Raw genomic sequence first — 71,674 nt, 5'->3', positions numbered from 1 at the left:
CCGCGTAACAAACAATAAACACGGCGTAGAATCGGCTACTTTCGTGACCCGCCGCGGTGGCTCAGTGGTTAGGGCGCTCGACTACTGATCCGGAGTTCCCTGGTTCGAACCCGACCGCGGCGGCTGCGTTTTTATGGAGGAAAAACGCTAAGGCGCCCGTGTGCTGTGCGATGTCAGTGCACGTTAAAGATCCCCAGGTGGTCGAAATTATTCCGGAGCCCTCCACTACGGCACCTCTTCTTCCTTTATTCTTTCACTCCCTCCTTTATCCCTTCCCTCACGGCGCGGTTCAGGTGTCCAACGATATATGAGACAGATACTGCCCCATTTCCTTTCCACCAAAAACCAATTATTATTATTACTACTTTCGTGCAAAGCGGCTGGTCGTTTTACCGCCGTCAGCGCCTCCCCGCAGCAGCAAAAGTTACCCACCAGCCAATTTATTAGCACAACTTCTAACGCTTTTTGTCTTGCTTAATATTTTCGAACCTTAAACACAATGTTTTCGCAAAATAAAATACTAGTTATTTTCATAGTTGCTCATTTTTTATTTCTTTTTACAAAAAATTAAGCAGACGGTCCCTCGAATGCTCTCGGGCGCCGCCCTGCTGTAATTGGCTGATTCCTCGTTGCGTCACGTGATGACGTCTCATCGTGTCGTCATTTTGACGTCACTGTCAATAACTTGTGACAGAATTTGTCGCTGTTGCGTAATCTAGCCCCACGTCAGCAACTCGCATAGTTCGAACAAAGAAAACAGGCGTTAGCTGCAGATGCATCTGTCAATGAGCGCGCTTCTGTGTGCCCTTGACAACATGCCCATCTCAAGTAGGGCTAGTTCGTTCGAGGTCACGCTCGAAAAAGAGCGCGCAAATGGGACGTAAAGAGATCAGTGTGCTCTTCACAGTGTCTCGTCTGTGCGCTGTTTTTTTTTATAGCGTCCACAAAAGCGCGTATGTATGAGACCAATGTGTGGTATGGCGCATTATTTTTTCTCACGCATGAAATTGCTACGACAGATTTATCCCTTAATGAACTCGCGCTTATATTGCTCTTTTTGCTTTTCTTTTACAGGACATTCACCGCGGTGCATAAAGTAATAATCACAACGGGGAGCAAGCGAGAACGGAGACGCTGCGCAGCAGGAATTCAGTTATAACGCTCCCCCCTCGCACCCCGGATGTCGCCCGGCCTGTGAATAGCGTACATTCTCAATCAACGGCGCCAGCAAAGTGCAAAATGAATCGTTCTTGCGAATTCAACAGAAGAAAATTTCACGGAATCTATGCACACGAAAAGGCGTAAGGCTTAAAAAAACACAGTTTGCCTACTCCGAATGCAAACACGTGCGGCGGAGGACTGGATATGTGGGCGATATTTGCTCCTTTCTTCCAGCGAGACGGACCGGGTCGGGAGGGCGTGTTCCTTCTGCGATTCTTGGCTGCTACGCTTGGCTTAATATTGGTAAAAGCTAAATGAAAAAAAAAAATCGTCCGCTTCCCTCCGCCTAAATTCGACGCCAGCGAAAGCGTGCAAATATTAAAAGAAAAATCGATGCGCCGTCATATACTAAGAAATCCAGAAGCAAAACCCAAACAAAAGCAATTTACTTTCCCCCTTCCGTTGCCGAGCGCAATATCGCGGGAGCCCCGTGCAAAATCGATGGGGTTGCGGCGCATGCGCACCCGAGGCAAGCGCGTTATCCGCCGATCGATCGCACCACTCGGAAAGGGGAGAAAGGAAAAGAAAGGAAAAGGGACACGCGTCCACGCACAACCAAATAAAAACGGAACGAGGGGAGATTCCACACACAAACGACACAACCCCGCTCAGCCGGCAAGTGCTCGTCGAGGCTAAAGCCCGCGGGAGATTCAGACCGTGGAATGGGTGGGAGAGGGGAGATCTCTGCGATGTTAGCCGAAGAAGAGGGGTAGGTTTATACCGGGAATAAACTTCTTGTGGCTATGTGGGGGGAATGTGCTCGATTTCTGCCACCCATATCGCGGGGGCACAGCTTGGAGCGGGGATGGGGAAAGGGGATGTGGGGAGGGGGAATAAACGAACGAGCGACGAAGGGAGAAGAAACTGCGCCGAGGCTAAAGGCCGCCGCACGTCAAAGGAGGAAGTAATTGAAGGGCGAGAACGTAATACCGACTCCCCTCTCTCCACCGCGTCGTTCTTCTCCTCCTTTGCGTTCTCTCTTTTGCAGGACCCACCGCTTCCGAGCTGTGGCGCTCGTCGTCAAAGAGCGTATGAGAAGAAGAAAAAAGAAGAGAGGAGAAAAAACAAATGGAAGGGGCGAGCCGGCACGATCGAGTATCTCGACGGAGCTCGGCGCTCTCCCGACATCGCCGGGGCCTGCAGCTACACGGCTCTCCGCACCAGGGAGATAAACATAAAAAGGAGCGGCGGAAAAAAGGCGCCGCGGGCACGCCGCCAGACTCTCCTCCGCCCATTGGACGGCTCCCGATATGGGCCACCATGGAAACGACGTGCCGCATGATGACGGCTGCCTGCTGCTGCCTTTGCCCAGCGCTTCCTGCTCACTTGGCGGCGATCGATCGCACTCGCAGCCGCGCTCAGCTCAATCAGGCCGCCGCCTTCGGCTCTCGCCCCGTTTAGTCTGTCGCTCATTCTTCCTCCCTGAGCGGTGAAGCAGTCATTCGATAAGAGGCCTGCCCTTCCGCGAGGCTCCGCCGTGCCTTGTTTCGCTAATTAGCGCCGGCGCGGTGGGGTTAGTGATTGCTACGGCGAAATTCCGGCACCGAACTGAACAAGCGCTTTGTTCGCACGTTACCACCTACGAGTGTAAGGCGTTGTCCGCATTGCAAGTTCCAATTTATCGCATGAGGATTTTTTTTGTGCTTAAAGTATGTCAACGCCCGTATTTTTTTTTTTTCTTACGCATGCGTTGTCTTTAGAACCGCAAAGCGACTTACAAGCCACAGTTTAGTACCACTTCAAAGATATGTAAAGCGCAAAAAGAATGCGATGTGGGATCCGCTTTCAACGTCACGCGGTCGCGCTAAGAATTCTATATTTCTCATCCTTTAACCTGCAGCGCTGAAACATCCACGTGATGTATAACGCTTCTTACCTCGACTGTTCACGAGACTGTGCCCATCTAAGGCGCCGAACACGAGTGAACGCAAATTTAAGCATAGTTATCGCACAAACTGTTTAGGATTCACGTACGCTCATTCAAGAGATAAGTTCTTAATGGTGGAAAATGTTTGACCTCTTTAAACGATTTTTTTTTAGCTCCCGCTTGTACTTCAACATCAAAAGTTAAGAGAAGGGGGGGGGGGGGGGGGGGGACGTGAAGAACAGGAGAAGGATCCCAGACCGCAGACCGTCGAGCTCTCAGCAAGCAGGGCCGGTTTCGCAAGTTCGTGCGCAATCGCAGGCCGGCACTGCTGGCGCCATCTGGAACACGGCATTGCAACTAGCGCTGTTTTTCGCTGCTCGCGGCTTTTAGTTCCGTGCACAAAGCAAGCTGAGGACAGCAGTCGTGCAGGGGCATTTCGGGGCGTCTGTGCACTTCCGTTTAACTGCACGGTCGCTGAAAATGCGCAGGCGCGTAGCGACGCAAACAACGTGGCTGAAAGTGGAATGGGGGAGCGCTCCTGGTTCTGGTTGCAGTGTTTTGTGCGGACAACGCGCGCGGAGGGGGCAGGGGGGGGGGGGGTGCAAACGCAGGGAGAAATTTGCACGCCATGTGTGTGCGTGTGCGCCGTGCAACGGCGAAAGCACGGTAAGAGGAGACCTCCAAGGGTGGGGGGGATTCGCACAAAGCCCCGAACGGAGAACGGCGGCGTGGCGGCGGCGAGTGGGGGTTGTAGATCCTTCTTTAGAGGTTGCTCCGGAGGGGGGAACGGGGAGCGCGGAACACGCCTCCTTTGAAGAGCACCGAGGTGCGCCTTTTGCTCGCTAGCTCCCCCGTGGTGGTTTCGCCCACATAAGTAGGGTGCCCCTGCAGCCGCGCTGGGCGCACATTGGAGCCGTAGGCAGGACTCGGCACGGTGGGGGGGCCCCGGACGGTGGTAAAGAGCCCCATTTGACAACACTTTATGACCGCAGAGCGGGGGGTAGGGAGAAACGTGGAATTAGCGAGGCGAGTCAGCCAGCCGTCCTGCCGGCAATAACTCACCGCACTCAATCGGCCCACTGGTAAAGCGAGGCGCCAAAAGCGGGCGCTGAAAGTCTTAGCAGAATAGTAGGAGGCTAGAAGAGGAGGGGGGAATTTGCTTGAATTTTAGCCGCTAGCAGCACCGTTTGTCTTTCTCGGAAGGAAATCTGGAAGATAACGCTCAATGATAATTTATGAGAAAGTGCCTTTCTATTTGAAGCTAGATCAGGTTGCCTTAGAACCAAGCAATATGGAAGTATGAATAGGGAGATGGTATTTGTGCCGCATGTAGGGCAGCGTAGAAAATATTACACATTTGCAGGCAGACTGTAAATCTGTACATCCAACTATCAATGAGGACATGGTGAGTCTTCCATTAGCTTCGGGTTTTAGGGATAGTGAAAGCAAAATTAACACATCAGCATTAGAGACGAGCAAGAGAAGACTAAAGGCAGAATGAAAAAATGGCACGAACCGTCAAATAAATAAAAAATAATGCAGCTTAGACCACATATAAAATGGCTTTTAATGAAAAAATAAAAAGCACATAGGATTCAAAGTAAAGGAAAAAACTACAAAACAAATAGAAACGCCCCTTTAATTTACTAGGCAACGTGGCACTCGCCACCGTCCCTATTCAAAGGGACGGTGGCAGCAGCGATGAGTGTACGACTCGAATTTGTTGGCAGGATGAACTAAATAGAAATCGCAGTATCTCAGTGAGTGCTCCAGTGCCTCCTTCCTGGGGGTGATGATGCGTCACCGCCTATACAGCCACCCTATTGTCCCTCTATCGTCTTATCGCTCCAGGAGACCAGGAAGTTTACTTCCCGGTCCATTGTTATCGCAGTCGGTTCTCATGAAAGCGGTGGGGTTTGCGCTTTTTTTTTTTCTAAATTCCTGAACCTCTCAGGCCTCCAAGCAATGCCAAACGCGTTTCTAAACACACCATTCTCACGTCGTAGAACTATTCTCGCAGCTCCAATGAAATATCCGCGACATCATTTACCTTTTCTCGCGCTTCTTTGAAGCAGCGAAGGCGCCGACATAGTTTGCACCGACGCCATAGGGGCCGCCGTCTTTTGAGCCATAAACGCGGCGAAAACCTATGCGTTTTTCCAGTCAACTAATCGCCACCTGCTCTGGCGTACTCCGTGGAAGCTATCCGTCAGTTCAGGAGGCGCTGCCGTCTCGGCCTAGGAGAGAAACCATCGAGTGGTGCATTTGGCACGGCCACGTTGATCGCATTTGCCGGAACTCGCGTGCTTGGGTAAGGTCTACTGCGAGTCTTTGGCCGACGGCGCAGCCAGTAGTAACGTTGAGTGCAGCTGCGTCGTCTGCTGCATTGTCTGCTGCGCATGCGCGCACGAGCACTGAGACGGCGGCCAAGTAACGGGTGGAGCCCGCACGTCCTGCTTCAAAAAGTGTTACGTCACGACCTCTCCTGAATTCTTTCTTTCCTCCATGCGGTGCGGCCTTCTAAGCGACGCCCTTTGTGCTTCGATTCGATGCAATGGAGAAAACGTATCGAAGTAAGCGAACGTGCGCTATGCCACAGAGAACAAATGGAGCTGTCAGCAATCAGAGTATATGTTCTCCAGTGGTTTCCAAGTGACCACCGTTTCAAGACAGAATGGTTTGTGAAGCTCCGGATCGGAAAGGCCGTGACGTGGACATGGAAGGTCTCCTGCGCCCGTTTAAACCATCGACGACGATTTCTTCTGGAGCTGTACCGGCAGCAAATTTATCTATTAGTGTCTTCCATCAAATGCGAACCGATTTGCTCCGGCGATTCGTGACAGGTGCACATGTTGTTTGTGAATGGTTACACATGATGCACCAATGAACCTATGTGAAATGTGCACATGCGGAAACGATCCACATCAGTATATCGACGCTGTTTCATCATTCGCTGCGCTCGAAGTACACGGCCGCTGTGATCGGAATGAACGCGGACGCGATTCCCTCTTTGAGACCTGCAGGCGAAACTTTCCGCATTTTCAAACAAAATACGCAAGCGATACTAAAGGGGTGCTCTCACCGTAGGGCCTGAGCATTGCTCGAGTATAATTTTAAGCGCCAGAGACGATACTGATGAGCACAACTCTCCTTTATTATGTGCATACTGTCAAGCTCGAACTTGAAACTGCCCCGTAATATATATGCAGAAGAGCGATCTGTATTTTCTTTTAGTAGTTTAAGTTCTTTGTAATAGCGCACAGCCGCTCGGAGAGCGCCTCAGTGTTTCTTCATGCATCTGACAACAAAATGCACATTCGTGCATGTCTCGTTAACAAAGAAAGAACTTCGCACGTTAAACGTTGATTCACTTCCATGATTACAAAATTTCTTTTGTCATTTCAGAGCGCATGAGCAATATGGGCGTGACGCTTGTGGTTTCACAGATGGTATAAGAAGCCGCGTTTCTTCGAAATAAACTGAGCTGTAAGTCAATGCCTGTCTCCTGTCCTGTTCCGTCGTTCTGCGCTGTCCCGTCACAAATACTCTTAAAGGCGGAACACGAGTGTCCCCAAATTTTTCTGCTCGATTAGCGCTGCAAGTAAGCGAGATCAAGCGATTGTCATGCTGCATGCGCATTGTCGCTTGCGTTTTAAATGATAAAGGTAAACCTTTCAAAAATTTTATTAACCGCACGCAACTTTAAATGAGAATATAGAATTTAACCGTGTGTACAGGTTAAAAGCGATAACAATGGAATCTCGGAGAAATTAATTAGCCGTGCCTTGTGTGCCAGGCGGCTACGACAATTCTTTTCGTTCGATTCTATAAGATTTTTTATCCACCCGCTTTGCCGACTGGTTGCAGTCAAAGCGAGCCTGGAAAAGCGGACAATAACGAAGTGCGAAAAGAATCGGTGCAGAATGGAATGGAATTCGAATGAAAGCTCATCACCCAACCTCCATTTCCGTGTAAAGCAAAGCACCAAATCAACATAAGTGCATGCCGTAAAATAATTAGGCCTGCTATTACAAAGACATTGACCCACAAAACTCTTGCGCGCTTTAAGAATCAGCTCGGCGATATTTATTGAAGATATAACGGGAAGCAAGTTTCTGAACTTTCTCAATTTTTATTTCGTTAGACACGGTGTACGGATCCCAAACAATTCCCTTTTAGTGCAGGAAAATCATCTGTTTGTAGAGTTATATGCTCAGTGCCTGATAAGAATGCGCTGTCGCGGTCCTGTAAGCGTTACATTAGTGCAAAAATTTCCTGTTCCCATAATTTGCTGGCACCAGAAAAATCGCGCAACGGTTGCTCTTCTGCCTTGTCAAGGTGCAAATCCATGTAACAGCGCTTTCAACGTATATTTCTATAGAAAAACTATAACAACCACGTCTGTACCGGCGAAGCCCCCGCAACGGGCTAAACGACGTGGTTCCGCGCGCGCCGATCCTTCTTGGACTATAGTTCACGGCGCCGCCGCAGCATGGCGACAATTTCGTAAGAAAAATCACAACAAGGATCGGCGCGCAGGGAACCGCGTCGTTTGTTCCTTTACCGGTATACATTCAAACTTTGTTGTCGGAGCCCTGCTGAACAGCGCTGTTACATCGATGCTTGCACGCTAACGGGATTGAAAAGCTGCTGTAATTGTCGCTGCGTGAGTTTTCTTTTGCCGATTCAAGTCAGCGACAGCATGGGAAAAAGCACGTTTTGGAACACTTGCACTGCCATGACAGCGCATTTATCAGGCAGCCAGCCCATATTTCTAAAAAAGATGATTTGCATGGATTATAGATTGGTACGTTTAATACGTGCGGCACTGTTTGTTATGAAACATCGATGCGTATACACATGGTTAATGGGTACATTTACAGGGCGAAGAGTTTTGTGCCTGTAACGGGCCTTATTGGCTATTTCGACGAGTTACGTGCACTGGAGAGAGGCTGCTTTACCCGCAAACTTTTCGAAAGTGCACGTATTTTGGCGCAATTAATGTTGCCAAAATTTGTTGGGCCACGAGCGCCGAGCACTAATCTCGTTTTCGAAATGCTAAAAACTTCTATGTACATTATTGTGGTGGGCTACACGCCTCTCAATTATCAAGGATCGAGCCTAAATAGTTAAAAAGTTGAATATTCAGTATCAGTTAACAATTCTGCTAGTTACCACCGCCTTAGCTGTAATCTGATGTACCTCAACGCTGACAATGCTATACCGAAAAAAGCAATATACTAAATTAAAATGCCCATTTTTAAAAATTTTGGAAAGTCTTAGGTGAAGCACACTGTATGTATACACTACACATACGTATATAGCTTATAAAACATCCATTTTCAGTGAAAGTGTTCGTTATTAGAACGTTGTAATCTATTGAAACAGCCCGACTTAATTTCTCTTCAGCGTTTCTTTAAGCCACAAAGTTTTGTTTTTTTTTTAACCGGATAATGTTCACGCCATGACAAAGGTCACTTCAAGCGACGGGAATGAAATGTCGGGTCCGTTTGTCGCTCAAGGATAGCTATCGAAGACTTTTATACGAACGGTAAGTAAAACTTGTAAAGGCGCATCGACCTCATGTTCTCTGTCTAATTCACTCACCTCTTGAAACAGCAGCAGCAACGGACGTCGCCGGATAAAGTAAACACGCCGTTGTTGATGTTTTCTTAGAGCGGAGCGATACACTTTCCAAAACCAGCCCGGAGCGTGCCGAGATGTAAGAAAGAGAATCCGAAATGTTTCAATTTCGGAAGGTTGAAAAAATAATTGGGGAGTAGAATCTTCGTATCTCGAGTAATAAGGGAGTATAATTACTCATTGGCATCCACTCAAGCGCAGCCATACGGCTACAAAAGAAATCTATGCAGCTTTCTCAGAAACTTTGCAGTTAAAGAAAAATTCGCCCTGGTCCGGGGTTCGAACCCGGGGCCACCGCTTCACCGGAACAGTTGCTCTACCAAATGAGCTAACCTGGAAGGGAAGCTTATGGTATAGGGCGAGAGCGAATTGATCAGTAACTCGAAGTGGGAACAGTGTTGGTCAAATGTTTAGAGGAAACTCCCAAGGTGGAGTAGATTTGTAATAAGCGAGTAATTGCCCATTGGCATCCACCCAAGCGCAGCCGTACGGCTTACACTCCAGCACGCAAAATCAGCCTCGATTCTCCGGCCGCGCTACATTGTTCTCGTGGCTTCCAGAGTGCTTCGGGACTGGAAACGGACCGTCTTATTTCATTTCCGCGGCGTGAAACATGCGTGTTTCACGCCGTGTTCAAACACAGTGTTCAAGATGTGCTGTGAAATTATATGTTCGTTGCGAAAACTTGGGTGGCACTTTCTGATCTTGTTCTCAGGGACCCCGCCGAGCCATGAGCTCCGTTCGATTCGCCTGTTTTCGCGGTGCTGAACTTCTCCCTTCATTCCAGCGGTGAAACATGGCGCCCTCGTGTATATATATATATATATATATATATATATATATATATATATATATATATATATATATATATATATATATATATATATATATATATATATATATATATATATATATATATATATATATATATATTTATGAAGGGAGCCAACAGTCACCGAAACCAAGGTGCATAGGGGAACGTTAATTTTTTTTTTTAATGTGTTATGCTTATCAGTGGGATAATAATACTTAGATTAATAAATCGCTTAAAGAAAATTACTTATAAAGCAGCAGAAAAAACAACCATGCCGCCGGTGGGATCCGAACCATGCCGCCGGATCCCACCGGCGGCATGGTTGTTTTTTCTGCTGCTTTATAAGTAATTTTCTTTAAGCGATTTATTAATCTAAGTATTATTATCCCACTGATAAGCATAACACATTAAAAAAAAAAATTAACGTTCCCCTATGCACCTTGGTTTCGGTGACTGTTGGCTCCCTTCATAAATTTGTCAAACGGGCCCCTCATTTCCTTTAACTTGTCTGCGAATATATATATATATATATATATATATATATATATATATATATATATATATATATATATATATATATATATATATATATATATATATAGCAGCGACGAAAAACGTGTACAGTGAACGACCGATACTCCGAAAACCACGACAGCGCATGCACCAGGCGCAAGTGGGTTTGAACGACTTGTGCACTTTGGCGTTCGTTCCTGTTCGGTCGCGCTGCAGCTGCACTTTTGAAATGGCGCTGCGTGAGTGCAGCACTTTATCTGCACCGCCGTGAACTAGCCCACATCGTGCGCGACGAATCGCACGGACCTATCGTCGCTCGAGCGCCCGGCGATTACGGTATTCGATAGCAATTGCCACGGCTGCAACGTCTTTTCCTTCCCCCCCCCCCCCCCCCCCTTTTTTTTTTTGAATAAGTCACTACTAATACTGAGGAGGTGCACAGTTTTCCTGAACCATACCCGCACGACGTCGGTGCTTTTTTTTTTACCAATGTTGCACGGATGAAACAAATGAAGTGCAGCATCGCGAGAACCAGTTCACGGTGACGTCATCTGGGATATTTGGGACCACTGCTGCTGGTGAACGTCGACGCCTGGTTTCGTTGCCAATGGGCATGACTGCTGAGGTTTCGACTGAGTGAAAGACTTTCCCGTAGTCTATGAAGGCTATAGCTATATAAGGGTATACGCCACGGTGCAATTCTTACACCGTGGGGTATACGTGAATCGAACGGACCTCCATGCAGTCACCGCGACGCAACCTCCCCCTACCCCCTTTTTTTTGCAACGAACGTGGCGAGACGAGAGAATAGTAATAATGGCGGGACGGAAACAACATATAAGAAACTGTTTAGCAGATGCGGCCGTCAACACATATGGGTTGTTCTCACCATTTCTTCAAACATACACAAGACAAAATAAACAGCGCGATTCTAGTTACACTTTTCGTATTTGCAACTTAGTAGCCACTCAAAAAATTCTTAGTTACGTTTTCATGCTGGCAATGAATTACCAGGGATGCTTCAATTAACTCCTTATTATTGTGCTCTGGGAAGGCATGCAAACTGTAAATTCGGGGCTTGTTTTGGAGAATATAGACGACTTCGAATATTGGGGAACAAAGAAAAGTATGGATGGAGCTATGGACTAAATTATTTGGTGTTCGCTGGCTCCCTTTAGAAGCAGCCATTCGGGAATATGAGCGCAGGTGACGTTAACCTGTCTGCCCTGCAGCGAAGGTGAGAGCGCCGTCCAGCTGGAGTTGTCGCTCGCCTTGTATATATCGTACTGTGTATCCAGACTCTTCCCACTACCGTTCCTTTCCATTTGTCTTTTAAGGCGGTAGCTGTTAAAGAGTGGCGCCTCAGGAAAAAGTGTTGGCTGCACTGTTCACCGTCATCAGACCACATGAACAGACCTCGAGAACGCGCTAACGCACGCCCTTCCCCATTCGATTTCTCTTTACTGTCGCCGCCGTTTGCATCAAAATTGGTCGCGAGTAAAGGAACCACGTCGTGAAGGAAAGGGAATATATACACTGCAAATAAGAATCAACCCCAATGAGAGTTTAAATGGTTGGCGTCATCCTTTAAATTCCATGTATCGAAACGTTTACTCCATCATTATGGAGTAAAAATGTAGTGCGAGGGCTGTTTTACTCCCTTCACCGATAAAGAGCATAAATTATCCTCTTTTCAACTCCCATTCTGAGCTGTTCCCACACTCTAAACGGAAGGGGAGTAAAAAAGGGAGTAAACTGTGTCCTCTAGCGCAATCCCTTCTATAAAAGGGTATGCGCCAGAGGACAGCTTACTCTCTTTTTACTCCCATATGGGTGTATTCGTGTTTAGAGTGCATCGTCGCTGGCTCGTTGCTCGCTTCTGCTGCTTCACGGGCGCCTGCCGCGGCACAAGATGTCCGATTGACGCCGTTTTACGATATACAGTAACCTGTGTTGAATTGCTCCTCTGAAGCTTCCAGCAAGCTCCCGCGGTATCTTCCTCTGTCCGCGCGCTTTTTTAGGCCTCATTCGCACGGCTTTTTTCTTTCGGTGTGTTTCGCGCGGTGCGTTGCAGTCAACTATAGTGTGGTGCACTTACATGAAACTGCGATGAACAGTTTCAACGCTGAGTTCTTGACAGAGCTTATGAGGCTGCATTCTTCCTCAATCATATTAAGAAACCAAGCTTTAAAGACATGAAGATGAAAGCAAACAATCATGCTAGCTAACCACCGGTAGTATTTCCATCTTCAACTTAATTCTTCTGCTCCGGTTTTTGGTCAACTATAGTCGGATACAACTTAAGTCTCCAGTGAAGTTCCGCACACAGTCAGGACCGTCGCACAGAATTCCTCCATGAAAAAAAAAAATTAGTCAGTTGTTAAAACTTTCTTGTCACCTTAACAAGAAGCTAACCAAAAGGAAAAAGCTATAAGCTTTAGAATTCAGATACCTGGCTTGTTTAACAAAGTCAAACACCAAAAAGCTGATTTCTTTTACTTAAAATTGTTACTGGCTATCGGAGTAATACAGTACGCCGCTGACCGCATGGCCCAGTGTTAAAGGGGCAGTGACGAGAACTCTATCAATTTTTTTTTTTGTTAGCAAAATCTGATAGTTCGGCATTTCATGGCTTTGTTGCCGCTTGTCCAGGAGCGAAAGATGGATTTATTTCAAAGAAATTTTGATTCGAAGCTGATAAAGTTTTCCCCACCGCTCCGATTCAAATTCGGGGCACTCTTATGACGTCACGGCGTCCTCTTATGACGTCACAGGACGGAGCGACGTGAAACGTGACGTAAACGGAGACTCCGTGATTTCTGGCCGCTAGCGGTGCGGTCTAGCAGCTGCCGAAATGAAAGCTACCGCCGCCGCACGTTGAAGGCGTCTATCGGGGGTCGCCACCGTCGCTTCGTTTACGTTTGCACCGGCGTCTTGCCAGCGTTACGGTGGATCCCGTTCCCGAACCCGACGACGTAGTTCTCGCAAAAACTCTGGCCTGCATTTCAGCGACCTCAGCCCCACAGAGCGTGCGATGCTTTTGAGGGAGCACGGTTAGGTTAGGCGCCGGCGGGTCGTTTCCCCCTTCCGCCGTGAGCAGCCGTTACAAATTAAATGTGATAACCCCAATGCGAGAAGTCGCGAAGGGCCAGGACAAGGTCGGCGCGTCGCGCCCATCGGAGGCTGGCCGGGGCTTTGGGGCCAATGGATTGTGATTCCTTAAACGGCGCTGTTGTACGGTGCAGCAGGTGGCGTCGAGGAGGTTTCCCACTGTTGCAAGGGCCAGGTTATTTATCTATTTTTTTTTCCACAAAAAACGGATGGGTGCGCAAGGGCGCTCGCGTTTAAACTTCGTGCCTTGAAAGTGAAACCGATGCACGACGCTTAAACGGGTTCCGCGCGTTTCCGGAGGTACGGGGTCCACTGGATCGAGTTCTCTCGCCCACTTGCATGTACCTTCAGATATGTACTGTGAATGGATTAAATTAGCCGAAGGCTCGAACAGAACAGCTCCGCCCAACTGCCGAAGCTATTGAATGGAGCCGCAAACAAACGAGTTGGAGGAGAGCGGAGTCACGGTCTCTGCAGGTTCCAAATCTCTTTTTCTTAACTGCCTCGTATCTTGTATCCCGTCCCTAATAAACTATTTCGGTTAAGTAGTGTGAAGTTGACTGGCACAGCCGGGAACGTTTCGCCGGACTAGCGTACGAAGACACAAGTGCTATTTATACTGCTAACTGCCTTGTACGATCACCGACCATCGTGCCGTCATAGTTTTTCATCCACCGTGGCGATCATCTGACCATGCCTTAACAGGCTCCTTCAAAGCTTAACTAGCCCTTGGAGTTCTTCTGCTGTTCGGCGCTTGTAAATCGAGGCGTGTTAAAAATAAAACCACGGGGCACGAAAAGCTCATATATACGCGAAGCGCCATAAAAGATCGAAACTCTCCTGGCCGCCTGCGGCGCCGCCAAGCATCGGTTTTCTTTCCTTCCAACATTGTGATAAAAGTGTGATAAAAGTGAACTTGTGTGATAAAAGTGAACTATCGGTTTCAAAACAAAACTTACTTCAATATTGAACCGCGCAACTTTCCTTTGTCAGCCTCAGAGATTCGTGAAACATGGAGTAAGGAAAATTCCTCCAAGGTGGCGTCTCTTGTCCTATGACGTCATCACGCTTGTACTTGCGAGATTTGCCTGTGGCGGCGATACCTGTATTTTGGTTCTTGCTATTTTCTACCTTACGCAGAGCTTTGTTTTCAGTAACAGCGGCATTTTTGTGATCAGAAGCTGGTATTCTATCGGTACAAGCTAATTTCAATTTCTCCTAAGGGACTGCTGCACTCCGAACACGAATTAACATATGTGGGAGTAAAAATGGAGTAAAGTGTTCTCTAGCACACTCGCATTAAAGGGCAGAATATGCTGCTCAAGCCTTGAGGTAGATTTCCATCACTGGAAATACGGAATACTTACGGTTGGCGGGAGAAACAAATTACCCTTCACAACATGCGAAGTTCTAGCAGTCACTAAGATTATAACGGATGCTTAAATCTCTATTTGCTTATCAAAGACCTCTGCTGCCGCGCTGAAACGCCTCGTCCCATTGCTAACAGCAAATTGTATTAAAATTTGCACTGGGAATATGCCTCCGTTGCCAAGAGTAAGCTTTCCGTATGTATTTAGGGATCGAAATGTGCTCCGGGATTTGCTCCTTGACCCGCCGCGGTGGCTCAGTGGTTAGGGCGCTCGACTACTGATCCGGAGTTCCCGGGTTCGAACCCGACCGCGGCGGCTGCGTTTTTATGGAGGAAAAACGCTAAGGCGCCCGTGTGCTGTGCGATGTCAGTGCACGTTAAAGATCCCCAGGTGGTCGAAATTATTCCGGAGACCTCCACTACGGCACCTCTTCTTCCTTTCTTCTTTCACTCCCTCCCTTGTCCCTTCCCTTACGGCGCGGTTCAGGTGTCCAAAGATATATGAGACAGATACTGCGCCATTTCCTTTCCCCAAAAACCAATTATTATTATTATTTGCTCCTTGAAAGGAAGCGCGCTAGAGGACAGATATAGACTTACCCGTGCTTCGAGTGCGTGAAACCCCTCGTCAGCTCCGAACTATATTCATGCAACTTGTAAGGTTGTTACACCGCTTCATCTGCGACGATAGGCAGCCAAACGAGCTCGCAAAGCACAAACCGATAACTCCTGCCACGAGCTCGCGGACGGCATAAAGAATTTGCGATGCGGGGTCACGTGATAGCAGCGCAGTACCCCAAACTGGCTTTCCGACTGCCCGCGCAGCTCCCTGTCCGTGTCCGCCGCTGACAGCGCTGTAAGAATGAGCCTGAAAGAGGATGCATAAGCATGACACCATATTTGTGCTCCATTTCTAACGGGGTGTAAGAAATGTATTCCCTTAATTGTACTCCTAAATACTTCCCTTTTATGTGGGAGTTAATAAAATACTACATTTTTAAGGAGTAAGTAAAACCTCCTTATATGTGTACGCTAGGGATCGAGCCATATACTCCCATTTCGGCGTTTTTTGCTAACAGTGTAGGGAAGAGTGAAAGAGGCGCCGTGATGGAGGGCTCCAGATTAATTTAGAACGCCTGTGGTTATTCAACGTGCACTGACATCGTACAGCACACAGGCGTCTTTTATATTTAGCTTCCATTGAATCGCGGCTGCACCGGCGGAGATTTGATTCAGCGTCCTAGTGTTCAACAGCCGAACACTGTAACCACTTGAGCCACCGGTCGCCTGCATACCTAGTGATCGGCGAAGTCTCGCATGAAGGAACTAGACAATTTTCGCTCCCTTATGACCTATATCTCCCTCTACCTCTCCCGCACCGCTACAGCCATGTCATTCGTGAAGGTGTTCTTTGCCTCAACGCATGTGCACCCGGTCAGCAGACGTCGTCTGAGTCCGACATAGGGCTATACCATATATAGACACAGGGTTCCCACCTATGGCATGACAGTTCTGTATGGCGTCTTGGCCCACATACGCAATCAAGCTCCAGTGAGAGCTTTTTGTCTGCGCCCCTAACATCTAGATGATGTAAATAAAGATTTGATTGATTGATTGATACCTGCAGAAATATCTCAGCGGCGTCAAACTGCGTCTGGCGTAGTTGCACGCAGATATGCTTTGTCACCACTTAGCAAATGTCGAGTCTGCAAAAATGCAACCGGATTTCAGACGGAGCTGGCTCTAGTTGGTGACGCCTAATAAGGTTATCAGTTCTTTTTAAACTTCTCGATAACACAGTGCGTCGTAAATGGAGCTAAACAACAGACGCTGAATAAGTTAAAAACAAAGTAACATTTCTCTCATTCTGAGAAACACTAACTCATTTTGACGTGCATTCTGGATAAATATCGAGCGCCCCTGAAATCGACCCTGTTCGCGTCAGATAAGTAAGGCCTGGGCGTCCTCCCTGTACACGCAACTGACGTCACAGAGATGGACGGTGCCTCCGGCGGCGAACACTGACGCAACTCGAAGCCACGACTTGTGCGCGAGCCCAACTTGCAGACGGTGCCTCTCACTGCTGGAAACCACGTCTCGCAATCAAAAATAGACCTGAGCTGTTGTTTCACTGCGACATGCGAAACACGAACACAAATCCTGGTTCCAGCGGTTCGGGATAAAAAAAGAAAGAAAACTGACTCACGCTAATTTTATCGCAAGATGCGAGAAAAGAACAGAGCCGCTGAGTCTCGCAGACGATAAAAATTGTTCCCTGACACTAATTTCTTCACGGTACGCTGATGTCTCGAGATAGAGCGCACACGGAGAATTAAACAAACTCATTTTTCTATACAACGAACGCCGAGATAAGTCGCTGTAGGCTTTTCTAGAGCTTCTCAGAACTGCACACTTGCACAGTGCAAATGAGTTGACAGAACGCACGCACGCACGCACGCACGCACGCACGCACGCGCACACACACACACACACGCGCGCGCGCGCGCACACACACACACACACACACACACACACACACACACACACACACACACACACACACACACACACACACACACACACACACACACACACACACACACACACACACACACACACACACACACACGCACGCACGCACGCACACACACACGCACGCACGCACAGGGACTATCCCTGACCACGGAGGAAGGGGACTTTCTCCTTTCATCTGCCACTCACTGCATTGTCATGCTAGCGGGGTCATGAGAATCTGCTGATGCCATTGGCTGGAAGGGGGTCCTTTGACGGGGAAAAGCCGATTCGTTCTTGAGTTGTATGCCGGTGGCAGATGAAAGGGGATTAACCGCGGCTTCATTTAAATCGGAGGCGCCATTGGGGCCATTTGAGGGGCATCTGTTGCTTTGGGAGAAAGCACTAAAAGCTAACGAATATGAACAAAATTTCGGCTAATGCTGAGAGCCTGAGACTATAACCCTGCCCATATAATCCTGTTTCTCGAAAATAGAGGCAGAAATATAGCACCCTACAAGTTCCACAAATGCTCTATACCGGCACCACAGACAGCACTCGAACGACTCTGCTGCCGCAGTGGCTCAGTGGTTAAGGGATCATGGCACTGTCGCATTCCCGCATTCGCACTCCCTTGTCCCTTCCCTTACGGCGCGGTTCAGGTGTCCAACGATATATGAGACAGATACTGCGCCATTTCCTTCCCCCCAAAACCAATTATTATTATTATTATTTCAGCACTGCCCGAAAGAGACAGAATTCAGACGCGGTGATTTGTATTTGAAAGAAGAAAAATTTCCAATAATGCTTGTTAAGGAAATGTAAAACAAACTTGGTGGACGCCTTTAAAAGTAGAAGGCGATATCGTTATCGGCAGCCGCGCGCGGTTGCCCCGCCGCGGTGGCTCAGTGGTTAGGCGCTCGACTACTGATCCGGAGTTCCCGGGTTCGAACCCGACCGCGGCGGCTGCGTTTTTATGGAGGAAAAACGCTAAGGCGCCCGTGTGCTGTGCGATGTCAGTGCACGTTAAAGATCCCCAGGTGGTCGAAATTATTCCGGAGCCCTCCACTACGGCACCTCTTCTTCCTTTCTTCTTTCACTCCCTCCTTTATCTCTTCCCTTACGGCGCGGTTCAGGTGTCCAACGATATATGAGACAGATACTGCGCCATTTCCTTTCCCCCAAGACCAATTATTATTATTAGCCGCGCGCGGGGAAGGTGCCGGTTCAGCGCGTTGACAGTGCCGCTGCGCAGGGTCTCCGCCGCTGGTGCTTCTGGGATTTTTCACCACGAACGACGCGAGCAGCGGCAGCCCAAGGTCAGCCGCGGCACTGTGGCGACGACGCCGGCTTTTCCACCTCACGAGCTCCTTAATACTTTTGCGTTAAAAATTCCAAAGCGAGCATTGCGATTGATGCGGCGAGGTCTGGGCTGTGACCTTCGCGAACTCCATGCAGCTGGCGGTAGTGTCACTGGCCTCCTCCTCACTTTCTTGGCAGCTTCAAACTGCTCACAACAAAGACACTCGGATTTTGCAAAATGCCACTATGCTAGCGCAGTAAATGGCAAAAATACAGTTTAGCTTGGTGGCCCCCCTAACACGCTGTTCAAGCCAAATGGATTTAAAAGCGTGCTACATATAAGTGGCCATGTATAGATGACAGATTATCCAGGTAAGCTTTGATAATACGAATATGCGGGGAAATAGGTAGCAGCCAAAGAAAACCTTACAACACAGTGTTTTTGGCGCACTTGGTGCGATCCCCGCCACTATCTTGTTTTCCTTTTGCAAATACAAGTTAGCGCAATAAAGTTTGCTTTGAAACCCTTGAGCTGTCTTCTTGCCTGTGCAGCTATTGTCATCACCCCGTGGCACTATTTCTGCCAGCAGTTGCATCCGCTATTTCACGCGTGAACCTCAATGTAATTTTTGTTTGAGGACTTCAGTACATTAGTTTTGAGTCCCGGAAAAGGAAATGGCTGGCTGATATAAGGCAAGTTGGCACCAACCCATCTAACGATGTTTATGCGATGCAAACACTACCATGTTTATGCATGTCTCACGATCTATTGGGCTCTTCAAGGAACAAAAGGCGTTTCTAAAACAACCAAAAGCCTTCACAAAGTTTCTTCCCATTCTGAACATTAATTTTTGTCTGCAGTGAATGCATTCAACGGGAAGGAGCAGGTACGCTGAAGCAGCCGCATCACCTTGGCGAGTGTACCATCTCCGGTTGAAGTGGCCATTTGAATTTGGTTTCATTTCGATTTCTATTTCTACCAGTCAAACACTGTTTGAACACACAGCCAGAGGCTAGTGTGGGGTTCCAAACAAAATACATGTAGGCAAAGACACAGTTCTTGTGTGAAAATGAGAAGTACATAATATCGGCGAAAGACCAAACCCACTGTGGAAAGATGAAATACATTACTGTGCATGTCATTTTTACACTGAACAAAATCTAACCAAAGCAACATAGCACAACAGACACGAACACAAAACAACCATCACAATGATCAATTAAGTTTTTTAAAGTAAGTTTTCAATATATTACAAGTTCCAGGTGATTGTTTTGTCTCTGGTGGCGAACCATTCTAAGCCTTGGTTCCTGCAGATTGTACCAGTAACACGGTGGTTTGGGCTAGTTGGTTGCTGTTAATAATGCAGACAAGTTTCGCAGCATGAATAAAACGCACACAAAGAATAAACAAGACAGTCCTGTCTTGTTTGTTCCTTGTCTTCTGTGTGCGTTTTATTCATGCTGCGAAACTTGTTTGCATTATGAAGATTGTACCAGCCGTTCACTATAGATGTTATTATCTGATGGGAGATTAAAGTTGTTGTAGGTGAGGTTTCTGGTGGGTCGAGATGAAGAACGAAACAAAGATGCATTAAAAGGACGATTATATTTTAGTTTAGAGAGACCGCTATTTTTAATGTGCACAAAAGATCAGACGGCAGAATATTTATTAACTGGAAGAGTGGCTTACTCCATTAGTCATGCGAAGTTTGAGTTATTATTCGTATAGCATGTTTTTGTCACCGTCGGATAGGGTCAAGATAAGAGTTGTATGTCAAACTCCACGATTCTATGCAGTATGTTAGGTGCTTGTTAATAAGGGAAATATAAAGGGTACACGAAAGAAAACATTTGACAGAAGTCTGTCTGGTTGGGAAAATTAATTTAGTAGAAAGATGACTGACGATGTTAATCGCTCCCTGAGGACACTTCCTTCGTCTTGCATCCATGGTTTGCGGCCATTTACCCGGAGGTATTCAACACGAGGGCTTAGAAATTTTAGCCAAGCTGCGCCTCGCCCGTAGTCACACCGTGAAGAAGGGACCGAGCCGGTCCCGAAACGTCGTATTTTTCAAAAATTAACCTGGTTGGCGTCAGTCATCTTTCTACTAAAGGGTACACAGTATGCATCTATGAAAATCACGGGCCTATAATAAACCATAGCAGCCAGAAGCCAACTTAGCACATACAGCACTAATTTGGTTTTTTCAGTGCAGATGTTCGTCAAGAGTGACACCAAGATATTTGATTAAGTTGTTCTTTCAAGTGGGTGACCATTAATAATAATGTTAATTTAGCTGTTCTCAAAGGTTTTTTTCTCGCACACTGAAGACTAAGTATTTAATTTTGTTTGAGTTAATAGTTAGCTTGTTAGCAAGAAACCAATTTGCAATTTTTTAAAATTCTGTATTCGTTTTGCTTTCTAAATCCACATGGTTGTCAGCTGTAACTATTACTGCTGTGTCATCAGCACATATTGGGATTTCAGAGCAGGTTAGCGCCAGCAGAAAGTAATTCAAGGAGGAAGAGGAAAGGCAGGGAGGTTAACCGGAGGAATAATTGGTTTGCTACCCTGCACGGGGGGAGGGTGGAGTGTGAGAGGATAAAAAAGAAAGAGAAAGGAGAGCCACTAGAAAAGTCAGCGTTCGTAAAAGTCACAGCCTATCGCGCTGGCCAGATGTTCGTAACAAGCGAAGCAGTTCCTTGGAGGCCTTTACCGCCGACGATCGCCGCGGCCAGTGGCCGAGAATAATCATTTCTGTCAGTGGGCGTGGATCTAGACGCTCCAGCGCACAGTAGAGCGACTGCCTTTCGGCGCTACAGGCAGGGCAGTCACAAAGAATGTGGGATATACAACCTTTGTCCGTAAAGTTTCGACTGATTTATTTTCTTCCCTAAAAATGATTCTCCAAAACAACGTATCCCCCGCCACACCCACTCTTAACACAACACGAATCAGTCGGCTGGCGAAGACTGCAGACAAGAACCTTCCACAACTTACACACACTCCACAAAATGTATCCGAACCAATACGCGGACACATGCACGTGGTGCGGGACAACCCCCACGTTATACCACATCACATGGGAATGCAGGAACAACTTCTCCTTCCATAAGTTAAAAGAGCCCAATGCGGAACAGTGCGAGGGCCTGCTCACCAGCAGCGAGCTGTCGGTCCAAAGAGGACGAGTGCAGCACGCATGCGAGGTGGCACGGCTCAGTGGGGCCCTGGAACAAGGGAAGCAACCACCGGATCAACCGGGATTTCAGCCCAAGGGATGAAGACATCCGGAAGCCGCCAACACCTCTGCTTAATAGAGCAATAAAAATTTTTCCCTCCTCCGGCCTCCAAAACAAATGTTGGCGCGCATGTGTAGCGCCATCTTTTAGGGCTAACCTGAGCTATTTATGCTAATTTTAAAACAGAACAGCGCGCACTTTGACAAGGACTACGAGGAAGACACGACACAGACGAGCGCTGTCTCAGACACGACACAGACAGCGCTCGTCTGTGTCGTGTCTTCCTCGTAGTCCTTGTCAAAGTGCGCGCTGTTATGTTTTAAAATGACTTACCAACTCGCCCAAGCATTCGTTTTTATGTTAATTGCTGTAGCAGCCGCTAGATGGCCCTACATGTAAAAAAATACGTTGTCACTAGTCCTCGCATTCTACTGTGAGTGAATGTGGAGAGATAGACGTCCACTTCGAACAGCGTGTAAACATAAAATTCTGTGTGAAGCTTGGCAAGACACCCACACAGACGTATGAGCTCCTTTGTGACGCTTACGGCAACGGCGGGCGCGAGTTTTCGAGTGGCGCAAGATGTTCGTTTCGGGGAGAGCGTTGGTGGAACACGACACAAGGCAGGGGCGCCCTTCAACCTCACGGAATGAAAACAACGTGGCTCGGATCAGGAAAATCGTACAGCAAGACCGCACCATTACCGTCCGCATGTCATCATATACCCTCGACATTAGTAAGACAACATGCCACCAAATTTTGCATGAGAACTTGGGGGAACAAAAGCTGAATGCCAGACTTGTGCCGCACTCCCTCACACAGAACCAGAAGGACACGCGGGCAACGGTGAGCGCTGATTTGCTTTCAGAGGCAGAGAAGGATGCTGCATTCGTCTACAGCATAATTGCTGAAGACGAAACATTGTGTTTTCAATACTATCCTAGCTCAAGCAAAGAGGCAGAGCGCCGAATGGCGGTCCATAAGCTCTCCGGTGTCGTGAAAGGTGCGGCGACAGAAGACCAAAACAAAGAATCTGCTGATAGTTTTTTTCCGATGCCAGAGGTGTTATACAACACGAGTTCGTCCCACAAGGGCAGTCAGTGAATCAGGAGTTAAATTTATATCCGCATGCTCCAACACATGCGTGATGCACTGCGACGTCGCCGCATTTGGACAATGGAGCCTATACTCCACGATAACGCAAGGCCGCACACTGCTCTCAGTGTGACAAAATTTCTCGCCAAGTATTACTGTACTTCCCTTTCCGCCATACTCGCCTGACCTCTCCCAATGCGATTTTTTCCTGTTTCCTTGTGTGAAGAGAGCCCTAAAAGGTCGCTGGATGGGGAGCGTGGAGGCCACTCAAGACGCCACGACAAAGGAGCTGACAGCCCTGCCAAAGGGAGCGTTTTCCTACTGTTTCCAAGACCTTAGAAAGCGTTGGAAGCTGTGTATAGACTGCAAGGGAGACTATTTCGAAGGGGTGCTGCACAAATGATTTCAATGTTCAATGCATTTTTTTTAAATTGACTGTCTCGAAACTTTACGGACAAAGGTTGTAGTCTCGTCATACCCGCAGATGGTACATGCAGGGCTATCAGCCAAAGCGATTAAGAACGAGTAATGGTTTATGGGGGTTTAACGTCCTAAAGCGACTCAGGCTATGAAAGACGCCGTAGTGAAGGGCTTCGGAAATTTAGACAACCTGGGGTTCTTTAACGTGCTCTGACATAGCACAGTACACGGGCCTTTAAAATTTCGCCTCCATCGAAATTCGACCGCCGCGGCCGGGATCGAACCTGGATCGTAATGGTTGGTGAAAGCAACACCAAGCCACAGGTGACACAGCAAAGTTTCTTCACTCCGTGGTAGGCCGGATGGAAGCCGGTGCTTCAGATCTGGGTCCGAGGCTTTTAAACGTGAATTGGAAAATTAGCCGGAATTCCACGCGGCAAGCGTTACGTCCCGCGCAAGAGCGCGAAGCCTGCCCGCTGCGTCTGATCTCGAAAAGGGGATCAACACAAAATCGCCGTCGTGGTGACTAGTTCGCGCGACCTTATCTGCGCGGTGATTGCCTGCTATGCCGCTGTGCCCCGGTAGCCATTGGGAGATAATGTCAAGTATAATGAAAATAACATGGGCCCTAAACAGATCTTTGTAGAGCTCCACTCTGTAAATTTTGTCATCATCATCAGCCTGCTACGTCCACTGCAGGGCAAAGGCCTCTCCTATATAACTTGAAAGCAAGTTGCGCACATCACCGTGAAATCCACAATGGTTTAATTTCTTGAGCAGGATAACATGATCCACCGTGTCAAATGCTTTTTAAATCAACAAATATGACAGCAGCCAGTTGATTTTCGTGTAACGCTGTATTGAATAACTGGGTCAGAGTTAGGACTGCGGATGCTGTTGAATGGTGCTGCCGAAATCCAAGTTGCTGGCGACAGAGTAAGTCAAACTTGTCCAAAAATTCGCAAATATGATTGGACAAAATTTTACCAGAAATATTGTTAATAACGCTTAAGACAGAAATGGGCTTATAGCTGGATGGATCGATCTCCATCTGTATACACCGGGACAACTTTGGCAATATTTAATGCAGAGGGATAAGTCTCACATTGCAAGGGATGATTAAAAAGCTTGCATCGGATAGGTACAAAAATGTCTGTTTTCCTTACATTCTGTTAAGTCCTGCCGATTTATTGCTTGATAAGATGACAATAATAGATGTTTATTCGTGAGGTTCAATTTCAAACAATAGAAAAGTATTCAGGGCTGAAATGGAAAGAAATATCTTTCTGTGATGTGGGAAGATGCAAAAAAGAAGTTAAAGCTTTTCGTAGTAACGTAATCTATTCTCTCAGGCAGAACACGGCATAAGCTGGCTTGGCCAGCGATTTTGTTTATTATTTTCCAATATTTTGGGAATTGCCAAACGCCTGTTCAACAAGATTTGTGCTGTAGGCTTTTTTACGTGCCCTCATCATTGAGACGGATCTATTCCACGTCAGTTTAAATTGATTTAAATAGTGAATATTGCCTTTGTGTTGTTTCCTCTCATGGTACCATGAATCCTTTTCTTTTAGAATGCTGAGGATTGTTTTAGTCATCCATGGACATAACGGTGCCTTGTAAGAGCTTACACTAATTTTCCGGCTGCAGTTTGTAACTTCATAAGCAAGCATGCCTATTAGATTTTCAAACTCCGCATTGACGTCATTATGGTATACAAGATTAGGATTGACTGACGACAGCTTTTTACGTAGCACAGCATCATCTATTTCAGTTACATACTTCTTGTTATCACGGTCCGGTTTTGTATATGTATCAACAGCAACAAAAATTGGGAGATGGTTGGAGATGGGTTTGTTGTAAGCCCTAGTGTGTACCCTAGTCACTATTTTTGTTAATGCGTGATCAATAAAGAATGAAAAGGAACTAGTTACTCGCAATGGTGCATAATTCATATTACTGAGACTGCACGATGTCAACAGGTTCACACAGTCTTTGTGGCATTCATTGCTAATGTCAATGTTGAAATCAGCAACATTAATTATGCGTTCCGGATATATATTCAGATTTGCTAAAATGTCTTCGAGTTTATCAAGAAGTGATGAGAGGCATGAATTTGGTAGACGGTAAATAACACTAACAATGATTGAATGCTCCAGTTTAACAAACAGTGCTTCTCTGTCTGGACAACTGCGGATAATGGGTGCGAAACAAGAGAAGCCGTGAGCATTTTTAACAAAAAGGGGCACCACCATCACCTCAGTTTTGCAACTCTCTCGGATGAGATATCAGTGTTAGTTAGAAAGCGTAATTTTCTTGTCCTTTTGCAACCCTACCCTGTCCTTTTGTAAGCGCTACGACAGCAAATGATTGAACATGACTTCCCAAACACGCCACCAGAAGGTTGACATTCTTTCTTACACTGCGGTTCATCCGAAAGGCAGCGTGGGAATGTTGAAACATTCACAGCGCTCTGGAGTGAGCAGTCTGTGGCCATGTAGTATAGATAGACCTACGAGTAGGTGCACTCAAGGATCTGCACATCAGCCAGATTTTGTTCAGCTCAGCAGCATACCCAAAAGTTGTTTCATATGCCGGCACACTTGCATTTTTCTCTTCATTGGTGCACTATGTAATGACAGCTGTGCTCCGCAAGGTCCTTTAATGACGAGTTCAATTCCAAAGGACCCATGTTCAGAAAGAGAATATGATCGAGTAGTGGGCTGTAGCGACTCTACACATGCCACATCAGGCATATGTTGGGCAGTCCTGCAAGTGTTATGGCAGTAGTATTTCTGCTTAACTTCGCATGTATTGTGCTTGGCTTACCATCACATGCTGTGCAGTGTGCATCATGTATTGACCTGACTGATGCCTCAAAAGCAGGCTATGCATACTGTCTCACCTAGCAACCAGCTTAGAACTCGAGAGTGTCACTTGCCAGGATGGTTATGTTTCCTGGTACAATATGGAAACCAAAACAAACTTTTGTTATGTTTTAATCACCCTAAAGTTTGTGTTGCCCTCTTAGTAACAGCACCCACTACTGTGGAGCAGATTGTGCAGCTCTTAATTCCTCACATTGGAGCTGAAAACATCAATAATATCTTTAAAATACGAGTTAAGACTCACCTATGCACCTGTTAAAAAAAAAAAATTTCAGGCGATAGCAGAAACTGCAAACAGTACGACAGTAACCACTGCAGTGCACCATTCCGTGAGCATTATGGCATGTATACTACGACAATAATTACATTTGTCACACACAGTGTTTTTCCAAGATTCCAGTGATTTGTACCCATGAAATGTACACATTAACCCCTGCAGCTTACGTTTACATTGCCTAGATGGACGACAGATATGCAAGGCCTACACATGGCATGCCTGTGGTGGTTACTGGCACAGACAAGTGCTCTGGTTTTTAGTGTTATGTTGCAGTGGCTATATTGACGTTAATATTGTAATGGCCGTTTATAGTGGTGGTGCAACGAATGTGCCCCACTCTCAATAGTGTCAGTAACTGTATGACCCGAGATTTCATGAAAGTCTGCAGCACTAACAGTTGTTACTGTAAGACTGAATGAAGGCACTGCGTGGACCTAAACTACCATCTGCCGGGAAGGGAGTAGCAGCTCGAGACGCTACGGCCCGGAACCTCTCTGCTGTTGCTTAGGAGCCGCTCCAGGATATTTCTTGTGGGGCAGCAGTGAGTAGGGAAGAGGGGGTGGGGGGAAGAGTCATGTTTTAGTGCAAAAGCACTAATCCAGTGGTTCTGACCCGAGCAAAATCGTCTAACGCTTGTATGTCTGTCCAACAGCAACCTGGATTGCACAAATTCCAGCGGTGGCAGCACCTGCCATCTCAGGGCAGTGGCGCACCGCTTAACCACTGCACCAATATGCCAGGAGTAGTACGAGGACTCCCAGGGATCTATGAATGTTAAGTAGAGAAAGACCAATTATGCATATATACATATGCCATGCTTTTGCACTGTATATGAATGTTGTAAACATTCTCTCATTTTTTGGGCAGGCGAATTCCCACATAACCATTAAACAAAATAAAACTAACAAATTGGAGGCCAAGAACCTGACACATTCACTTACCAGCTATAATGAAATGTAAAGAATAAGATGTTTAAGAAGCATTTGAGCGAACATAATTTCTCCTCAAGGACTGAAAGAAGTGCCTGGCAGATTTTCAGAGCAGAGCCCGCCACCTCTTGCCACCATCACTGCGGCAGCTCATGTGCTCAAACTAAATCATGCAAAAAGTATCCCATTTGACTTCAGCGAAAATAAGAAGACGAAGCGGCATTTCAAAAACGTGCTTAAATTGCAGAGACACAGCTCAATATACTAGCCCTCACTAATCACAGAAGATGGTGACATCAGTCGATGAGTTCTTGAGTTTGCTCTACTGCAAGACCTGGGGTCATAACACTATTTGCTGGGTAGTGTTGACATTTTAAACCTATAGTTTAAAAAAGTACGCTGCACAATAGTGCAGGGAGCATACTGTAAAGGACGTCTACATACTGACTATATGTACCCTTTGTCCGACATATACAGACCAAAGTGATGATCTGAGCTGGCTCCAAGACTTGCAGTAGGGCTACTATGGATTCCTAAGAGCTGCAAAGCCGCGTAGAGTGGGAACTGCAATCGTGCTCACCGTGAGAACTTTGAAACTCTGGAGGTAAAGTCCCCACACATGGCCCATAATTTACTCTGGCCATGAGCACTGCCATATATTTTTGTCAAAGGGCATACATACAGACCCCAGCGAAAAGCTGCACAACAGAAACTGCCTATACCTACGACGGAAAACATTATATTGCTTTAATAAAATTTTCACAAGGTGAAGTGTAGCCAGCAGACAGTGTCAAGAGGGTAGCCAATTAAAATGGGCAGAATTTCACGAGCAGTGTACATAACATTGAGAAAATGATTCCAACCAACATAGTTCTGGAATTAAAACAACTAATGAAACTGGTCTCTTGTTTCTAAATGTAATAATAATCAATATAAAATTCTCACACATTTGTGAAAATATGAAAAATATATCTTGCTGAAGAAGAAAACACTGCACATGGATTGTGACATTCTGTACATGCTTGTATGCCCTGTGCATGGCCACCTTGATTGGTGTGCGCAGCGCGGGCTGGAGGGTAGCAACCCCATCGTGCACGCTATCAAGGTGGCCGTGTCTTGTGGTAGGACATAAAACTGGAGAGCGACTGCAAACCTGAAATGGCTGTACACACAAGATTGGTCGTGCACGTTTTACCAGGAAAAGCACTAAATAGTTGCCATACATCTGAATATGCGACAACTGTGCATTGTAGTGACCAACGTCATGAAGTCTAACATAATACAATGCAGCCCGTTTGTGCAAAACTGACAGGACCTCAACAAATGCAAATGTAGAAGTATGTTTCATATGTGAACAAATGTACTGAAAGCTTATGCAGGTGAATTCTTGGTCGCACCTCTTGAGTCAGAAGTGAGCCAGCAGTGGTCCAAGGCGTCAAAACACAAAAGGCTGTTCAAATTAATGTGACACTTACAGGAAGAATTGTTCCTTGGCTAAGAGAAGTTGCAACCACAATCATTCTCTCGAATGTAGCTGAACATCAAATATGTAAAAATAAACGAGTAGACTTTGGTGTGCGATGTAAGGTAATCGTTTCTGAACTTGTACAAGGTGTGTAGGAACATGCGGACAAACAGAACGCGCTGCGTCAAGTGTATGAGTGAGTTGGTGATACATGAACACGCTGCTTGAAAACTAGGCCCCGTAAACCAACAAGGAACGATCACTATTGCACGATCAGGGTAGTATGAAAGTCATCTTAAACGCTCGGCTTGCGCAAGGGGGTATACTTCATACGTGCTTTCTTTACGACTGGCGGTTGAGGTGCGTCCGGCTGTGTCGCCTCAAGACCTTGCTTTTTCACACTGTCTGCAGATTTGCTGCCGTCTTGCCCAAGCCCCTCTGCTCCTTTTGACGTACTTGCTACTGGGCTAGGGACACCCTTTTCTTTGTCCTTGTCGCCGCCTTGAAGTTCTTGCCTTTTAGTCTGCTTATTCAGCAAGGAAGAAATCACCTCCAGTTCGGACAGCGTCCGGTCTATCAAGCCGCAGAACATGTTCACAAATTCTGGCGACTGGTTCTGATTCCGGAGAGAGTCAATTGCGCTAGGCCACTGCTCCAGTGCGTACAGGGACTTGCGAAACGAACTGTTGGTCAGTTGCTGAGATTTTGTAGCCGATGCCTCGCCTTCGGCCATGGCCATGCACGTACGGGTTCACCCACACGCAGAAGAAACTCTCGGGAGATGCTTGAGTTCTCACGTGGTCGGTGGTACGTCTACAGGATCTCTCGCGGCACTGCACAGAGTAAATACTTGCACGACGTGTGCATGAGAGCCGTTTCGGCCGCTAGTCTTTTTTTCCCCAAACGATGTTTTTGTTTTTGCAAAAGGTGCAGAAAAAGTTGTAAAAATGACGAATGGTGCTGATGTTGATGATGCCCGTGTCGATGCGAAGTTGGAAACTCAGCCCGCCAGCAACTACGCTCACTGCTCACATTAAACTAATTTAAGAATTTGCTTCAAGTAAACTACAGTTACTTCTTATAGTTAAATGTTTATGAGCAGTACTCAGCATAAAGTTAAGTAGGTTGCTCAAGATTGTTTGAGCAATATGCGCCACAAGGGGGCTTCTCATTGGCCTTCTGCTTCAGATTTGTTAATATTTATTATAAACAACTGCGCCTCGCGTATGCTTGTGTTACTTACTCGGAGATTGAGTCTTTTATTCTAACGCAAGTGTTACTAGCTGCGGAATGCCAGTGTCTCATTTGCTTAACCGTGGCGCTGTGTGACCCAGCTTTAGTGGGTGTAAGCGGCCATTTTATCACCAGGGTGTTTTCCTTTTTCGCGGAAAGTTGGTCATCGCCGACTCATCGCGGCCAAAATGACATAACGTTAAGGTAAGTTCACGTCACGAACGAACGTCGGCGCTCTACGTATGCTATGTGATACTTCAAAATGCAAGTTTAGACATCTGCACCGAGTTTAATAACCGTAGGTAGCGTAAACACGCACGGATTTTGTGCCGTACGCACCAACCGCACTGATCATAGTTTTCATCGTCCTAATGATATGTTCATGATCGTCACGGATTCTAGTGGACTTCTCACGTCTCAAGGATTCGGATAATTTGTACAAGTTCGTAGCAGTGTCGCGAGAAAACGCTGACATGCACTAATATAAGCAGAGGAAATGTACGGCTCCGTTTGCCGGATGTAAATACGTGACATCTTTTCGGGCTTCTGTGCGGCGTGAAGGGTCAAAGTAGCCTAAAAGAGCGAATTCTTATGTGCGTGCCGACTCTTGGCTCAACGGGACTGCGCAGAAGCGATGGAAGAGCCCAAGAGTGTTGCAAAGCTTTTGCGATGAGCTGTCGGCGGTAGATTAATAGCGTCCAGAGTTTTACTGATGATAGTTCAGAGTCACACAGCTTATTCTTCAATTGTGTTGCACAGCCTCACTTATTTTCGTGCCTAGTGCGAAGTAATGTTGTAAATCTTCATGTTGGATAAGTATCGCCCGTACTGTTATCAGCGTGCGGTTAGCGCCGGAAGGGGCAATGACGCCGTGTAAACAGTTGCTGCAAACACTCCCTGTATGCCCTCGCAGATCGCGTCCGTTAGCACTTCGCATTACTTCCGGATAGGACGGCCGGGTCGCGAGCTTTTACTGTTGGCTGCGATCACTTGCGAGTTAACTGCTTGCTGCATGGCTTTGTGCCACGGTACAGTTTTGTATTTACCGTGTCAGTTGAAGCCCATGGCCATAGCTGCCCTGCTTATACTGTATTTCTACATGCTCAGGCCTTTAGCCTACAAGGGTGATATTGCGTTTTTGTTAAGCTATCGGAAATTCGGCTTTTTGTGTACCGTGTACTGGAGTATTTTCGGTAATGTGGGTGAAATGCGCCACATGAATAAAGTTGCACTGAGCACACGAGCCCGAGGAGTTCGTTAATACCGAGTAAGGTGTATAGCGCTTCCTCATTCAGTTTACTTACTTTTGCTTGCAGACTATGTATGCTGATATTTGGTACTGCAACAACCAACATGATGACGATGGCAGTGCTTGTTTCTGCTTGTCAGTGTGGTGCAGTGCACCCTCATATTTAACACTGCAAGTGTATTTGCCACTACAGTGCGTGCTGGTGTAGTGCTGCACAAGATCAGCGTCGCTTGTTTTTCTGTGCATCTGATGATGACATGATAGTGTGACATGACAGAAGGGACTGCCTTGGAAAGGTTGCATATGACTTAATAAAATCTCATAGGGACCTATCTTTCTTACACTGACTGTCGAAGGCCATGTCAGTGGTTGTCACCTGGTCAGTGGTTGTCACCTGGTCCAGAGCACGTGACATACCACAACATCGCCAACTCCACTTCGGTTTTGTGCCAGCTGTTCTCAACAGAAGGAATGTTGCTAGCGAAAATTGTGGTATAACCATTAATTACACGTGTTTGTTAAGCAGTACTTCTACTCCATTTCATACATAGCAGGCAACGCTGCAGAGGTTGCGGAAGTAGTGCGTCTGTGAAATTGCATTACTCCGCCACATATCATTTGTCCTTCTGGAAGCCTCGGTGAGTTTTTGACGAAAACAAAGAGTGATATAAAACAAAGTGGCAGCATTGAAAATTACGGTTGAAGCTGTGAGGCGCTCAGTACTTGGACCCTCTGGCTATAACTTTCAATGAGTGCGAACTACTTTTTGGGCGTGGATGGTGTAAGGGTGATTTGCCCTACAAGCCACGTATCAAACCGCGAAAGTGATTCTTACTTCTCGAAGTCGCGATGAGTTGGAGGAAGAAAATGTGACAGGAGGTACAATGAAGTCCAGGAGATTGTCATTCACAGCACTTAAGATATGTCAATGAAATATGCTTGTGTCCACTTTGATTGTAGGGCAAACTACTTTTTGGGTGCGGACTTATCCTGCGCAAACAGGCATGCTAGCTTCGGCAGCGTTGCCTGCCATGTAGGAAATGGAGTATAGGTTTTAACAATACAGCCGTTGCACCACCAATATTTGCTGATACACATATGGCTTGATGTTGTTTTGGCGTGCTTGGGGATAATGCATTATAGTGATAAAAATGTGGGATGGGTAAACTAAATGCTTGCTAGGTGAGGGTAGAAGAGGTGGAAGATTACTTCTACTTCGAGTGATTGTCTTAGCTGTTTCTGCACAAACATAGCTTGAACTTATTTCTCTTAAGATGTTGCATAATAAGGATGATGACGCACACAACACACTAGCTTTCAACTTCTGTTTAAAAAAGTACCCTCGTTGCCCAGATGGCATCATGGAGGACAGTGATACATTATACAGAAAAGCAGCCCAATGAATGCTAAAAAATGCTTTAGTTTTTTTATAAGTGCAGATGTGGTTCATTGAAGCATAAATTGAAACAATAAATGATGACCTGCACTTCATTCCAGCGTTAATTAGAACAAGGCACACAAAAACAAGAGAAGACAACTGCAAACACGCACAGCACTATACTTTGTTTCATAAATCGGATGCAACGTTGTGAAAAGTACGGAAGTATTCTGCATGAAAAAATAAATGGAGGTGTGTCACTCGGTGCTTTTTTTGTGGCCGAGTGGTGTAAGGCACGAAAAATGACAGTGTGTCGTCAGCACTAAGAGCGCATGTAATCAAGCTCATGACAGATGTATCCTGTAATAAGCCTGCAGACAAAGCATTTACTATCTTTTGCTCACCACAAGGGACGCACTACTTTTTCATCCCAGATGTAAGCAGCACAAACAAAGAACGCTGGCTTTGACAGCGTTGCACCTGATATATGAAATGGAGTATAATTTCCAGCCATTTATTGTTGTATGAAAATGGGGGGGTCCTGTTTCAGTGCCCTTTCTGTTTCACTACACAGATACATGCAACTTAGTTCTTAAAAATGACCTGCACTGGATGCCTGCTTTTGCTTTTCCTTCAGGTGCACATTAGCTAACCCGAGCTTTAGTTGCACCGCTGCTGGCATTGAAGTGACCAGCCATGCCTCCACCACCACCGCCTCCTCCCCCCATGGGAGGCTTGGGGCCACCCAAACCTCGCAACACGGCTGCTGCACCAGACCGGTCAGCCTTGCTGTCGGAGATTCGTGGCGGCGCCATTCTAAAGAAGGCAGTTACTAACGACCGCAGTGCACCTATAATTGATGGTAAGGCATCCGCTTTGATGATGGGGGCACATTGTTTTGCTGTTTCATTGACTGTTAGTGAACACCTGCATGAATGCATGGCTTGCTTTTCGCTGTCCTTTCTCAGCGAGCTGACGGCGACTTAGTGAATGGAGGTTTCACCTGTTCAGTACTTCGACACTGCCATTTCTTCACGGGGATTCATTGTGCATAGTTTGAGGACACATCTGACGTGTATGTGGTTGAAGTATTGTTAATATGTCCTTGCAACTGCTGAACAAAAAAATCAGAGGAAGAATGTACTGTGTATTTACTTGCATATTCGTCGTTACATCTTATAGGCCAACCTTCTAACCTTAGGGACTGGAAAAGAAAAAGAATGATGGAAGGCCGTATTGGTTGATCAGTGGAAGCTCGATGCCACCAGCATGATGTTGAGGTGACCAGCGCAGCACATCACATATCAGAGCTGCAGCAACGCAGTGAGAAACTTGTCACTGAGAGGCAGACCTGCCTGCTTTCCCAGTACCTGATGCGCTTTTTGGTGCCATCGGTTTTGGCCATTTATTCCAAAACCCCTGAAATGCCACAAATGTTTGAAACTGGGTCATGGGAGCGGGGTCTGCGACAACACGAGAGTGTGCTGTCGTTGTGCCAGAGCTCACAGCGCTGAGTCCTGTAATGCACAAGTGCTTAAGTGTTCCAACTGCAATGAGCCTCATGACGCCTCGTCTAAGAATTGTCTGCGCATAAAAAACGAGCGTGCTGTTCTAAAGCAAATGGTTCGGGACAATTCTACGCACCGTGAAGCTGCCGCGACTGTTCAGAAAAGGCGTTCTCGCCACAAAAAGAACTCAAGAAAGTCTATTGCAAAAAGCAACCTCATCGACGCGCCCACGGCACCTCCTTCTCAACCTCCTCCCATGCCGCCACGTCCAAGTGTGTCCAATCCGCGAAATATCGCCAAGGATAATCAGACCTCTTCGTGTGCGGGTGCTTGGCCAGCGCTTCAGCCGTTACGTCCTGCTGAGCCTCCTCAGCGCAAGCTCCCATCGCCGAGCTCACCTGTCGTTAGAGAAGGGCTCCCAGAGCAAGATCACCAAGCCCTCGTGATCCTCAGGACGGTGGTCAACGCCATTCACACTCTGATACAGGCCTTGCAATCATCAACCGCCTGAAGCGTCTTACTGGTGTTGGACTCTCTGGTTCCAGCACTACAAGATCTTTAAAGCAGAATGATGGCCAGCTTCCCATGTTTAGTGAGGAAGTCAGGGGCGCTGCGGTCTTCCAGTGGAACGCATGAGGCCTAAAGTCACGAATCGCAAGTTTTCGGCAATACGTTTTCAACAATCACTACCCAATATTAGTCATCTGTGAACCTAATTTATCCCAAGCAATCAGGCTTTCCGCACCGACATAACATACGTTTGCTGCCCAGTTCAACCCCACAATGACAATCAGTACGTGTGTTTCATAGTCAAAAAAGGACCCATAGAGTTCACACTGATTGCGGCGCATCTCTCCCCCTCCTCTCAATTGGACTGTGAGAGGTTGAAGACAATTTATTTATTTATTTATTCAAGTTACCCCTAAAGGCCCTCCAGAAGAGGGTATTACATAGGGGGGGGGGGGGTACAATCATAAGTAATCGCGATACATTTCAACAAGTAAGTGTAACAAAAAAAAACGCTAATTAAAACATAAGGCATCACACAAAGAAAAATTGAACACTAACAAAAACAGCAAACATTTACACATTTCCGTCACAGCGAAGAAGCTCTTGGAATTTTTTATTGTCAGTTTCTGTGGCGATGACTGATGGCAAACTATTCCATTCAGTGATAGTACGGGGAATAAATGAATTGGCATAAGACGATGAATGACAGTTTACGCGTTTAACTTTGAAAGAATGATCACGGCGTGGAAAGAGAGCATCAGGTGACTGAAACAAATCACGGCGAAGGGATGGGTGGTGATAAAGCTTATGGAAAAGGGTTAAGCGAGCAAGTTTACGGCGATATGACAAATCTTCCAGTTCGGCACGTTTTTTTAATGCTGAAAGGCTTGTGAAGGGTGAGTAGTCTGAAAATATGAAACGAACAGCACGGTTTTGCAAGGATTCAATGTTAGTGATAACGTAGGCTTGAATAGGGTCCCAAATGGCCGCAGCATATTCGATTTTAGGGCGTATTAGAGTTATATAAGCAAGCTTTTTAACGTGTATAGGGGCGTATCTGAGGTTACGTTTAAGAAAACCAAGTGAGCGGTTAGCAGATGCTAGGGTGAGGTCGATATGGTGATGCCATGTTAGGTCAAACTACCCGGGCTCCTTGGATTACCCGGGCTCGTTGGATTATTAGCGGAGATTTCAACGCCCACCACCAACTGTGGGGAAGTCCTATAGTCACGGGAGTGACCACATACCCACCTACCTCAAGATTCCAGGTCTTGGGGCGTCCGGCCCAGCTAAACATGCGCACATCGATTGGACGGCATTTAAAACTCCAATGGAAGAGGCGTGCAAAGAAGCCCTCACTTCCAGTTTGGAGGACATTATAGCAACAGCAATGAAGGCTGCTAGAGGCTTCCTCATGTCAACTAGAATGTGCACCGAATTTGATATCGAATTAAACCACCTACGTGCTATTCGTCGGCGTGCAGAAAGACGTTACAGACGGACCAAATGCGTAAGGGACCTCAAAGAGGCGCGTCATTTGCAGAGGAAATGAAAATCAAGCGACGATTAGACACGCTGGCGGAACAGTGCTGGAAGTCCTGTCAATCTCTGGATCCTCGAAAGCCCATGTCTGTCATTTGGCGGACAGTGCGGGGGCTTCGAACACTTCCACAGCAAAGACAGCCTTTCTATGCGTTGGCTCTACATCAAAACTGCCACCAGATTGAAGTTGCAAGTGACTTCTGCAGGACAATCGCGGGTGCAGTGACTACGTTGGGTTCCCAGCATGTTCCTCCTGCATCACGGGATTCAGCGATGGATGTTGTCTTAACTCGTGAGGAACTTGATGCTGCCCTTGCAGAAAGTAAGCGTGCGTCTGCAGCATGTCCAGACGGCATTACATATGCTGCACTGTGCCACCTTGGCAACGACGCGCGTAGAGAGCTACTCGGCCTTTACAACCACTCGTGGCAAGACGGAGTTATTCCTCCCCAGTGGAAATCCAGTCACATGATACCATTACTAAAAACAGGCAAATCCCCGCTCGACCTGTCATCATACAGGCCAATAATAGCTTTGACCAGTTGTGTGGGAAAATTCATGGAAAGAATGCTTCTGGCGCGTCTTGAGTGGTACCTTGAGCACAATAACGTGTATCCTAATTCCATGGCGGGTTTCCGACGGGGTCGCTCCTCTATAGACAACGTCATTGATCTTGTGTCCACAGTACAGCAACAGAAACGCCAGAAGCGCATGTGCGCGGCAGTTTTTCTTGATGTCAAAGGTGCATACGATAACGTGACACATGAGGCCATCCTTGATGCGCTAGAGGCTGTTGGAATCGGTGGACGGATGTATAAGTGGATCCAAAGCTATCTGACCAAAAGGACATTTTTTATTATGTGTGGAGATGGCTCCACACCAGCACATTACACCTACCGGGGCGTGCCCCAGGGCGGAGTGCTCAGTCCTACTTTGTTTAATCTAACACTTATAAGACTCCAGGAGTACCTACCTAATACCGTCCATATCTCTATGTATGCCGATGACATCTGCATCTGGGCCTCCTCTGTGACGCGTCTCCAGGTGCGAGCAAGACTTCAGATGGCAGCAACCATAATTTCCTCCTATCTCCGAGAGCAAGGTCCGAGCGTGTTAGCCGAGAAGTGCGCTATAGTGTCATTTACGCACAAAAGTATGACTCGTTATCCGCAAACTATTGATGGCCATGTCATTGCCTGTCGTGCATCTCATCGTTCTTTAGGAATTGTTATAGATCGGAATTTATCATGAAGGCCGCATTGCAGCATTGTAAAGAAAAAGCTAATCTCCATCACACACCTGCTCAGATTTCTTGGCGGTAAACCATGGGGCTTGTCGATTCGATCAATGCTGCAACTCTACTGAGCACTCTTTTTGGGATTTTTGCGGCATAGTGCACCAGTGCTTTCAAGCACATGCAAGACGAATTTGCGGGCCCGCCAAACCATACAAGGTCAGGCACTTCGCACATGCCTGGGTCTCCCTCGCAGCTCATCAACAGTTGCTACCATTGCAATCACCCAGGACTACCCACTCTCGACGTATATAACCCTTGACACCCTGCGGATCCACATATGGCATCTAACAAGGATTCCCCAGCACCACCTTGTGTCAGTGGCGAATCAAAGACCACACGCAGCATTTTCAAAGGTTATAGCAGCCCACCGGTCGTCCATCCCATCACAGTTTACCTTGGCAGCACGGCCTTCCTCTGCGCTGTGGTGTCTACGGGAGCCATGCGTGCGCCTTACAGTTCCGGGCATAACGAAAAAATCGAACTTATGGACACCGGCCATTAAACAGTTGACACTCTACCTACTCCACGCCGCATATAGGGACCGCACTCATGTGTATACAGATGGTTCGCTCTCAGGTACAAGTTCAACGTACGCCGTGGTCATTCCTGCGAGACAGACCAGTATTATCCAGCAAACTTCGCATCGGACAACCTCCACCGGGCCAGAATTGGCCGCTCTTCATGCGGCTGTGCAGTACATCGGTGCACAAACACCCCACAAATGGGCTGTGTTCTGCGACTCAAAAGCAGCCCTACAGTGTCTTAATTCTGCTTTATGCCATGGTGATCACGATCAACTCGTAGCTGAATTAAGATATCTCCAACATCAGGCGTAGGAAGAGGGTCATGACATCGTCTTCCAGTGGATACCGGGATACTCTGGCATTGTCGGAAACGACGCAGCTGACGCTGCAGCTCGAGCGGCTCACGGCAGTGCCAACATTGTCCAGATACCGTTGACAAGAGCCGACGCAGCAAGACATCTGCGAATGCTTGGCCGAAGAGAGCTTTTAGTGTCATGGTCTTCTACTGGCAACTCCACATGCCGTCTGCACCGCCTAGACCCCTTACTTCAACTCAGTCCTCCGTCTGGCCTCTTCCGCTACGATGCTGCGTTGTTGTGTCGCCTGTGGCTGGGAGTGGCATTCACAAATTCCTACTCCCACTTAATCGAAGTGGCGGACTCTCCTGCGTGTGAGATCTGTGGGTGCGACGAAACTATAGAACACCTTCTTTGTAACTGCCCTCGATTTCAGCGTGAGCGTGCACTCCTGGCTGCAACACTCCTCCGTTTAGATCCTCGTCCCCTTACTGAAGCCAAGATGCTGGGTCCTTGGAGTAAGCCTTCATCGCAGAGGACAGCTTTGAAGGCACTTTTCAAGTTCTTGAAGGACTCAGGACTGAGTGCAAGGTTATGAACAATCAGTGTGTGCCCTGTGTACCCTGCAGGTAATAGCCAACGAACATGTGGAAAAGTGATCATCTCCCTTTGTTCTCTGCCCTTTCTATCTCTCCCTCCGTTCCCCTTCCCACGTGTAGGGCAGCATACGGGGCGCTGCCTAGTTAACCTCCCTGCCTTTCCGTTTGTCTTTCCCTCCCTCTCGGAATCGGACATGCTGTCACTCAATTTTTTTATGCCTCTATACTTAAGATCATAGCTTAGAGAATGGTCACTTGCATTCAGAAGGCATAACTCGCTGTGGTGCCGAGAGACGGGGAGAAGCTTTAGCTTTTACGACAGTGCCTATGAACTGTACCGTTGATCCGCTGACTGCATGGTAGGGTTCCATTCTTATCTTTGTGTTGGTCTTAATAAGGCGTGGTGCTGGGCTAGTTGGTTTAGCATTTTTTGAAGTTTGGAAAAAATCCACCTTGGCGCAAATAAATTCACACAGACAGGCTGTTAACTTATCACCTTATTGATACTTCTGTCAATTTGTAATAAGCTGAGTATGATTTTCTGTGCAAAACTGATAATGCGAGGTGATAAGTTACGGCTGTGGTATCCTGAGGCTATATATCTATGTGGTTTTGCTTCTGCAATAAACAGTTGGAAGTTGGCGCCTGTCCGTTGCCTCCTTGTCTCTTGTTTTGTCTGTGTGAATTTATTTGCGCCTAGGTGGATTTTTTCCAAGCTTCAAAAAATGGCCTTATCTGAGAGTCTGAAACAAGGATGTTGAGCTGGGTGAGTTGGAGTTATCTGAGAATTCTTAGTGCAGCCCTCTTGAAAAGTAGGGGGACAGGAAATCTGTGCACGGCAATGGTGGGAGAAACTCCTATATTTCGTTGAAGCTCGAAGGCAGCCAAACACGGAAGTTTCTGAAGAAATGTCATTGGCATTGTTCCCCCTCCTCTTCAGATTTTGTACCCGGGTCTGCGTTTTGCCTTGGCTGTGATTTGCACAATGGTGGGAGGAGTAGGATGTCTTGGGTAGCATTTTTCACTTTTGGCTGCCTCTAACTTCATGTCCTTTCGATATGCATTTCCGGCCACCAGCTCATAAAGGGGAGCAAACTCGTGCTCTTGCTCATCCCTGAGTAATGGTCAACTGTCCAGGCTATTCCTGCCGTCATAAATATGGCACCTACCCTGATTATACACATGCACAATGGCCCTGCCCCTGCTCCACTCAGTCACTGCACTATCTCCTCTGCAAATAATCCTGCACCTTGGTCTCCTAATTCCTAGGAGAGCTGTGCTACTCATCCTGCTACGTTTAGCTCAACGCTATGGCCACTTTTGGTTGCCCACAACACCAAAGCTGGGCCTTGAGCTCCACCAGCCTGGTCAACTTTTGCCTGCTTCCTAATTTTATGAACAGAACTTGAGTCGTTGGATAACATATTTTCTTCTGTTTTTCGCTCGGCTTTTGTGAGTGACTGTCCTGAAGCATGCCAAATTTTATTTATTTCATAGACCTTCCTGTCTAGTTTCGGTTATCTTTCACCAGACAGTCTTTCTTCTCATTGTATTCTGCATCTCAGATCTTTGGTTGTAAGTGTATATGTCTTCTAACTTTTATGTTATTTAGAAGCAAGTACCTGTAGTTCATTGGCAATGTTGTTTTTCTTGAAAATAAGCATTTTGAGCGCATTTTTTGTGCATGGCTGTTGCAAGGCTCGTATTTTAATTTGCGTACTAGTATTTGGTCTGCCATACGTACTTTCGGTGCTGCATAGTTGGTGCATTTTGTGGATGCAATGGACATATTCATGTCGGTCTGTGTGCATCTTGTATTGCACATTATTGCGGCAGTTTTTGTGCCACAGGCGAAACCTTGGTGCTGTCAATATACCGTCACTCATTTCTTTTCCAGCAGCAAGATATTTTGACAATCTCTGATGGAGAGCCTGTGAACTGATTAAAATGTGCGCTTCTCCTGTACAGCAGTCCGCATCGTGGACATTCGTGCCATTGGCCCCAACCAATATGAAATTACTGCAGATTGCTTATGTAAAATTGCTCTTCTCTTCGTCAAATTCCTCTTTACTTTGGATCAGGGCAGGCAGTTACTACATCGTCTCAGAACTTGCTCGCTTGTTTTGCATAACACGAAATGCCGGATATGTTTTAGAAGTGCTTGACATCAAACTTTGCTTTGCTCGATGGCTTTCAGCTCATTGAAGTTTGTCTAGTGTGACAGCACCTCTAGAAAATTTTCTGTGCAATTGCTGCTCATCACACTAATAGCACCATGTACTGTGTAGGGAGGCAAACATCAGTAAGTTAGCACAACCGCTATTTGACATTGTGCTGCTGTTCACTGCACCAAACACAACATTGAAAAACTAGTCATGTTGATAAGAAAAAAACATTACGGAAGGCACTGCTTTGAATGCGAAAGCATCATTTTTTTTTAATTTCCTTTTTAATTTCTTCTTGCTTCCTTTCTAATTATACACCTACTCATTTGCATATAGTCGTAAGGCAACGCGTATACTAGGTTCACCTTTGTGCACTAACAAGCAATGTGGTTTTGTGACCTATGGTTTCATGCTTGCCTTGTAATCTCGAAGTTCTGAGTTCAGTTCCCTGCACCCTCAGAAGAAATCTTTGATACCACGCTGACGTCATCTGGGATTTTTGGGACCACTGCTGCTGGCCAACACTGGCACCGGGTTTCATTGCCAATGTGCCATATAATGCTTTTCTATTAAGAGCGTTATGAAGTCTTTTGACAGCCTGCTTCCTCTCCACCTTTTCCTTTTAGTGTGTGTGTGTGTACCCATTAATGCACCCAATAGTGCACCCAATAAAGCACAACTGGAAAGGTAGCATTGGTGTTGTGTGGCCCTCTCCTTCTCATCTATGTGCCTTTTTCACACTGGGAATGTCTGCAAAGGCTGTGCACTACCCAAACCCATGCCTTTGCTCAGGGCTCGTGGAGAGCCATGTGCCAAGCTGTTCTGTCCCCCCACCCTTATTTATTCTAACGCGACAGCGTTAAGGAGCTCATGTCGCAGAAAAGCCAGTGTCGTCAGCGTCTTTGGCCGTGAGCGAAAAATGGCGCATCTCGGCGGACACCTGAACCGCGCCCGTAAGGGAAGGGATTTTAACACGACAGCGTTAAGGATCGATTGATGGATTGATTGTGAGACGAAGGTCATTTCCTTTCCTTAAAAGGAATTGTTCATTTCATTTTCCTTCCCTCTGTTCGGGTGTCCGCTGAAATATGTGAGACAGGCGTCCTTTTCTTAAATTGTCCAACCATGCGCTGTTCGGCGATGGCGTTCCGTGTACCCCTCGGCAACACTGTGTCGTGGTCGCGCCTCACTCTTAAAGACGAAGCTTAAGCGTCCTCCAATTTTTTTTCCTTCAGGTGGCAAGAAAGGAGGCTCTTCCAGCTCTTCTGCACCATCGAATGGTTCTGGAAAGGTTGCCGCTCCTCCTGGTTTGGCAGGGCTCTTTGCTGGTGGAATGCCAAGGTTGCGGCCCACAGGAAATTCAGCACCTGGTTAGTGTCTACATTTGCTATACACAAAACATTCAGCCTCCTCTGTGGTGGAGCTCTTGTGCTAAGTGTGCTGTTAACCAGTGTCTTCTTGCAGAAAGAACCTGCATATGGCTCTGTTTGAAGAATTTGGTGTAGTCAAGAAAGGCACCCTCAACCTTTTGGCAAAGCCAGAGATGGCTAAGAAACGTGCATGTCTGTCTTTTTTTATCTTGTGAGGTAAGGCTTGATGCAAGGAGGTTGAAAATACTTTTCTTGTGCCATGACACTTCTGGTACCACACTTGTAAACTGCAGTGTCTGTATCAGAAGAAACTAGTTACGGGTGGCGTCACAGTGTAATTTTGTGGGTTGCTCAGGTTCCGGCAATAGCTGATGATGCAGCATCCTTGTGTTTTACTTGCTCAAAGAGATGGCAGAAGTGTGTAGTGGCCAAGCCTGCCATTGACAGAACCAAAATGGAGGCAAAAGTTGTTCTGGTTTGTCATTTATGGTAATGCATATTATTACTTGACGGCAAGCCGATGAATACAGTAAGACATGACAGATGGTGATGGCATGATTTAATGGCGGACGGCCTGGTGCGAATGCTCCCACTCGCGTCACTGCACATTTTGTGTAGTCTTCTAGTCCATGACACGACCCGGGGCCATCGAGTGATCGAATCGCGCAGACTAGAAGGACAGCAGTGATGGTGAAACGCAGTGATGGTGAAATGATGGGCGTGACAGAAGGGATGATCAGAGAAGAAGGTGAAGGGCTTGCCGTCATGATGAAAGAGATGAGCATATGATGAGCGGGTGAAGCCAGGTCCACAAAGACTGAAGAGTCTCCAAAAGCCAACGCCGAGGCCCATGGACGCACCCAACGGCAGGGGCTGGGGTGCTGTGTTGGCTGGTGGTCTGTGAGGACGCAGGTCAGTGGCAGCGGTCTGGGATCAGTGAGGTCGTAGGTCGTTGTGTCTTCTGCGCTCTCATGTATGGGTGGTTAGTGGGGTCTCAGGTCAGTAGTGGCTGTAGTCACGTCATTGTGTCTTTTGGTCAGGGCTTGGGGAGGGGCACAGGAAAGCGGCGGCGTCGGGTCATATCTGGCAGGCTGGAGAAACGTTGGGAGGAGCGAAGCCATGAGCACTCCACAGTAGACCTCGGTGGACAGCAGGCTCCTAAGCACCGGGACTGGGATGATGAAGGCACCCAGCGCCTCCACAAAATGTTACGTGATGGCAAGCCGATGAATACAGTATGACATGAGAGATGGGGATGGCATGATTTAATGGCAGACGGCCTGGCACGAGTGCTCCCACCCGCATCACTGCACAGTTCGTTGTCTTCTAGTCCGTGACGATATTTTTTTACGCTACTCTTTCTTGTCGCTTGCTTAGGAAAATCCTGTTATGATGAAGAGCCATGGCAGGCTTTTGCTCGTACGTGTTTTTCGGAGGGCATGACAGAGCATCTGAAAATTTTCATCATGTTACATTCTGTGTCAATAGATCTACTACTGCACCTCTCTAATCGTTCACACATGCTGTTTGCTTTGGGACCACAATTCTGACAGCTGTCACTGTTTCACTGCCGTGATCTGGTGCATGACGATCTTGAATGGTATGCTCACGCTAGCTGCATTACAGGCTTTACTAAATAAAACTTTTTCCTGGCATTCTTTTTGTCTTAAATATTGTTGCCCATTTTGGTAGCTTGACTTTTTGTTCGCCACGAATGCTTGAAATGAAATACTTATGGAAATGTAAGATTGATGCATTGGATAGTTGAGACGTGAGGAGCACAATTACAGGCATTCCAACAGTAGCGTACCAGTCACATGTGATACAACATCCTGTACCATGGCTCCCGTCTTCTTAGCTTTTTGGTTGAACCAGGTCAACTTCGAAGCCAGCAGGAACTTGAAAGTTGTTGGCAACTCTAAGCACTGATGCAGTATTTGTTTTTCATGTCTGGCCCTTTATTTGCAGGGGCTGGACATTCATCATCTGCTGCAGGCAGCGCACCATCTGGCCCTCCTCCCCGACAGCCTCCTTCTTCTAGTCCTGCGCTGGGTGGTAGGCACCAGCCGCAGCACCAGCAGCAGTTTGCCACTGAAACACCGCCGGTCCGCCGTGCTCCTGCCCCATTCCCTGCAGATGTGAGCCCACGTGGCCCGCCCCCCGCCCCTCCTCCATCAAGCCACAAGCCCAGCCTCAATGCCATGGCCACGGCAACTACTGACAGCGGTCCCGCCCCGGCAGCAGGCCGCAGTAGGACGGGCCCTCCGCTCCCGAGCAAGCCCCCGGGGGTGACAAGGTCCGCCTCCCAGTCGAGCCTCGGGGGCGGAGCCAAGCGGCCCCTGCGGGCACCCGCTGTCAAGCCCCCGCCGCCACCCAAGAGCCCTGCTGTGGTCACCACGGCGGTGGCGAGTACGGCCTCCAAGTTTGGCACTGTGGCAGGCAGCCGGTTGGTGGTGCCCAATGCTGCTCCTCCCTTGGCCCGTAGGCAGAGCTTTGGCGCCCCTGACTGTCGGGATGGCGCTGACCTGCCAGGGGGCCCCCAGCTCAAGCCTACGGGCCCTCCACCTCCGCCGCGCAATGTCAGCGTGCCCAGCAACCTACACCAGGCGCACAAGGTTTGCTGCATTGTCTCTCCGTGTCTCTTTCCAGAAGCAATGTCTCGTGGCTATTGCTATGGCTTTGGCTGATTCTGCCTGTTCAGAGAGCTAACACTACAAATGTTGCAGTTTACGTCTGGCAGCATTCCATTTTAGATGATTCCTTTTCTTTAGTGGCAATACACTTCTGTGCACTTCTGTTTTGTACTTCACATATGGTCGATTTTTATCTATTCAGCCCCGTCAGAACTGGATAAATCAAGAGTTCAAAGCTTGAGTTAAATACGCGTTCAAAATTTGCGGTGTTAACAATTAAACCGTTGTGTATTTGAAAAATCTGGGGATAGTACTCTCTGTTAGCACTCGCAGGCGAGCACGAAGGACATGACTTTGCAATATTGATATCTGCTATAAAATCTGGTCAGTATTCTCTTGCTGCATCAGGAACTGTCTTGTGAGTTGAATTGCAGCTTCTTCCCGGCTATACAAAGCTGCTTACACATCAAAGTGATCTGTGAGAGGTCAGACATCATGCTCTGGCTTCTTAAAAGGTGAAACAGCTGCTAGTCACAAATAACTTTATTATAGCTGTGTGAGCTACACTTTTGTGGCACTTCCAGTGGCCGTCTTACATACCATTGAGTGAGGACGAGTGGATCTTCTAGGAAGAGACAGGGAGTGTGGCCTGGCTTAGCAGTGAGGGTAGATGACTGCTGCACTCCTGCTGATCTCTCCGTAGACAACCGAGCAAGAACAACATTTGCTATATCTCTCCTTTCCCCATGACCTTTTCCTTTTTGCAGCACTGAACCGCAACCTAGCTTGAACACCTGAGTGCACAGTTTTAAAGCCGATATGTGCAATTTGGGCTTTCATGATGGTTATTGTGCCTTTTGTCCTGTCATAACCATCTCTTTACAATGCTGAGTGATACCCACTATTAATGCTTGAGTGCAGGGTTGAGACCTGGGGACCAAATTGTTTCAGCTACCAGTCACACTATCACAATGAAGGTATGCAAAGCATGAACCTATGCTGAAGAGCAGGCCTTCAAAAGAGTACATATAGCCATCATTGTAGAGTATCCTACTCATCATGCGTGGGGTTTGTAAGTAATTTTTTTGTTACTGGCCGGCAGGGTGTGTGCTGCTTTTTCCAGGTTGCTTTCAGTCTTCGTTAATCCTCGTGCCGGATTCTCCAGCAGGAAGTGCACCATTGGTGATCTTTGAGCATGACTTCAAAAAAAAAAGATCTCAAACATTTTTTTACCACCCTCTGGTGAGAAGTGACTTTGACAGCAGTTTCGTGTAGCCTCTCATACAAATTTTTTTAACCAAGGGAACGGAGCTGCGCAAAAACAAGCAATCACACAAGAAGGACAAGACACAACACTACCGCTGGGTTGTGTCTTGTCCTTCTTGTGTGATTGCTTGTTTTTGCGCTGCTCCGTTCCCTTGGTTAAAAGTGCAACAACTAGCCCAAATAGAAGTTTTACTGAAGTATCTTTCTCATACAAATGCATAAGAGCTCCTAGGTTGATGACAGAAGCTCCTGCAGCAACATTGTTTGAAAATTAATTAGGGTTAATTTGTGCAACAACTAGCTTACATTTACACTCAGTGTGTCATATCACCAATGCTCAAAGTGGGCTTCCATAGCACAAGTAACCCAAAAATTCTGTTTTGCTTTTGGGCAGCATACATACCAAGTAGTGCTTCATTGTAATGCCCATTTGTTGCAGGGTTGAGATTTAGTGCAGACATGTAAGGGAAGGTGTTTAAAAACTTGAGGGGACACTTAAGCTCCACTTTGAGGGTATAACACGAAAGCTTTAAGGAATTCTTTCAGCAGCTTGGGGTCCTCTTTGCACTTGACTTCGCAATCATGGATACTGTTCTTTCTTTCACCATCTCATAATGCTTAACCTTCTCTTAAGAGTGCAGTGCGGTAGCATTAGGGATCCCTCCTCCTGTGCAAGTGCTCTTTCTCTGTTGCCTAGGTTCTGCCTAGTGTCCATACCTGCAGAATTAGTCATTCTCTACTTTACATTCATAGAGCGCGGGGAGTTCTTGTACCACTCCTGGTGCAGTAGTGCAGCGGTTAAGTGATACGCCACTGCCCCGGAAGGTGGCTGTTGCAAACACAGCCACTGGTGGGGCTTGCGAGACCCAGGTTGCTCTTCCCAAGCAACCTCTTGCTACCAATCATTTATTTAACTGCCACCTGCCACGGTGGGCAGTTTGCTTACAATCCGTTGGGCTGGTTGCCACCTGCCATGGCGGGCAGGTTGTGGTGACTTCACAAGGTCACGTGACCTACATGGCAGGTGGACCACCTGCATTTTCGTTTCCAACACCGAAGTTGCTGGATTTTCTGCAGAATGGGAGCCTTAATGCTTGCGCATTAAAATATTTTTGTTTAAAGCATCGTGCTCTTTTATGCAGCTCAGCCTGAAAGATTTGACAGGTTTTGAGTGAACTAAGGGATGACACAAAAAACAACCACTGTAGCAGAGGCAACCCGTTGCTTTGTGCTGGGCCAATCTTAGAGCACAAAATTGAACTTATTCTTGGTAAAGAGAAAGGAAGAGGAAAGGCAGAAGAACACAGTTCATTGTTGGATTGAGTCGGCAGTCCATCTGTTCCTCAGCTTAGTCAAGAATATGTTAAAGCTAGATCCCTAAGACAACATCACCTTAGCCCTATTGCAAGCAGTCATGCTGAATTTGATTGCAGGTACGGTCGGTGCCCCCTGCACCCCCTGCGCGTGGCCAGGCGCCCGTGGGGCGCCCACCGCCTCCGCCAAGGGGCCAGCCACCACCTCTGCCCACCACTGCGCCCCCTCCCTTGCCCACGAGTGGGCCACCTCCGCTGCCCACCAGTGCCCCGCCACCCCTGCCCACCACTGCGCCTCCACAGCTGCCCCAGAGGGGCGCCCCTCCCCAGCCGCCACACCAGGCGGCAAAGCCAACAGCCCTGGTTGCCCCTTCGCGGCCATCGCCCACACCACCACAGAGGAGCTCTTCAGTCAGGAACTCCCTTTCAGCCTCTTCAGGTGAGAAGGAGCTGCATCTGCCTGGTTCTTATTTAATCCTGTGACGCCTGGCATATCGTGTATGGTACATACTGCAAAAATGTAAATAGTTATTTTTTATGCTTTCAGGTGTATATCATGTCCTCACATTAATGCAGAAAGATGCCTTTTTTCAACTTATTTGTTAAAGCAAGGTTAAAGTGCCAGCTGCCAGGGATGCAGTAAACTTGCTCAAAGACTGCTCACTGCAAAAGGTGACCCTTACAGCAGAACAGCTTAAAATTTTTTTGGGTTGTACTACTGCATTGTCAGGTGAGGGAACACTTTTGAAATTAGGCATTGATTTATTGCCTTTTCAAACCTTTTTATAGGGAACAGGTAAAACATCTTAAAACAGTTCGATATAGCAGAAATTTGTAATATAAATGTAAAAAATGCCAGCAAGAGAAGCGCAGTTTATTCAGTGAAGGGATGACAACTCAAGCGATGCTTTAAAAAGCAGCGGGTAGACCTTTTTTGAAGATTTAGCTGTGTTTTCAAAGGCGCTAGTGGAGATTCTGGAGACTGCAAAAAAAAAAATTGGCGGTGGTTTAGCTTTGGTTAAACCTGGAGTGACGCAATAGCTATAGCTGGCTGATTATAACTTGGTCACGTGACCAACCACGTGATCAGTCACAGCGCCGCGCCACAGGCAGCTGCTCCGCACCACGTGATGGCGCCACCACCGCCACGGCGCCGCCACGCTGAAGGCTCGAAATGCTACCGTAATGTAGCTATCGCTACAAAAAAAAAAGAATGAAACGAACGCTTTAGGTGGCTTCCCTCATAGCACCGCCAGCATGCAATGGTAGCAGACCAGGCACCAGCTAGGGTGGCTTCCCTGCATCACTATTGTGTTGCGTGGAGAATGGTACATCAGAGCAAATGCTATTGCTGTTTTCACCACCTCTGTGGTACCCGATACGAGTGCAGGATGGTTACTGCAAGGTTACAGACGTCCACGTTATTGCTTCTGGGGCACTGTTGACAGGTGTAAGAGGCTTAATGCAAGTGCGAGTTGGAGATAAGAACACTATAGTCAGATACAACTCGAGAACGAAGCGGCAAATGTCCCTCAAAGGAGCCGCTCCAGACAATGGCATTGACTGATTCTCCCGCTAGACCGATTCCCTTTGACCTGCTAGCATGAAATCGCAGGGGGCAGCAGATGAATGAGGAATAACCACAGCTTATTTGGATTGACTGCGACGTTGATCAATGCCTTTGGCTGGAGGGCCTCCTACGAGGGGCCCCTGCCACTTTGTTCTTGAGCTGTGTTCGAATTTAGCAAAAAATAGAAGCCTGAACCTTGAAGCGAACTTTTGCCGCAGCACTTCCAGTCATTTGTTTTGTGTGGTGTAGGCTGCTATGTGCACACCCACATCTGAGCAGGCAATGCTTGGCAGTGGGGAGTTTGATATATCTAGGTGTTAGACTTTTCAATTTTTATTTTTTGAAAATTTAGCTAGCCGTTTTCGATGTTTATTCCACAACACAATTTTTTTTCTGAATATTATTTTTACAATACAAATTTTTGGTTTTGGAAACATATTTTTTGGAAATACAGTAAAACCTAGTTGATATGTTTTTTTTATTGCGGGAAAAAACGTATTTTCCGGGAAAATGTATGATCCAAACCACCTGATTTTGAGAAATGCAACTGTTGAATGAGGTAAAAAGACATTTATTGACAATTTCATTTCGAAAAAAGGTCAGTTGGCATTTCTTTGCACAAGAACTGAACAGATCTTATTCCAGAGCTCGCTGAATTCAGTCTGCATTTGCGCTTTCTTTAGCGCGGAAGGAAATTCGTAACGCATCCGGTCTGTCGACAGCAGTGATGAAAGTTACCAAAATCTCTTCCTTGTCATTTTTGGATGCTTCGCTCCTTTCCTCCCCAGTACTGTGGGAAAGCCACTGCGGCGGTTGATTGTCGCAGTGTTTCTGCTTTTTAAGCTGCGTTCCCCTGACCCGGCCCCGTTCGTATATACGCGCATCACTGCAGTTCGTAGAAGCTTCGCCTTCTTTTCCTTATGCACCGAGAAGAAACCTCAGCGTTTCTCCTCTTCATATCGTGCCCCCGAGAAACGGCCGTCGCGAATGCAAGCGCGCCGTATTGATTTTTTTGTTCTTGAAGGTGGTGGTGGTGGTGGTGGTGGTAGTGGTGCTTCGCCTCGTTGCATTGAGGCACTGCAGAGAAGCCACCATGGCGGGTGACTGCCGCAAAAAAACTGTCGCATACCCTCTCGTTCGGCCCACTTGTATGTTTGCACATGTGCGGTTTGTCAATAAACGTATTATACGACCACAGTTTTGTCGAAACTTTAAACGTTGTAGCCGGGAAGTCGTATTTTCCTGGAAGGTATTAACCGGGAAAAACAAAATTGGAGGACTCTTAAGCTTTGTCTTTATGAGTGGAACGCGACAGCGTGTTGCAGTACTGCCAGGGAGTCCACGGAACGCCATCGCCCGTTCGGCGCGACGCCTTGCCCGTTCGACAAATCGCTCTGCTACCTACAGTGAAACGGACGTGCGGAGCGGCAAACCACGTAGAAGCGCTGCCAGGTGCCTTGCCGAAACGCGCGGGACTCAAGTTGCAGTTGTAGTTCGTTGGCACGTCATTCTCGACAAACCCGATGCCATGAACGCCAGAATAGCTTCCGCGCCGAACGAACGGGCAGCAAGCCGCAAGCTTCGTGGTGAACGCGCTTTGGATGTGCACTGCGTTGTTCGCCGCTCACCACGTGATTCCTGCGTGCCCGCACAGCCCCACTGTGCCCGAACGAGACGAGCGGGAAGCGCTGCCATCGCGTGCTATCTGTTGTGGCAGTGGCGTACATTGCGAGGAGGAGGAGGAGGAGGGATTTTTCGCTCACAGCCGACGCCGACGACACCGGCTTTCCTGCGACACGGGGCCCTTAACGTTGTCGCGTTAATATAGTGTAATTCTGTGGGATATTTTTAATGTCCGCGATTTTGAGCGCCTGAACCGGGAACGTATCTACGAGATTTTAATGTATATGAAGTCCCGTGCAGTCAGAAGTGGTCGAGAGTTTGTCCTGGCTTGTTTTCTTGTTTTTAAGTGAGGAGTTTATACAGCAGTAATTAGCACACAAATACAGTGTAGACTGCTTTTAACGTATGTCATGGGGGCCACGGAAATTCTCCGTATAAACGGTACTGCACTATAACAGAAACGCTTTCTTGAGTCAAAATAGACACGAGATGGGTAGCTTCGCTTTAAAAAATGCTTTATTTATCACTGAACAAAAAGTAACCCTATATGTCGCTGCACGCTTAGGTTAGTTTTAGCATACCGCATGCAACGTGACCGCGGAGGAGTTGGAGGAGTACTGTAGAAGCGATTTCATCGTGGAGTGGGGAGAGCGGTAGACTGCGCGTGGTGCCGACACCGTGATGGCTGCCATTCCTTCAACATGTGGCAGCGTAACCAATGGAGTGATTATGGAAGACAACATGCTTGAAGTAGTGCCTTCGACTGCTGAAAGCAGTCTCTGTGTGAACTGCAAAGCGAAATCAAAAAAGCGTAACCTAAGCAATGGAACGTCAGCGATCACGGAAACGATTCATGCTCACGCATTCCCGTCGGATTGACCATCGATCCCGATGAAATTTTTTTGTGTTTGTTTTTCGGAGTACTTAAGCGGCAGCGCGGTCCAGAAGCCCTTGATGCTGTGCAGGGAAGCACACTTGCTGTTCCGCGCGGTCACCGAACGGATTTCCAAACCGCAGTACAACTTGTATTTCGCTTCGCATGCTGCATATTAAGTGGTATGACTTTATTTTGAACCCTATGGGAGGCAGACTGGTGGCCAGCAAAAACCGCATTATATCCGGTCCCATACTCGAAGTGATTACGTTATAAGTGGTTTCCACTGTAGTTGTATTAAGAGCTATCCTTCAAAAAAAATGTCGAAGTTAAGTGGCTGGCTCATGAGAGAAAAAATTGGCGGTGGTTTAACTCTGGTTAAACCTGGAGTGACGCGATAGCTGTAGCTGGCCAAGTGCAACTTATTCACGTGACCAACCACGTGATCAGCCACGGCGCCGCGCTGCCGGCAGCTGCTCCACCCCACGTGACCAACCACGTGACAGTGTGGCGGCACAGTCACAGGGTGGCGGCACCGCCACGCTGAAGGCTCGAAATGCTACCATAATGTAGCTATCGCTACAAAATGTAAGGGATAGATTAGTTTTAAAAACTTAGTTGTCAAATTTTGGTTGCATTTCGCGCTAAGCTAGAGGACCAGACATCATATGGTTTATGTCCTGACAGCAGTGAAACCAGAGCATCACAGTCATGCCGTTCATTGAGGATTTCACATTGATAGTTGCTTTCTTATGGTTCCGGAAGTTGTAAGTGTCCTTACATGCAGTGCAAAAACCAGTGATGAGATTGAGAAGGAAGACGCATCATCATAATCATCAAAGCTCACAGTTACGCTACTAAATTCCAAAGATACCGTTGTCTCCACCGTGTTTCTAATTCCAGCACTTTCTTAATTTTCCCTTGTGACCTACTGTAACTGGCACTGAATAGCCAGTTGCGCATTCCAGAAATACTGATGTTTTTCAGTTAAAAACTATATTTCAAAAACTGAATTTGGCCTAGTTTTATCACTGTTTTTCGGTTTAAACCGAAAACCCCACCTCCCAAATTTGTCAGTTTAAGGGCCAACTGAAATCGATATGTAAAGTAAAAGTTACATGAATTTATTTAAAATATGTAGAGATATTTAGAATATAGGCAACAATTTGTAATATCATGTTTGTTATATCGAGGCTTGACTGTAATTATGCATAGGTTTATCATTCAAAGGCACTCAAATTGTCGTAATTAACATAATTTAATCACGCAGAATAAAATTTTTTTTAGTAAATCTGCCAGCTTTATCATTTGTGCATTGTAAAGATGACTAACAACAAAATACTTGGAGTTTGTGATATTTCTTCCATGTTTTTGTTGCTTGGGCATTGCAGGGTTAATGATGCCATGCATCATTTTAGGTTTAGACTTCTCTGCATGCAGACGTTCAGTGCGGTCGCATTGCATTCTTTATGCAGTGTGGGCATAAATGTAGCTTGAGTGGTTGGGGTATTCTGACTGTTGAGATAACCTTTTTTTTTAGCTAAAGTGCAAGCCACAGCTAATCTTATTTGATAATCGATGGTCGTGCTTATAAACCATGCCACTGCCGAGTAATCTGTACTTCTCACTGTGAGAGCTTTATGCATGTGGCCCCTCCACAAAACACACATGAAAGTCTGTGCGATGTGTGTGAGCGCCATCCTGTGGCAGGTGTGCAGACAGAATTTCAAAGTATTTAATGTAAACTGCATCTGGTGGCTTTTTTTTTTTTGCACCAATTCCATGCGAAGCTGCAAGAACATTGTACAGCGTGCATATGTTTTCAGGTTTCTCAGTGAGAGCTGTTTATGGGACACTTTCCACTACTGATCACACGTGGTGCTCACCAGGCTTAGCTTTTTAGCTTTTCTCTGCGATCAGGTGACCTCTTCGTGCATGTAGCCCATGCCTCATGCGACCTTCATTGCCATCAGGTGGGCTTTATGGTTGCAAGACGCCGCCAAATGCTCAACATACCTTTTGGATGCTCTGTGCGCACCTCTGTGGAGGGGGTTGTTAAAGTAGATATAAAAAAAAGCGCAGTAGCAGTCGTGCAGTGGGTGGATACCTTGACCACACTCTTAAGGAAGGGGTGAAAGCGGAAGAGATTTAAAAAAAAAAAACAGACATTTTAGACTTGCTCTCACTGAGTTTTGTGTCTTAAGTGCTTGGGTTCAAACCGTACCGCAGCGGCCACGTTTCGATGGAGGCGAAACGCAAAGGCGCCCGTGTGCTGTGCAGTGTCCAGGTGGTCGAAATTATTCCCGAGCCCTCCAGCACCTCTTTCTTCCTTTCTTCTCTTTATCCCTTCCCTTACAGCGCAGTTCAGGTGTCTGGTTCACGTTACGCAGCAGGTTAATTTACACTGCATGAGAATGGTCAGTTTTTTTTTTCTTCATATTTCATGCACAGGTGCAACCTACAAACAGTTCTCTTCCCCTTTTGTGCATGCTGTCACCACTATTTACCAAAAATGAGCTTTTACTCAGCCTTGCAATGGCGTGATTGCAGGCTGGAACTGACTGTGATGATTACTGCCCATTTGTTTGTAATGAGCACTATGTGTCCAAGCGGGATTTTAGATCTTACGATCAGTTTGGAAAACGCATTTGTTCTTAGTCGAACTTGGCACATCACAAGCTCTCATTCAAGTGGTCATCATTATCATCAAGCATTAAAGGGTCTAGAAAGGGGGTCTCAATAAAGGTGCGATATGTCTGGGATGTTAAAAGAAGACGGCTCATAATTATCCCTCAGCAAGAATTATTTTGTTACGTTTTGTGGAAGCTGAGTTATATGCAGACAAAATTTGAACTTTCGCGTCTTCGTGCCTTTCCCCCTCTTTTCACACGCCAAAACGGCGGCGCTCCTCCGCTGGACCCACTCACTCGGCTCCTCCCCTACCTCCACCAGCTGCCGCGCGCGTGGAGTGGCCGCGGCCGCGGTAGTGCGTGACGCCTAAAAGAATTTGGTGCTGTGAACTAATGATAACCCACGGCTGCTGACGTCATTTGCACGAAGTGACATCGTATGCCAAGTTCTCGCGCGAAAGCCCGGCACCGCGCGTTGCTGCGAGGTGCGAAAGTGGTAATTTTTAAAAATATATTGTTAATTTCCCGCTTGCTTTTGAGGTCTTGTACGCGGCATGGACGCTCGGTGGCCTGTACTCTACATAGTGCAAGCATTTTAAAGCCAAGCTCGAACATCCCTTTCTGTGGCCTTTTAAGGGACAGACTTTTGAACTTCTGCCATCTTTGAGTGAGAAAAAAAGAAGAAAACACAGTGAACAGGGCTCAGTGTTTTCTTGCAAGATCCACAGGTAGTCGGAGCTGCCCACCGCCGGTGCCAGCATTTGGCACAAAATATACGCTGCACATTTTTGCAAGATTTTGAGCTAATATGAGGTTGGTGCAAAAGTGTAACCCACGTTAAAGTTCTACATTCTTTTTTTTCTTCTTTTCCCAGGCTTTGAAAGTCGCTTCAGATTTCGTTCCATTGACGATGTTCCTGCACCCCACTACACAGAGACGAAAGAGAAAAGGTACCCGAGTAAAGGTGAGCGAGAGTTGCATATTAATAGTGAGCATTTTTCGCCATAAGTTTTTTTTCACACACCTCTTGTCAACGCAACAATCGGAAATCAAGGTACTTTCGATCAGGCAGGTTGGCCATATAATAGCAGTGGCAGTGCACAAGTAACTAAAAGTATGCTTAGTCACTGCTCCAGAAACTTACAAAGTTCATTGTTCATTTAGGTTGAACAGTGCTGTGTTGATTGTTGCATTGCTCACAGAAAAGGATACCAATGCTTCTTCTAGCTAAGCAGTGGGAATGGCTAAGCACAGATTTCACTCAGAAGGTCATTTGAGTGCAAGTTTGGTTAGATACCTTGCTTGAAAGGGCTTTCTTCATCTGTTTTCTGCAAGAGAACCAAAGCTTGTGGTTGCCTACAGTGGTGTGAGGCCAAAAAGGCAGAGATTCACAACAGGAGCAGCAGTGGCAACATGTGTTGCTAGAGGGAGAGAGCTGCGAAGACTCCCAGGTGCTGGTCTTGCGCCTGAAGCGATAGATGGTGCCACCTTTTCTTTGGCTAGGCAGTTATCACCATGTGCCACCTTTTCTTTGGCTAGGCAGTTATCACCATGGGTGATGCCATGTTCGTACCAAATCTCCTATTGGTCAGGAGGACAGATATATAAATGGTTCTTTTTTCTAAACTGCAATCTTGTTTGCGTTCAGATTTTGAATTATGGTAGTGATTACTGTTAGGTTTCATTTAATGCCATGACTGGCAGTCTGTTTGCAGTGGCTGTTTGCACTTCACTCAACAGTTATCGCGCCTATCTTCTGGTCATAGATTCCTTGTATTCATGCTAGGTGCATTTGAGTGCGGGAAGATGGAGGGCTTCACATGACAAATGCCTTGCCTTTGTTCTGATGATGGTGTTCTCCTCTTTGCCACGCTAAGCGTGACTGAGTTCCAGTGCTCATGCCTTTCCTCTCCTCATAACCACCGTCAATTTTGGCATTCAACGCACCCCTACATTAATGTAGGGGCATATGTGTAGAATGGCGGCACCGAAAGAAGCCTTAGCATTCTCTTGAAGCTGTGTCTTCATCTACTACTTCCTCGTCTTCTTCCAGGCTCATCTGGGCCTTCTAAATTTCTGTGCACTGACAGAAAAGTGCACTGGCAAACAGGCACCAAGGGCCACGAATGTAGTTGTTAAAGGTATTCCTGAATTTTAAAAAAAATATCGCATTCTTCACGGTGACATTGTTTAAAAAAAAAGTAGTCTGTCATAGTGAAAGCAGTTATGGTAATTTCTTTTGTTGGAGTAGTTAACTATGAAAACCTTTTCATTGCTTGTTTCCCCCCCCCCCCCCCCCCCCCACCCCCCCATTACCACCACCACCACCACCATCTCCAGCAACACTTGGCATCACTTCCTTTGCATGAGGTTTTGTGGTTTGGGTCAGCTTTTGCTGCTGCTATTGCTTAGGTGGTGCCACGTTTGGTTTACAGTAAAACATTGTCGATACGTTTTTAAAGAAATGTGAGGGAAAAACGTACTATGTGGGAAAACGTATGATCCAAACTGCCTAATTTAGAAAAGTACAGCTTTTCTTTCTATGTAAAAATGGGAAGCCATCAGCAGTAAACAGTTGTCAGTACACGTTTTGTGTATTGTCATTTGTTTTGTGGTGGTCAGTAAAGTGTATAAGCGCGTTGCATGTATGATATGTATGTTGAAGGAGGTACACTTTTGAACTTATCCTTTCACCTCATAGAAATGTCGATTAGCATTTCTTAGCATGAGGTCTGGGCAGTTCTTTTCTAGTGCTGACAAAATTCAGTCCGCATTTGCGTTGTCTTTAGCACGGAGGAAATTTTGCAACGCATCCAATCCGCCAATGGCAATGGCGAAAGTAGCTAGGATCTCTTTCTTGTCAGTTTTATATGCTTCACCCTGTCGCATTAATGCACTGTAGGGAAGCCACTGCGGCGGCTGAATTCTGTAATGTTCTTGCTCAGACACCATCCGCTCGCATGTAAGTAAGCGCATTGCCGTAGTTCTCAGATGATTCACCCCCTAGCCCTTGGGCATTGTGACGAATCAGCAGAGTTTCCCTGTCTTCACGTTGTGTTGCCGCTGAATGGCTCGCTCGTATGCTCGAGCAGTTTTTTTTTTTTCTATGCTCCTCCCCTTTGCACCTATGCACTGATGAGAAGCCACCATGGCGGGAGACTGCAACTGCACTCCAGCTTGCCATGTCGCGTGCTCAGTGCTCACAGGTTCGGCCCACTTGTATGTTTGCACGGGTGCGTTTGCTCATTAAACGTACTGCATGACCAGAATTTGCCAAATTTCAGGGACTTTTTTATTGTCCTCGATTTTGAGCTTATGAACCCAAAAAATCCTATCAACGAAGTTTTACTGTACATTGTGCAAGGCAGGCAAAGGCTGTGTGATCAGACGCGGTGTTAAATAAATTCTACCACTTTCATTCTCTGGTGTGTAAAATTTACGTACCTGAATGATGTGACATTGGTGGATGGAGAGAGTTGCGTTGACCAATTCCAAGCAGTGGTGGCTGCAGTCCATGCAAGTTTTCATGTGACGGTTTTAGGCAGGTAGTGGTATGCTGCCGTGTTCTGTCATACATCGTGGCTTCTGCAGAGTGCAAACACCTCAGTGAGAAAGAGTAGTTTGTATTACAGCTGCTCTTGATAATGAGAGAAATGAGAGAAATGTCTTTTTTGTTTATCCGCGGGAGCTGTTTTCACTAGTCGTTTGCCGCAGACACACACATAGCACTATAACACAGTTGTGCTGCCCCTGATCACTAGGAGCTCTGTGTAGTATGAGTGCAAACAGCCTCTTTGCCAGTTGAATAGTCACTTTATCTTCAGAGCACATAATCTTTCTATACAGGTAAACTCCAATTTGTCAGTGCCTGTGATTGAAACTTTGTGGATGGCGTTGCTGTACGCTGGGTAAACGAACATGATTTTTTTCGTTAGTGTTTCACATTTTGTGTGTGTGCCCTTTTAAAATGAGCTTAACGTGCACAACAAGATGCATGAGAGAGAAGAGGAGAAATAATTTAAAGGACCCCTGAAACACCTTCTGAGGAGCGTACATCGAACCGCTTAATCACTACATTCTGTTGTCGTGAACACCTAAGCCAAATAATCACTTCTACACACAGCGGAGAACCCGCAGTCACGCGCGAAAGTTGACAAGCCCTTTCCGGCGACTTTTTGAAACTCTAGATCTCCTCTTATGTTGTGCACCTGCGTAGTTACGTTAACTAATGATGAGGCTCGTTCAGACATTGCGCAGCTACCATGGCTGTGGCCAGTCAGATAGGTTGCTTCGGTGCTTCAGGAAGTTCCGGTGCCCGAGGAATTCCTGCACACATCCGCAACCGGCGATGGGGCCGAGTGGGTGGGTTTGCTTTCTGACCTTTCAGAGTGCAAAGAGTGACGAGAGGGAAAGGCACAAAGACACTGAGATTCAGATTTAGACTACGGAAAACTCAGCTTCAAAAAAAGTGCATTAAAAAATTCTTGCTAGAGGATATTCGTAAAGTGGTGGCCTTCAACATCCCAGGTGTACTGCAGCTTTATAGACAGTCCCTTTCAGAGACCCTTTAAGGAGATGTCTTTAAAATTAAGGTGTCCTTAGTAGCCTTTTTCCTGTATGAGCGGCTTTCTGTTTGCACCATTTTAAAAGTCCATCTGGCATGGTCAACAGCTGCTTCTCACACTGGTATGCAGGTGCTAAGGGATTATTCTTTTAACTGCTACATGTGCAAGCGCTCTTTAACTCAATTAATTTAGACTGAAAGCGGATGGACTGGCTAGGGCTAGCCTAATGCTGTAATCAATATTCTTATTGGTGGTCCTATTACATTTGAAACAAGCTCGACCCTTTTATTGAAATAATTACAGTTAAAGGGCAACACCGGGGGTTTTTAGAGCATTTTGAGCTAATAGTTGCAACAGATTTCTTAGTCCCTTCTCCCCGCCACAAAAAAACATTTTTCATAATACTGAGTGTTACCACTTTAAAACAGTGAAAACAGCAAATCGAAACTGAAACTTGGTCAGGGGCCAGGGATGATGGTTCATGTAACACAGTGATGATGTCACACGTGTGCGCGTCGAATAGCTTAATTAGGTACTGGAAGGGATGAGTTCTTTCATAAAATGCCTGAGATGACCTCAAAATATTGTTAGTGAAGAGGGGAGCACATATATAACACGTGAGGAATGCATATGACGTCAGTGCGGTGTGTTGCCCATAGAAAGAAACCACCTGAACTGAGGCCACGGAAGTAGCAAACTGTAAAATCGATTTGCGCCAGATTGGAATGTCGTATGGCTGCCACACTTGGCAGAGGTAATAAGGAACGAGAGGAAAACTTGCAATATAAGTTTTGTTAAGATATGTTAACCTCAAGGAACCCTTAGAGCCGCCATTTCTCAGACCCTGAGTGATGGAAAGTAATTTTGTGCAGCGTTGTACATTCTAAATGACACCAATTGTCTACACCTGTACAGTGTAACAAAGTAGTGAAAATTGAAGAACTATACTCCGTTTCAAACATCATGTGCAATGCTGTCAAAGCTAGTGCTCTTGTTTGCGCTGCCTGCATCCGCGACCAAAAAGTAGTGCGTCCCTTGTGGTGAGCGAAACATAGTAAATGCTTTGCCTGTAGGTTTACCACACGACACATTTGTCATGATCTTGATTAAATGCACTGTTCTTGCTGACAACACGCTGTCGCTTTCTTGTGCCAAAGACCACTCGGGCACCAAACAAGCGTGGAGTAACACGGCTCCCTTTATTTTCCTGTCTGGAGTACTTCCGTACCTTTCACAGCGTTGCACCTGATGTATGAAACGGAGTATAGGCTCTCATGAGCCGTTAACTTATAAACATCATCAGTCGCCAGTGCCCCAGTAGTGAAAACTTGTGTTAGCATATGTGGAGGAGTAAAAATTAGATCTTTTTCTGCTCTGAAATGTTGCAGTATTAAAGCTGAGGAGGAAAGGAGTCAGTCGTGCCAAACACCGGCGGCAGGCTTCATGAATGCTTGTTTGAGGCTCTTGAGAACAGCGTTTGATGCAATATGCATTGAGCGTTCTCCGCAGGCTGCTCTCTTGCCTCTGCTTGTGAGGGCCTTATGGAGTTTAGAATAAAATTATGATAGTTTTGCTGAGAAGTTCGCTTTTTTTTTTCATTTATTTATTCACTGCTTAAGAGCTGCTAGGGGCACCTCTAAACATTTCAAAAGTTGCTCTTTAGCAGAGCGTCCTACAGACATTACTCAAGCAGTCTGAGGAGAGGCTTTCTGGAATAGCAGAGCAACCAAATGTAGTGATTATTAAAACCTCAGTTGGCTGACGGCAGCATCAGTTTTAACATCATCGAAAATACTCGGTTTTATCAGACGGTACCTCAGTTTCTCCTCTTCTTCCATTTGCAGTCTAGTCTACAAAGCTTTCATCCGCACCAAACTAGAATTTGCATCCCCAATTCGGAATTCTTTTTAACCCTCCGCGGTGGCTCAGTGGTTAGGGCACTCGGCTACTGACCTGGAGTACTCGGGTTTGAACCCTGCCGCGGCGGCCGCGATCTGTGCCCCTGTGCTGTGTGATGTCAGTGCACGTTAAAGATCCCCAGGTGGTAGAAATTATTCTGGAGCCCTCCACTATGGTACCTTTTTCTTCCTTTCTTCTCTCAGCCCCTCCTTTATCCCTTCCCTTAAGGCATGGTTCAGGTGTGTTTAGGTGTCCCTGGAGATGTGGGACAGATACTGCGCCATTTCCTTTCCCCAACAACCAATTTACATCAAGCGTACGTAATTGACAGTCTAGAAGCCATCCAAAACTCTGCAGCCCACTTTATTACTTCCAGACATGGCACCCGCTCCACCATTACCAACATAAAATTATCTATCCAGCCAGAAATTGCCTGTTTATCGTTCCATAAATTGTACTATTGTTTTCTCTCACTTCCAGACTTCATTCTGCTCCCTCCCCTCCGAACATTGCGCATGAGCGTTTTACGACTCCATGGCTCCTCTAATGCATTTGACAAGTCATTTCTGCCTCTTGCCATTGAAGAATGGAATTCATTACCTGATTGCATTGCAATTGAATGCCATGCTTTTAAATTGCGGCAAATGCTGTCCCCATACTTAAAATCTTAATTGTTGCTTTTGCATTTTTTTATGTTGTCATTGTTGTGCTTCACTTCACCTGTCTGCCTGATTTATGTACATAATTTTTCTTCTTTCGCTTGTATCCTGCGGAGCAATGAATGTTTCACCATTTTTGACCATAATGCTATGTTATTCCAATGTCCCCCACCCTTATGTAGTACCCCTCGCAGAAGTCTTCAAGGGCTAATAAATGATGATGATGATGATGACAGCTGAAAAGCCAAGGTGCAGATGAGTAATGTCAATCTTTCCTCACTGAATGAATTTCGTTGTTTGGTTTCAGCGGCGACGAAGCAGAACCATCAACGCCAGGCTCCCCTGCCCCCCTTGTCACTGCATGCTGCGAGCAGTGGCTTCGTGCCGCACCAGACCCCCGTCTGACCGCAGGCCAGGGGTGCAGTGCACGCAAGTCACAACTGGGAGACTGCAGCTCGGAGCAGCTCTTCAACGCAACCAGGGTCCAGAGCCCTCCTGTCGTCGGGGGCTGGGGAAGCTCGACGTTACGTTGGTCCCGCTTTGTTACTGGACACCGCAACAAGGGAGAGCCACAAGGATGTTCGGGAACAAATGCACCACGGAGACAATGGACAGCACTGCTGGCATTGCCACTTTTTGCTGTGACACAAACACACGTCTCTGTTTTGCGTTGCGTTGTTGCGTCACCATGTCGTTCTAGGTGCTTTGTTGAGGCTTGTCATTTTTGGTTGGTACGATAACCTCCCTTTGTTTTGTTTCTTTTTTCGTGCTTTTCTGCTTTTTCTGCCCCTTGGCTTCCAAGGTAAAACTAGTGTATCAAAGAGGCATAGCAAGAATCGGCACCTTGCTTGCGTGTGCTGCTGCTTCAGGATGGTGCCACGTTGAAAGAAATATCACAGCTTAATGTGTTGCGCTAATTTTCATGCTTGCCTTTTCTTCAGTTTCTGGTGATTTCTCATCTTTTGAAAGCCAACTCCAGGCGCTTTTTGAACATTTTGAGCTGATAATCACATCACATTCTTTAAAGTCCCCTCTCTCTGGTACAAAAAGCCGTTTTTCAACATACCTAGTCGAAGTATTTAAAAAGAGCAAAAACCAGGAAACCGAATACAAAACTAGGTTTAAACCAACTGATGATGTCATGGGTACCGTCACAAAACCTATTGTATACGCGTTGATCGGCCCAAACTGGCGACTAATTGAGAACTTGGGCCATTATTTGTCTGAAGTTGCCAAAAGCCAGCTCCAAATTTTGTCTTTCAGCAAATGCAGAACAAATATTAATGGCCGTGCGTCCAGTGACGTCACACGTGCAAGGTTGCCCGTAGAAGTCACCCCCATTGAGGCCACGAGATGGGCAAGTTTAAAATTCGTTTGCACAGCAACGTAAACACTGCCCCACTGCGAAATTTGGCATGAAGGACTATAAAACTGCGGAGAACATACCGTGAAAGTTCAGTAAAATCAGAGGAGGCAGAAAAAAACCGCCGGAGTTGGCTTTTAAGTGGCATCTCTCTCTAAGGCATCTAACTGGCCAAAAGGGATGAGTGCGTAAAGCTTAGAACTGAGGGCAGAAGAGCCATTCTGCACTCAGAAGGGCCCGTGTTACCTGGGCAGACTGTAGAATAGAGAGACCAGAGCCATTGATTTTGTGTGTGATTCTTTCCTGTTGACCTGGTGTTATGCATGGAAGATTCGTTCTTACATTTGTCGCACAATAATTGTGACTGCACCTGATTTGATTTTTGTTTTTCACATGGATGTGCTGGACATTTTTATACAAGGAGCTTTACCTCCCCTCTATTTTTTGCTTTGTTTTTCTTTTACAAGTTGAGTTTTGCTTGTGCTTCCTTCTGTTACAGAATTTTAACTTTAATATTGCAATTGGATGCATGAAAAAATTGGACCTGGAGTTGTTGTTGTTCAAGTTGTAAATATGAAAAGAATGTTCTACTTGAGCTGTATCTAGTAAGAGCACTGTCCCACACAGTGTACATTGTGAACAGACCGGTCTGTTCCATTTCTCTGCTGTACATATTTATATGAGAGATGGCTGTGCTGTTTGTCAGAACCATTGTTTGCAGAGGAAGTGAGACTTTGATAGCAGCAATTAAGAGCGTGTTGGCTTTAGGTGTAGTCTTGTATTTTTTGCAGTTAAGCATCTGCTTTGATTTCGTTCTGTTCTCACATTACTGCCAGCCTTATTAACTGGTTTAGTTCCTCTGAGCTGGACCTTTTTTATTTTCGCACAAAATTTTGTGACCATTATTGCAAATAACATTCCCCATTGTCAGTTTTGATTAACATGCTTGAAGACAGAGTTCTGCACAAACAGCTGCTGACAGTGAAAAGGTTTTCCCTTTGGGAATGCAGTAGCCTCGACCCAGCAGAAATAGGTAGAGATTTTTAACGTATTAAGGGGAAAAGCCGGTGAATATATGTTGAGCGCGGCAACCTGCTCTTTGCGCACCATGTAAAGTTTTGACTGCCCCTATAGATTATCGAGCTGTTGAACACTCAGCAGTGCTACAGGTCTGTTAAAAAAAGCCCGATTCTGGTGACTGTAGATGCCCTACAGAGGGTGCAATTTTTTTTAATATAGGAGAAAAGAGAGTTGGAGAAGAAAATATAGGGAAGTGTTGATATCTTTTGTCTTTATGAATGATGCGTATGGCACTGCGTAGGTGCACAGGAAGTGCAATGTGCAGTTCCAGGTTGTGTACTTGCATACCCCACTTAGAACCTAGTAAGTCATGCTGCATCATCATTATTGTGAAAATATTTTCATAAATCAATACTGCCAGAAACACAGCCTAGTGACTGCAATAATAATAAAAAAAAAAACGGGAGTTATTGATCAGTTTTCCAGAATTGATGAGCGGTATCTTCTGTTGGAAAATATTGAACTGTACAAGGCCACAGAGCAATTTCACATACACTGCTGAATCTGCCCCAGTATAAGTAGGTGATAAATGGAAGAATGCTTGAAAGATGCCGGGCTTTATTCAATTTGAAGAATATTTGCAAATTGGCAGTATTGCTAAATTGCTCATCATAAAAAGCAGGTGCTCACAAAACTTGCACATGCTAAGAATTGTTTTTTTGTGCTGCTAATGTCCTCAGAGGTTAAGTGCGGCTTGAAGCATAATTGGCTTGTGTGAAGCTTGAATTAGTTTCTTTATTTTATTAGCATTTTCCTGCAAGGCATCCCAGCATCCATCCGTCAACGGCACAGATTCAGGTCCCGTTTTTGCCAAAAAGCTGGAAAGCTCAACATATGAATGGAAGTAACCTTTAACTTAATTATGTCTGAAGTCTACACACAAGGTGATTACTTGCCTGTACTGGCCATGTTCTTACTGCACTTACTACCTGCATTGTGTGGAATATTGCAAAAGCAAAAGCAATATATTGAAAGAGGCTAATTGTGATGTGTACTGTGATTCAAAAAGACAATGTGTTTTTGTTTGTTTTTTGCTTTTCTTTGTGCTCAGGAAAAAAAAATGTGGCACCATTTTCTTCCTTTTCTTATGCAAATATTCTCATCCCATGTTCTCCTTGTTTGGAACTCCTCATTGGCTCTAACCAGTGACCTACAAAGATTCCGTTAACTGCACGCGCACTCCCGGAAGTTGTAGCCGTCAAGCCTATGTATATAAGTGCTGTGCTTTAAAGCAAGATGCTGCAAGCAAGAAGATGTTTCTTCACAGCATCATGATGTGCCTTTCCATAGACTTGCGTGAATTTTTAAGCTGTGTTGAAGAAAGAAATGAGCACTTCCAATGACTTACCCCATGCTGCAAGTGTGCTAGTGCATTTACCCCTAGATTACTTTCAGTGTGCAGTGTGAGTGGTTAACGAAATGACCTTTTGCATGCATTTTAAGATCACTGTAGCTGTGCTTATGGGAAAAAAATGTGGAAGCAGTGTCATTGTGAACTTTCTTCTTCATCATCATGCTGATCCATAAAGTTCTTATTTGTTAAGAGGCTGATTGGCACAGTGTTTTAGCCTAAATTGTTGTAGTCTTCCATAGTGGTTTAGCTCAGTAGCAAGCGTTCTGAAGACTGGTTTAGTGCTGTGAAGTCTCTAGGTCACCTTTCCTTCTGGAGCAACAAGAGGACACACTGTTGCACAACTTCCCAAGTGGGCTTCCTAATCTCTGCAGAAAAAAAAAAAATTATGGCATTGATATTGTTGCTGCTGGTTTGAATCTGCTGTAAAAAAAAAAAAAAAGCTTGTTTGTACACGCATTCACCTTCATAGATGCACAGAGAAATGCAGGGGATTTACTTTCGCAGGCCTGAATTTTGGAGCATTGTTGTCTCATGTGAACAATTGAGATGAGCTGAATGCAAACAAAAAAAATTTTTATGAAAGTGTGTGAGCTGTAGCAGAACAGAAGCAGTCTGTGGGCCATTATACTTTATGGGTAGTCCAAGAATTGCTCAGAAGTCATTGCATTGAACTCTCCAAGTGCTCAAGATTTGTGAAGAAACTTGGTTGTTCCATTAGCAGATCACAAATTATGTGGCCTTGCTGCTGGCATATTTGCTTTTTTTGCGGTTGTTTGCTTACCCGCTGGGGGCCTGGTATCCTGCATTTATCGAAGCAGAGCATTTTGATAACTTTGCCACATTATAGTGCACAGCTTCCCCCGTTGTACTTGCATGCCAACGAATGAGGCCAAAAGTTGGAACTAATTATTTGGGCTTTTGACTTAGCTGTGGGTACAACTTCACACTGTTGCACTGCAGCTGTAAACTTTACGTGTGTTATATTGGATGAAAGGCCAGTAGAAGCAGCAAAACTAAGTGAAATTAGTGATTGCCATTTTTAAGCATATGCACTTGATCTTTGTACTGGGGCTATCATAAAATGTAGCACAACGTGCTTGCTGGTTAAGTGTCGTCATGCTTTAATTTTTTTTTGCCTGTTTCAGTGAACATTAAATTTGGGCGGGCAGTGGTATTTTTCTAGCATGCTTTGTCTGTGGGTGCAGCAACGTGGGAGTTGAACACACCACCACGACTGCATGGCATTTGCCTGTGAACTGGCAGCTTTTTAAATAACTGCGTGCAGTTTTCAAGAAAGGTATTTGTGATTATAAGGCCGCCTGAAGTTGGAATTCAATTTTTTCTTGCAGAATAAAAGCAATTGACTTTAAATGTTTCAGCAGTCACTTGCACATTGCTTGTGAACACCAAACCAGCATTTAGTATGACACAAGTTTTGTTGGTATATGATATTCATGTTTTGCTGCCATTGACTGTTTCCAGAAAACTCAACTGAAAGCAATTTAACTGCAAAAACTTGTTTGGTGACTATTGCTCTTCTGTGCATAAGAACCTTAGATGTCAGTTTTCAAGCATGTTCTTGTAAGAGCAACATTTGGGGAAAAAAGAGAGCCTTGGGTGGCTAACACAAAAAAAGAAGGTATAGCTTGCAGTCGTCTATGCATATTGCTGAATGACAGGTGATAGCAGAACAGTAGCAAATTTTACTGAGAAGAAATAAATGCACAGGTTAATGGCAGGCTGGCTGTTTAACTTACAGAACATAACAGAGTAAAGCATGAGCAAGAGGAACAAAGTAACATGTCCTTCCAAACAAGATGTTGGCTAAAGTGCACTGCACCGAATTATAACAAATATAAGGACCTGCACGGACCTTATGTGTCGGATGACCAAGTAAGAAGAGCTCCTGACATGGTTTCGCACAAAGCGTAGCATTCCAGTCGGAGCAAGCTACTAAGCGTTTCTAGGCGATACTAAGCGCGCTGCTCATAGGACAGTGCCGAGAGGTACGGGGCCCGCACGACCACACGGAAGTCGCACCCTTTCGTTGCAGGACGGCGGCCCCCTGAAGAGCGCAACCAGAAAGCAGGCCATCATGCGAGAATAGTACAGCCTAACGACGAAGCCTTTATTCCTGCTGCTCCCCCTTTTCCCGCACAAGAGGCCGGCTCTATGCCTTGGCCGCCAGGCTCTTGAGGTCGGTGATGCACTTTTGCAGCGAGTCCTTCTCCTGCTGCGGCGTGATGCTCTTGAGGACGTTGCTGACGATCCAGTCGACCATGTGCTTCTGCTGCAGCCTTCGCGTGACGTTCTGCACCTCGAGGTGGTAGTCGAGCTTCTTCTTCACCTCGTTGTATACGGTCATCTGGCGCTTGCGGAACTCGGCTTCGAGCTGCAGCGCTACGTTTTCGCGCTTCGCCTGGAACAGGTGGTTCTGTCCCTGCGCCTGCCACTGGGCGAACTCCTCCTGCTTGATGGCGTCCTTGAAGTTCTCGATACCTTGCAGTCGGAACTGGTCGATCGCCTGCTCCTCTTTGTCGCACTCCTTCTCCAGGTAGGCCCTCACCCCAGGTCCAAACTTTTTGACGGCGACAAACGCCATCGTTGCTAAAGTGATTCCAGTAACAAACTCGTGCTCCACAATCATGATTTCCTTGGAGATCAAGTAGGTTACCAGTCCGGTTCCGAACAGGTAGGGACCGGTGACGCCCGTCTTCTGGTAGAACGCTTGAAACCATTCATCTGGGATGAAGCCCAGCCTCACCTTGCCTGGGTGCAGAGGCCTCTTGAGTCGGGGGAAGTTCACCAAGTCTCGTTCGGGGGGCTCGTTGGGGACGTGAAGGATTTCACGGCCATCTTTAGTGAAGGCAGGTTGGGTGCTCGATGAACGAGCTGATGCTGCCGGCAGTGATACCCTCAAGATGGTAGCCGCAGGAAGACGAGAGAGGAGCTTAACTGCGGCAAGTTGCAACATATTTGAGGTTTCGAAGCACTTCGTAGGCACTAAATGTTGGAAAAGTTGACCCCAAACGTCCTCTGCCTAGGAGGCGCTAGGAGAAGACGTGAAGTGATGTCACTGGCAATGCGCTTGTGCCGGTTGAATCAATGTCGATGTGGTCAAGCCAATCCGTGTACAAAAAGTGTACAACAACCTCTATAAAACAAAAGCATCGTGTTGCACTCATAAAAAAATATCCTGTAACAGAATTACTTGAGCTAAAAATATCTAAATTATATACCACGCGCAAGCAGTTTTTCTTTTTTTTTTTTTGAACAGGAGCACTGCACTGCCTCAGTTTACAGGTTTGCGGAATTTACGGGTTTACAATCTCATTATAGAACACAATCGCACCCCCCCCCCCCAATAAAAAAAGGAAAAAACCCAAAGAAATGTGATATTAAAAGGGGCGTATCCAAGTTAACAGGATTTTATCTGATTATATCTTTTTGCGGGTATCAGTGCCCGTTAGCGCCATGTCGTTTGCGTCGTTAGTTCATTTTTCTGAGTGTTTTCTCAGGTTGAACTTGCAACGAACTCTTTTTTGCTTGTAGATCACGCAATGAGAAGCCAAAAACTTGCAACGTAGGCAGCACAAAGGTGTGTAATAGTTAAGTTAAACGCATTGCTCGACGTGACACCACTGCGATGCAAGGCTGCAGCCACCAGCATACAAAAAAAAAATGTGACAAAGCGAAGTCGGCGAAGTTAGAAAGCACCAGAGCCCGCAAGCTCTTCTCGGGCCTCTATGTTCCCGGGGTCCTATCTTGCATCGCTTCGTCTCTTCGCTTTTTCTTCCGCATTTCTCCCGTCGTGAGCTCGCTCCTAGCGCTCCCAGCCGACCGCTCTGTCCACGACGCCTTTTATCGCTTTGTACTTTTTGTTCTTGGGCTCGTTCGGCGAGGGAGCACAATGTCGTGACGTAATCAATTTCTGCGCTTCCCCAGAGCTCCGGCAGACGTACACAGACGGAGTTACCTTCGCGCCATTCGGGCTTCGCCAAACGTAAGTTCACTTTTCTGACGCGGATTCGGTTCCTTTCGAGGCGTAAACTTTGCCTCATCTCCGTTACACCGACCTCGTTGCCTCTCCGCCCCAACGGCGGCCGCGTAGCGCGGGGCGACCCCCGCCGCGCGTGCGGCCCAACTCGCCCTAGCGATATCAACAAATGCTCGCGGACCGAGCGTGTGCCTTTGTGTGCATCTGCGCTGTGTGTGCCTGTTCCTAGATCACTTTCTTCGGCGATAACCCGTGGATGGACACATCAGCGGGGCCCCCGAGCGGGCATACCGTCCGCGCGAGCATGTGACAGCGTTCGCGCCGCATCCTGCCTCGGATCGCCGCCTTCGATCCTGCTGCGCACGCCTCATTGAGCGGCCAGCACAGAACTCGGGAGTAGGGGGATCATACGTGCTGCTTCTCCCGCTGCGATCGGTCAGAGCAGCTGGGTTGTGCGAGTCGAGAGCGCGCCGCCGATGGTGTGGGCCACGCTGCGAGTCCAACTGCGCAGATCGGCGACGACGGGAAGCAAACAGAAAGCATCACACGTTTACGCTGTAGCGCTTGCATGCACCTAGCACCTGGTTGGTATACAGGATGCCTCGACGAAAAAAATAGGAAACGCAGAACGTAATCTGAGATTGCCCGAGGGAGATGCTGTGAGCAAACTTGGCTCTCTTCGAAATAAGGAATAAATACACGCGGGGAGCTTGGCTGTGTAGACTGATTCACAACCACCGAGGTGCGGCACCTGAGCGTCAATTTGGGGCACAGGAACAATCAACCGGTTCTTAGTGCCGGCCCGTACGCACGTCGTCGGCTCGCCCGGCGTTTCCGGACGTTTCCTCGAAGCTATTTCTCGCTCTTTTGGCCGCACAGTGTCCGTCATCTCTGGCCGCTACGCTGTGACGTATGTACGTACTTGGTTGCGTGCGTTTTGGATCATTATGGCACCACTAATTCGATGCCGTTAGAGCTTGCACCGGAGTGCTTTAAAAGTCTGCGAGGTAAGGAGCGGTTCTCAGAAAAATTCTGCCGGCGCTTCCACAGTTGTTCAGTTATGCGGGGGACAGAAACCAAAATAGTCACCTAGCGGCGTTTTATAAATGCACTGCCTTTTTTTTTTCACTCTTTTTGCTGTATATACACGTATTGGTTCCGTTAGTCGCCTGTGGCGTTGATCGAGCATTCAAAGAGATTTTTTTCGTACCGGTCTGACTTAACCCTCGGTACAGTTAATGAGCTGCTGGAAGGCACAGCGACTAAAAATAATAAAAAAGTGTATGATATATGAACAGCGAACTACGCTTTGCTAGGTATGATACATCCAGTAGCAAAAATGCGGTGTCTCTAACTCGCGCTGCATTGAACTGCATCTGCTAATATTAGCTCCCCCCTCCTCAGATCTTCGAAAGACTATTACGGAAAAACAAAGTTTTGGGAACATTATTAGGCGTATACTCGGTCTTCTGTAGTGGCGTTTTGCTTAGCGCAATTCCGGCTAATCTTTGCGAACTATAAAATGCTGTGATTAGATTCGAGCCTACCGTTTAGCTCGAGCGGCAGTTTCAAAAGGGCCAAAGAACCCCGCCATGTCGATAAACAGGAAAGCTGTAACCGGTGCCACGTCGCATGAACTTCCGACAGGGATTGCGTCAGGATCTCGGCTTTTAGCAACTGTTTCGGGCCGAGGCGCTCAAGCATAAACTTTGTAGGGGTGTCGTTCGCCAGGCTTGTCGATGTGTGTTGCCCTTCTGGATACAAGGCTGCACGCTGTACATTCCGCCACTATGGTTGGAACGCGTAATTTGCTATGTTACGCCAGATATCTTGCCATAATATTACTTAGGTCCCACTGTTCACATCATACATATATCACATTCGTGGTTAACCTCACTCCACACTATAGGGCCACCTCTTGAAAACTGGGTGCAGGTTAAAATACTTTCAGGCAAGCATGAACTATGTTTCTAACCGCGGATCCAGCGAAGCGCAGACCAGCGAGCTGTGAACTGAGCATATAGCGGTGGACTCTATCTGATCTTTTGTGCGGCCTATGCTTTCTGCGCGTGCCCGCTGATATCGCGGAGAGATAACGGGTACAGCGTCCTTCGAACGCGCTTAGGCTGCTTCATTCTCGCGACGTTGTATTAAAGGTAGGCCGGTTCGCTCTAATGAATCCATTGGCTCGAACGGCATTGTTCGCCGCATCACACTGAACTTGCGGAAGCGAACTGGGATTGCTTGATCGCCACTACGGTGATTTTAGAGTGGTGCATATTATGTATTCGTGTACGAGATGTATTTGGTTTGGGCGAGGAATTACTTTTCTCGAGGATCAGGTTATGGCTGCATCTGTTGGGACCGGACTTTGTATGTGTGGTTGTTAGCTTTTTCTCCGTTCTGTTCGTATCTTCGTATCTTACTCGCATAAGCACGAACGGCGGTTTCGGCCGGATAAGCCCGGGTCATGCGCCCTACCGATAACCAAGCCACGTGGAACGAACAACCC

The 71,674-nt window shown here is 46.6% G+C and overlaps 3 protein-coding genes across 3 annotated transcripts; 1 reads left to right on the top strand and 2 right to left on the bottom strand.

Annotated features, from left to right (window-relative positions):
• Window positions 1-27,930: 27,930 nt before the first annotated feature.
• LOC144125438 (uncharacterized) lies at window positions 27,931-29,653 on the bottom strand. The gene has a single exon (XM_077658808.1). The coding sequence runs from the start codon at window positions 29,402-29,404 to the stop codon at window positions 28,961-28,963; it is 444 nt and encodes a 147-aa protein (XP_077514934.1). The 5' UTR covers window positions 29,405-29,653; the 3' UTR covers window positions 27,931-28,960.
• A 153-nt stretch (window positions 29,654-29,806) lies between these two features.
• On the top strand, window positions 29,807-66,536 carry LOC144125436 (uncharacterized). The gene is made up of 7 exons (XM_077658806.1): window positions 29,807-30,102; window positions 33,163-33,387; window positions 42,202-42,336; window positions 44,305-44,951; window positions 47,669-47,987; window positions 55,120-55,209; window positions 61,676-66,536. The coding sequence occupies exons 2-7, from the start codon at window positions 33,222-33,224 to the stop codon at window positions 61,771-61,773; spliced, it is 1,455 nt and encodes a 484-aa protein (XP_077514932.1). The 5' UTR covers window positions 29,807-30,102; window positions 33,163-33,221; the 3' UTR covers window positions 61,774-66,536.
• A 736-nt stretch (window positions 66,537-67,272) lies between these two features.
• Window positions 67,273-68,267, bottom strand: LOC144125437 (ATP synthase subunit b, mitochondrial-like). Its single transcript, XM_077658807.1, has one exon. It carries the CDS (start codon window positions 68,137-68,139, stop codon window positions 67,336-67,338), a length of 804 nt encoding a protein of 267 aa, XP_077514933.1. The 5' UTR covers window positions 68,140-68,267; the 3' UTR covers window positions 67,273-67,335.
• Window positions 68,268-71,674: the final 3,407 nt, after the last annotated feature.

This window comes from Amblyomma americanum, chromosome 3, assembly GCF_052857255.1.
Source record: "Amblyomma americanum isolate KBUSLIRL-KWMA chromosome 3, ASM5285725v1, whole genome shotgun sequence".
Classification (NCBI taxonomy): domain Eukaryota; kingdom Metazoa; phylum Arthropoda; class Arachnida; order Ixodida; family Ixodidae; genus Amblyomma; species Amblyomma americanum.
Note: the sequence above shows the minus strand (reverse complement) of the source record. Positions and strands in the feature narration are given on the sequence as shown.

What these genes read in the sequence shown, in the direction of transcription:
- LOC144125438 (XM_077658808.1), bottom strand. Translation starts at nt 29,404, where the DNA reads ATGGCCATGGCCGAAGGCGAGGCATCGGCTACAAAATCTCAGCAACTG.
- LOC144125436 (XM_077658806.1), top strand. Translation starts at nt 33,222, where the DNA reads ATGCCTCCACCACCACCGCCTCCTCCCCCCATGGGAGGCTTGGGGCCA. An exon ending in CACAGGAAATTCAGCACCTG is followed by an intron (nt 42,337 to 44,304) that starts GTTAGTGTCTAC and finishes CTTTATTTGCAG; the next exon opens with GGGCTGGACATTCATCATCT. An exon ending in GAAAAGGTACCCGAGTAAAG is followed by an intron (nt 55,210 to 61,675) that starts GTGAGCGAGAGT and finishes GTTTGGTTTCAG; the next exon opens with CGGCGACGAAGCAGAACCAT.
- LOC144125437 (XM_077658807.1), bottom strand. Translation starts at nt 68,139, where the DNA reads ATGTTGCAACTTGCCGCAGTTAAGCTCCTCTCTCGTCTTCCTGCGGCT.